We start from the raw sequence: 71,045 nt of genomic DNA on the forward strand, positions 1-71,045 counted from the left end.
GCTGGCTTAAAAATATTTTAATGGGTTAATTTTAGTGAGGGGTTTTAAATTGGGGAAGCCTAAATTGATTTAATTATTTTTAAACTATCTTAACTTTTATATTGTATGTATTTTAATATTTGGCTGTTCACTGCCCTGAGTCCTTCGGGAGAAGGGTGGTATATAAATTTAATAAATTGAATTGAATTGAGGAAAAGGAGAGGAGTGAGAGGGAGGGATAAGAGAGGGGGGAGGAAGGAGGAGAAGGGGAGGAGGAAGGGGGAGGGAGGAGGGGAGGGGAAGAGAAGGAGAGGAGGGAAAGGTGAGGAGGGAAAGGGAGGGAAAGGAAAGGGGGAGGAAGGGAAGGGAAGGAGAAGGGGAGGAGGAAAAGAAGAGGAGGGAGAGGGGAAGAGAAGGAGAAGGGGAGGAGGGAAAGGAGAGGGGGAGGAAGGAGGGAAGGGGAAGGGAAGGAGAAGGGGAGGAGGGAAAGGAGAGGAGGGAAAGGGAGGGAAAGGAGAGGGGGAGGAAGGAGGGAAGGGGAAGGGAAGGAGAAGGGGAGGAGAGAAAGGAGAGGAGTGAGAGGGAGGGATAGGAGAGGGGGAGGAAGGAGGAGAATGGAAGAGAAGGGGAGGAGGAAGGGGGAGGGAGGAAGGGGAGGGGAAGAGAAGGAGAAGGGGAGGAGGGAAAGGAGAGGAGGGAAAGGGAGGGAAAGGAGAGGGGGAGGAAGGAGGGAAGGGGAAGAGAAGGGGAGGAGGGAAAGGAGAGGAGGGAAAGGGAGGGGGAGGAAGGAGGGAAGGGGAAGAGGAGAAGGGAAAGGAGAAGAGGGAGGTAAAGGAGTGGGGGAGGAAGGAGGAGAGGAAAAGGGGAGGAGGGAAAGGAGAGGAGGGAAAGGGAGGGAAAGGAATGAGGGGAAGAGAAGGAGAAGGGGAGGAGGGAAAGGAGAAGGGGGAGGGGAAGAGAAGGAGAAGGGGAGGAGGGAGAAAAGAGGAGGGAAAGGGAGGGAAAGGAGAGGGAGGGAGGAAGAAGGGAAAGGGAGGGAAAGGAGAGGGGGAGGAGAGTGAGGGCGACATGTCTGAACTCTGCACCGTCTCTTTTCACTTTCAGTCTCTTTTCTATTTTCTCATTAATAGAAATGCAAATTGCTTACAGATCGAGCACGGAGGTTTTTAAAGGAGGCTCAGCTTAACGCCCAGGAAGGAAGGAAGGAAGAGTTTCCTTCTGGGAAAAGAGCTGGGGAAGGAGGGAGAGGAAGAGAGAAGGATCCAAGCCAGGACCCCCCCCTTCCCTCTTCCCTCTCTCCCAGAAAGTCACCGCAAAAGCCTCCCAGCACGAGAGGCCTCAGCGCCGCCGCGAGGGACAGGAGGGGTCCCTGGGGCAGCGGCATCGCCCTCCGAACAGGGAGCCCTTTGGCACTTGTAAGCAGGGCCGGATTTAGATGAAAAGAGGCCCTAGGCTATTCCACTTATGAGGCCCTTTCACCTATAGTGGACCCAGTCCTTGGGGGTCTCCATCTTTTGTGTCTCTCCCTCCTTCCCTCTCTGGAGGCTGTGGAGACCAAAATTTGGGGGCCCATTTTTGGCCTCCCGGGGCCTCCGCGCCAGTGGTGGATTGCCCCCCCCGGTTCGCACCGATTCTATAGAACCGGTAGTAAAACCGTTGGGAAGCCCCGCCCACTGACCCCAATGTCACCAAAACGCTTCTGCGCATGTGCAGAAGAGCGCACGCGCGGCCCCACTGCAAACCGGTAGTAAAAGGCAAGTAGAACCCAGCCCTGCTCTGCGCGTCCCATTTTTGGCCTCCTCAGCCTCCAGAAGGCAGGTGGGGGCTGGCAGGTAGGTGGGGTGATGTGCGCAGGGCAGCCTTGCGGTCCTGCACGGGGCGGATTAATGGCTTCAGCAGGCTGTATCCGGCCCGTGGGCCATAGTTTGAGGACCCATGGTCTATGAGATAGTGGCTTTCCGTGAGAATCATGTCCCCCCACGTGTCTGCCTTTCCTTCTGACTGGATCCTTTCCCCCTTTCCTCCTGTCCCTTTCCCCCTTTCCCTTCCCTTCCCAGTGACTTTTGTTCTCTCCTCTCCCCTCTTTTTTCCTTTACTGCTTCCTCCTAAAAGTGATCTTATCTGCAAATGTAAAAACCGGATTTAGAACAAAAACAGTAGAAACATTTGGGGGGAGGTGAGGTAAGCAAATGAAAGATCAAGTAGCAGGCAGTCAACTCAAAAATGGACAAAAACTTTCCTGCTAACAAGAGGATTTTAACCCTAGAAGGCCACGATTTACAAAAAGGGTGGCATGCCCACATTTGGGACGTAGAGAAGAAAAGGAAAACATACTTTTATAGACACAAAATTAGAGACTCATTGATACAAACATGGATCCCGATTAGGCAAATATATTACAAAAAAGTCCCAAATTGGCTCTCTACGATGGAGGCCCTGATCTACCACAATAGATGGGGAATGGAGAAAATGGGCAGGTATAAAGATATTTTATTTATTTATTTATTTATTTTAAATTTATATACCGCCCTTCTCCCTGAGGACTCAGGGCCGTGTACAGCCAGAATTAAAAAAAACATGGAATACAAATATTAAAAACAATTAAAATATATATAAATTTGGCCCAAAATTAAAAATACAAACCAATTAAAACATTTAAAATTTCTTCTTAAGCCAGCCTGGCTTGCTGGAAAAAGTGGGTTTTAAGGGCACGGCGGAAGGCGCTAAGGTCTTGGATTCTCCTTATCTCTGGGGGCAACTGATTCCAGAGGGTAGGTGCCCCCACAGAGATCTATATCTTAGATAAAGGAGGGAATCTCAAATCAAATAACACTTTGAGAGAGCAAGGAATAATTTTAGATTGGTGGACCTATTTACAAATAAAATCCAGATATCAGAAAGACAAAGAACAATACGGCTTAGAATTTGGACCTAATAGGTTGGATAAAGTCCTGATGGGAACAGGCAAAAAGATTTTGGCTAAACTATATAATTATTTATTAGATGATGATAAGTCCGAGGATACAACAAAGAATCAAATAAATGCATGGGAGAAAAATATTGGACGAGATATAAATTTTAGTGAATGGGAGGAGGCATGGAATAGGAACCTTAAACTGACCAGAGCGGCGACATACAAGAAAAACCATTACAAGATGCTCCATAGATGGTATTTAGCCCCGGCTAGGCTAGCAAAGATATACCCCAATATACACCCTAATTCTTGGAAATGTGGCCATGGTCAAGGCACCTTCTTTCACATGTGGTGGACATGCCCGGAAGCGAAAGGATATTGGAGTAAGATCAGGAGATGGTTATACGAAATAACTGGGGAAGATACTGAATTAACACCAGAAATATTTCTCCTGGGAATAGTTAAGAAGCCATACGGAAAGTCAAAGATCCACTTAATGATTCATATAATTACAGCCTCCAGACTGGCGTATGCACAGTATTGGAAAGAGAAAACCCAACCACCAGAAGAGCTTATAATTAGGAAAATACTGGAGTGCGCAGAGATGACTAAATTAATTTATGAATTAAACGATGATGAGAAGTCAGATTATTATATTGAGTGGGAAAGGTGGTATAAATGGATGCATGATAAAATGAAAGAAAGACCAAAAGGTGTGTTAAATAATGGTAAAAAGTAATTTGAAATATCACCAGAAATATTTTTCTGTATAGTTAAAACACTGCACATCTGATGTTAATTGAAAATGTCAATATATTTATGTTTTTTTAAAAAACTCAATAAAGTTTTTTCCAAAAAAAAAAAAAACAAACTTTCCTGCTATTGTTGCCCATCATCCCTCTCAAAAGAGAAGTATATAAGAGGATATTTGTTGGGGGTCCTGTGCAGTCCCTCCCCAACCCTGCTGTTCTTGGGCATTTTTACAAGAGAAGTTGATTCTTCTTTGAGTCAAGTTTATTCTTGCTGCTCTCAGCATAGATCTTGTTAAATTATGTTTCTTGTAGGGGGTCGTCCCCCCCCCCGCGAGATTACCCCTATAAAATCAATTGCAAGTTGATTTTCAAATTTAAATTCCAAGATTTTCTGCATTGCACTTTCTGGACTTTTGATTTCTTCTGTGCATTTGCTATACGAGACGAAGCATTCCTTCTGATTCATGGCATTCTCCCTGTCTTTATGGAGAAGATGGATATTGCAGCATTGAAAAGATAAATGGGGCCTTTCACTCAATGGGGGGAGGCCCTGACTACACTCAACAGGTAAGTGGATGACCTGCATGCGTAGACTTGTAGGGACAAATATAATGAAACATGAGACTTGTTATTACAAAATATAGTGTTAAAAGAAAACAACAGACTTTTCTTAGGGGCCTGTCCCCCCCTACAAACACTCTGCTGCACCCCGCACTCCCCCCCCCGCAACGCATCAGGTCTTCCAGGCACTTCAGATTGTAAAAAAACAACAACACATTTCTTCTGATTCTCGCCCCCCCCCACAACAATCCTGTGAGGTAGGCAGAGGTGAGAAGTACCCTTCCTGGGCTGAGGGTGAGAGGCGAGGCTCCCGGAGAATGAATGGTCGCAGGGCTGCCTTGGCGGAGTCTGCTGTCCAGGACCGAAGAAGGAGCCGATGGCCGGAGACGAGAGAGGGAGGCAAGGACTGTCATTTGGCATCCGGTGGCTGATGACCGCCCCAACGAGGGTTAAGAGATGCGGGGCAGAGTCTCATTATATTGTGCAAGGATGCTATGGGACGATAATAGTTTCTTTACTGCAGAGAAGGCAGTGGCTTCCTTCCGTCCCCAGGTCCAATTCGCCTTCCTTGTCTAGCAGTCGGTGCGGCGGCTCAGCTACTGTCGCCTTCTGTGGCAGAAAAATACGATAAAAGTTTAATGGGCCTAGAAATGCCTGGAGTTCTGTCTGATTCTTTGGGGTGGGAGCTTCCTGTATGGTCTTGACGTTTGGCTTTTGGTAGGGTCTATCCGGGGGTGGGTTTCAATTTTTTTTACTACCGGTTCTGTGGGCATGGCATGGCATGGCATGGCAGGCGTGGCAGGGGAAGGATACTGTAAAATCTCCATTCCCACCCCACTCCAGGGGAAGGTTACTGCAAAATCCCCATTTCCTCCCCACTCCAGGGGAAGGTTACTGCAAAATCCCATTTCTTCCCAATCTGCTGGGATTTGGGAGGCAGAGAATAGATGGGGGTGGGGCCAGTCAGAATTTTTACTACCGGTTCTCTGAACTACTCAAAATTCCCACTACCGGTTCTGTAGAACTAGTCTAAACCTGCTGAAACCACTTCTAGGTGTATCCCTGAGCCGTCAATTAAATATCCCAGAAATTCAACTTGTGGCATGGCTATCTGGCATTTTTCCTTTTTTAACCTAAAGTCCGGGCTTCTCGAAACCGACTCAGGACTCTCTAGTGGGTGGATGAGATCTTCTTTAACACGAGAACATCATCAAAGTAAGGCACCAACCCAGGAATGCCCTGTAGGAGACGTTCCATTATAGCAGAGGTCTTCAAACTTGGCCACTTTAAGACTTGTGGACTTCAACTCCCAGAATTCTGCAAATGCTGGCTGGAGAATTCTGGGAGTTGAAGTCCACAAGTCTTAAAACAGCCAAGTTTGAGGACCCCTGCATTATACTTTGAAAGAGCCCTGGTGCCACGCTTACACCAAATTGCAGCTGGCGGCATTTAAATGCCCCTCTGTGTGTTACAATAGTGGCATCGTCCACCGGCAGTTGCTGATATGCTTGAGCTAAATCGAGTTTTGCAAAAGTTTTGCCCTTTCCTAAGAAGTGCAATAAATGCTGAACGACTGGCACAGGGTAGGCACTCTGTTGTAATGCCTTATTGAGGTCTCCCATTTAGGGTGATCAACCGGCTCCAGAACCCCCCCCCGGGGAATGATGTGGCCTAAAGGCGGAGCTCTTGCCTCACAATCAGGAGATCGTGAGTTTGATCCTAGGTAGAGGCAGATGTAGGATCTTCTGCTTGGACAGGGGGTTGGACTAGATGACCTGCAAGGTCCCTTCCTATTAAAATTGACTGTCTATCTGGGGCCGGAGAGCAAAAGGGACCCTCCCCAACGTTTCATTCAGGTGGGGGCGACTTTGGGGTCTAGGGTGAAAGAGATGGGTTTCCCCATGTACTTGCCCAAACTCCCGTTGAAGACGTCCGCGAATTCCTTGGTCAGCTCCTTGATGCCGTTGTCTTGGAAGGACAGTCCTAAACCCAGAGCGTCGAACCATTCCAGTCCAAGCAGGCTTGGCCGGTCGTCTTTCACCACGGTCAGCTGCAAAGGTCCGACAAAATCGTTGAATTTGACTTGGAAGGATCCCCTCCCTATGACGGGGATGCGGTATCCTTGATAGGTCTTTAAAAGTACCTTCTGAGGCGTCAATTGTTTCTTTGCCAGTTCCGGAACCGCCGCCTTTATGGTTTTCCAGGACACAATGGTCATGCACGAACTCGTGACCACCTCCATGTCGCACGGAGACCCTTCGATGAGAACGGTGACGTGGATTTTCTTTAAGGGATGCTCGCAGGGATATTCGCTGATGTACCCTATGGTCGTTTGGGGTGTTTCTCTTCTCTTGGGCTTTGGAAACTGCGCTTTTCGGAAGCCGGTTTGTGTTGCAGGCTGCCGCTGGCGGTGCAGGGCAGGTTGGCTGGCACGGCAAGCCCTCGCTATGTGCCCCTTCCGCTCGCATCTTTGGCAAATGGCATCTTGGAATCTGCAGCCCGCTTTGGGGTGATCGCCCCCGCATCTGGCACAAAAAGGCAGCCTTTCTCCCGTCTCCGGATTTCCCGTCTTTCTTTCGAAACGTAGGCGCTGGATTTCATCGCCCTCATCTGTTGAGTCTTCGTTTGCTCTGGCTTCTTCGAGCACCATTTTCAACGTGAGATTAGGCTTTGGCAGCAATCTTCTCTGCAGTCTGCGGTCCCTCAATCCCAAAACAAGCCTCTCTAGCATCGCTTCCTCTGGATTTCTGTACTCGCAATGAGCTGCGGCTTTTCGTAGTGCGGCGACGTATTGATCGACCGTCTCCCCTTCCTCTTGACTCCTGCGCCAAAATTCAAATCTGCTCACCATCCTTGACGGTACGGGTGCATAATGGGCTCGTAGCGTTTCCTGGAGCGTTGCCCACGGTACCTTCTGCACCTCGGCTGGTTCCGAGAGCGCTTGAGCCATCTCGAAGACTTCGGGTCCGCAGTGGCATAGGAAAAACGCCCTCTTCCTATTGTCCGGCAGAGCCGATAGATCATTTGTGTTGCAATATTTTCAGGATCAGACTCAATAAGATCAACAAGAGTTAAAGATTTAACTGTATATTCTTTTATTTACATTAGGCATTCTATATTCACTGAATATTCACAGATAGAAGCAAGGGAAATGGTGTAGGTAGCTCCTTATATATACAATGGGTGGAGCTATATGTGGGAGTGGTGAATTATGAATACATTAAGAAGTGAAGAATAAATTAACCCCTGATACCCTGTCTGTACACTATTTACACATTGGAGAATAAGGCATTTATATCTGACAAATCCCCCTCTAAATGCCGATTCGTTATACAACACCAGTTACATTCAGATTCAGGACAATACAAAACATACAACTTAGAGGTTAAGTATCTATGTTGTTTAGAAGGTAAAGGCTTCGTTAATATATCAGCTAATTGTTCTGAAGTGTCACAATGCACTGCTTTAATAAATCCATCCTGAGATAATTGTCTCACATGTTTAAATTTTATATCTATATGTCTGGACCTTTGTCCAATGGCATCAGATCTAGATATTTCAATGGCTGCTTTATTGTCTTCATGCATAACAAAAGGCAGAGCAGGTTTTTTCCAAACATCTGAAATTAAATCATTAAACCATACAAGATTATTTGCGGCCTTGGATAAACAAACATATTCCGCTTCTGTTGTTGAAGTAGCCACTAGTTCTTGTTTACCAGTGTACCAGTAGACTGGACAGTCATTTAAGAGAAATACATAACCAGATGTGCTTTTTCTGCATGAGGTGTCTCCAGCCCAATCTGCATCTGCATAACACGTAAGCTTTGGTTCTTTAATATCATTAGGTTCTAACATTAAACAAAAGTCTAGTGTACCTTTTAAATATCTTAAAATTCTTTTAACAGCTTCCCAGTGGTACATTGTTGGTTTGCTGACATGCCTAGATAATAAATTGAGTGGTAAAGTGATGTCCGGTCTAGTCCAATTAGATATGTAAAGGAGTGAACCTATGATTGATCTATAGAATGTATTATCCTTGAACTCGGGAGAAGATTCATCAGAATTCCTTAGAAAGTCAGTTTGCATAGGGGTATCACAAGGTTTGGCATTGTTTAAGTTGCATTTATTTAAAAGATCTATGATCTTATCTCTCTGGGTAAGTTTGAATCCCCCTTTTGTCTTATTAATTTGGACACCAAGGTATTTGTTTACCTTGCCTAAAGATTTCAATGAGAAATGTTCATTTAGTTTAGTTACAAAAGTTTCTCTTCTTTCCTTATGTTTTCCTATGTATAAAATGTCATCCACATAAATCAATACAAATTCAACGTAATCATCACCCCTTTTGACAAAGAAACAATTATCAGCAGTGGTAGCGTTGAAGTCCATGGTCTTAAGTACTTTTACTAAACAATCATACCATCGTTTACCAGATTGTTTTAGCCCGTATAAACTCTTGTTTAACAACCAAGTCTCATTTTTGTTTGTGTATGGACTATGAGGTGCTCTCACGTATATTTCTTTATCTAATTTTGCGTGTAGGTATGCAGTCTGTATGTCATATTGGAATACATCTAGATTGAGTGCTGAAGCTACCACTAGAGCTGTTTTGACACTCTCTGTTCTTACAGTGGGGGAATACGTGTCAGTATAGTCCTCTGGATATTTCTGTGCATAACCCTGTGCAACCAATCTAGCTTTGTATAGAGTATTTCCTCCCTCTAAATTCTTAATTTTGTATATCCATCTGGTACCAATAATTGTCTTATCTTTAGGTGCAGATGCAGGTGTAAATACATTTAGTCCTTGTAAACTTTCCATCTCTTTCTTCATTGCTAATTCCCATTTTTCTTTTTCTTCGTGAGGAAGTTTTAACACTTCCTCGTATGTATTGGGTGTTGTTGGTTCACCATTCATGTGCATTACATAATCCTTGTATTTATTTGGCATTTGATTTCTGGTGTTTCTAATGATTTTCTCTGGTTTACTATCGTTATCATGCAAATATCTTGCTTCCTTTTTTGTTAGTGTATCTGTCTTTATTTTGAGTTGGCTATTTGTCCAAGTTTTGGTTTTGTTTTTATATTTGTTGGTATTTTGTTTTTCTATAGTCCCTTTCTCATAAGATTTTGTATCTTCATGTTTATTTGGGAATATCTCATTAAGATGTAATTTAGACCAGTTAGCTTGTTCATGGAACACAGCTGTTCTGGAGACTATAAATTTGTTGTTACTATCAATGAATCTGTATCCTTTAGTGCCAGTCTCATATCCCATAAATCTGAGTCTCCTGGACACATTTTCTCCCTTTCTTCTTAATTGTTTAGGTATGTGTACGTCTGCTGTGACTCCAAATATATGCATGTGCGCTAATTTTGGTTTTCTATTATACATCACTTCATATGGTGTCTTATTTATAATGCTGGACCATGTTCTATTTTGTGTGTAATTTGAATAATGTAAGGCTTCTGACCAGAACTGTTTGCTTAAGCCAGCATCTTCCAATGTGCATCTAATCATGGTTTGTAATGTGGAATTTTTTCTCTCTGCAATCCCGTTTTGGAACGGAGAAAATGGACTAGATGTGTAATGTAACATTCCTTTGTCTTTTAACCATTGTGAGAATTCTTTAGACATGAATTCACATCCTCTGTCTGTCATAATTTGTTTTATTTTGATGTTGTGTTGTGTTTCTATGCGTTTGTAAAATTCTTTAAATTTTTGAAATGTTTCATCTTTGTGTTTTAGTGTGTAAACAAATCCATAGCGGCTATAATCGTCCACTATTGTCAGGAAGTAACGTTTCCTATAAGTGATTGATGGAGTTAATGGACCAACTAAGTCCATGTGTACTAAATCAAAAATTTTGTTAGTTGATCTGGTAGATTTTCTTGGCCTGGGACTAGTTTTTAGTTTTGTAGATTTACATACTGAACATTCCAGATAATTTTCACAATTCTTTATTTTAACACCTTCTGCGTGTTCAGTCATTTTTTGCACTACAGGAAAACTGGCATGTCCTAACTTTCTATGCAATATGTGAGCACACTCATCATGAATTGGTTTACCTATCTTTGGTTTCTTATCGTTGTGTGCATCTGTGTGATCATGAGATATTTTACATTCATCATTGTCACTGTTGCTAACATTCTCATCATCTATTTCAATACAATCTTCCATATTTGAATCAATGTTATGTAACCATTTTTCTTTTGTTATTAGGTAAGGTAGTCCTCCTTTAGTCACCACAGTGCCTACATTTATTTTATTCTTTTCCAAAGTTGCCTTTCCTTTTGAAAAAACAATGTTAATGTCAGAATCTCTGCTTAGTTTTATGGCACTTAATATGTTATGAGGTATTTCAGGTATTAGTAATACCCCCTCTATTTTTCCTAAACCAGGCAAGGTTACATTTCCTCTACCTAATACTTGAACCTTTTCTTGGTTAGCAACCTTAATTACAAATTTATCTTCTGCAAATGAAGACAATATACTTTTGTTATTAGTGGTGTGATTAGTTGCTCCAGAATCAATAAGCCAATTATTGTTCTCACTTTGTTGTGTGTTAGTGTTGTCTTGTTTATTTAATCCATTCAGTGAACCAGACTTTCTATCCTTTGAATTGTCTCTGCCCCCTCTATTCTCTCTGTGATTTGGTGGGCTCCTATATCTATGCCTTTCTATGGAAGGCTGTCTATAATCGTGTTTGTTTCTGTATTCTGATCTATATCTTTCTTTTAAGACTTTTGGGCAATCTCTTCTATTGTGTTCCCTGGATCCACAATTATGACATTTAAATGTTCCACTATATTTTTCTTGAAAAGCTACTTTCCTATATGGTTTATGTTCTGTGTGATAGTTAGAACGATTCCTTCTAGAATTATCTTCTGTTATCAATTTGTTAGATAGACTTTCTATGGATAAATACCCTAGATTGATTGTGTCTAAATGTGACATGAAATTGTCCCATGATGGGTCAAGTGAGTTGATAATGACACTTTTCATTGTTTGGTCTGAAATCACTTCCCCCCTTAAATGCAGTTCAGCTCTTATTTTGTTCAAAGATATTAAATGTTCACTTATGGAAACCCCTGGTTTTATCCTAGATGAAAAGAAGTCTTTAGATATCCTTGTGGTGGTGGCTACACTGTCACTGTGAAACAAATTAAACATGCATTGAATAATTTCTGAAACAGTCAAATTTGGCTTAATGCTGTGATACATTGCAGGAGACACACTAGATATTATTAAGAAAAAAGCTCTATGGTGTAAGCAATCTATTTTTAGTGTCCAAGGTCTTTTTGGGGGACTAGTGATAAAAAACAGTAAGTTTTCCTTCATAAAGACAACCTGGAGCTGTTGATACCATTCTTGTAAATTAATGCCATCAACCCTTAGTTTTGGGAAGTCACTGGGTAAATTTCCGACATTATTGGGTCCATTACTTACAACCTGAGGTAGTCCGTGGTCTCGTAAATGCAGAAAATTGCAAAACGGCATGGGGATGCTCGCTACGAGTCTGCATGATCTTCTCTCCTGTTCATGTCTTCCCGGATCGTCAGCGTAGTTTCGCGCATGCGCGTTGTCCATTTCTTCTTCGGCGTCGTCGTGGAAGGTTCTCCTCATCGCGGCCCGCTCGTTCTGCTCCTCTTCAGATGAGTCGGTCTCTGGTTCGACTTTGGGCGTTCTGGCGACGGTGGCTGTTCTTCTTCTTCTATTGAAAGCATTGGTGTTTGCTTCGGTCTGCGGCGTAGGGCGGTATCGGCAGGGCTCTCTGGGTTCCGGCGTCAGCGCTCTAGTAGTCAGGATGGGAGCGGGCAGGTCTTGAGGCATTGGCTTGCTCGTTCGCTTTTTTAGTGTCTTTTTAGTAATTTTCAGTTTTGGCCCAAATGCAGCAAAGAGCGTTTTCATCGCTGATTTTATTTGGTGTTTAGTTGGATCTTCCTCGCTTTCTGGTTCTGATTCTTCTGAGGTGTTTGAATCTTCCTTTTCGTTTTCGTTGTCCGGTAATATTTTTCGCGCCAGAAATTTTGAATCGAGATTGCTGATTGGCTCTTCTTCGTTCATCTTGGAGGCCGGTTGAAACCAAGATGGCTGCCATTCAAATTTTTGCGCGGGATCATCGTTTTTCTTCTTTGTAATGATTTTCTCCGCAGTCATATTACTCACTATTTTTGGCTCTCTGGGTTTTTCATTGGTGATGTTTTTCTCTCTCGCTGCTCCGCTGTTCTTTAGCATATCTTGGAGGTTCGCGATGAGGCTTTCATCATTCTTCTGGCTTTTTAATAGTTTTAATATCTCTGACCTGAGTTCGTTATTTTCTATTTCGATTTCCTCCTGGTCATCAATTATTTCTTCGTCTTCAGTGGTGTATTCTTCGGATTCTCTCGAAATTGCATTCGTGGATTCGTTGATTATTTCTTGTTCCGTTTCCATTTCTTTGCTGTAGGCCCTGGTGTTGGGCCTATCTTTCTTAGACATTTTAAGGCTTTTTATTGAGTCAATTAACCATCCTCTGCTACCAGTTTGTTGCAATATTTTCAGGATCAGACTCAATAAGATCAACAAGAGTTAAAGATTTAACTGTATATTCTTTTATTTACATTAGGCATTCTATATTCACTGAATATTCACAGATAGAAGCAAGGGAAATGGTGTAGGTAGCTCCTTATATATACAATGGGTGGAGCTATATGTGGGAGTGGTGAATTATGAATACATTAAGAAGTGAAGAATAAATTAACCCCTGATACCCTGTCTGTACACTATTTACACATTGGAGAATAAGGCATTTATATCTGACAATTTGCCTCCAGGAAGCCATTGAATCGCAGCATATATGATTTCCAACTCTCCGTAGCTGGGCTGAATGGAGCTGGTGGGGCGAGCGTGGTCATTTTAGGGGAAAAAAGCCCAAGCAAATTCTCAACTTGCTGCGATGATGGCGGATGCCCTGTGGATGCCCGCCTCAGCTCAGCTCCTCTGTCCTTTTTCCTCTTTGCATCCCGCCTTCCTTGCCAGCGTTAAATGGGAGGACCGACTGAAGAGGCGGGACTCCGTCTGGGGACTCCAGCTCTTCACTGAGTCGATTGGTTCAGCGGGCTCTTTGCCTGGCATTCTAACCAGTGAGGTTGCTCCATTTTCCCGCCTTTCGTGTGAACCAATGATTCACTCAGGTCCGCCTTCCAAGCGGGAAAACAACCTTAAGGTTGTTTTCCCGCTTGGAAGGCGGACCTGAGTGAAGCCTTGGCTTCGCTCCCTATTAACTTATTTGCAAGGTCCGCCTTTTCTCCGGAGGGAACCCCAAAGGAAGGCGCAGCAACCAGGCAGGCGCTCCGGGGCTCCCGGTTCTTGCCCTGCGGCCTCGGTGTGGAGGCGGAGGCTGCAGAGGGAGAAAACCTCTCCCCCCCCCCCACAGCTCGGGCAAGGAGGGAAGCAGCGCCGGGCTGGGCGTCGGAGTTGCGGGGAGGCTCCAAGCAAAGACGGAGAGGAGACCGGAGAGAGCGAGCGGGGAAGGTCCGGAGAGCCTGCGGGGAAGGTCCCGGACCTTCAGGCTTTGGCCGTGTCCGGCGGGAGTGACGGGGAAGGGATCTCCTTCCTTCAGCCACCCCCCCACCCTTGAAAGGAATCCTACGTCAGGACAAATGGATCCCTTTTTTTCTACAGGAGACAGTTTGGCAGGTCGAATTGGAGCTGTTTTGAAAAAAAAAAAAGGGGGGGAGCCCCAAACTTTGATTGCTGAAAAATACTTCTCAGTATAAAATTGGGGGGTATCTATGTGGTGTCTGTTCTTTTTTTATATCTACATTTCTTTTTGTTCTTCGAATTGGAGCTGTTTTGAAAAAAGAGGGGGGAGGCCCAAAGCCTTGGTAGTACAGTGGTCTAAGGCACCCTGTTATTAACATCAGCTGCCTGCAATTACTGCAGGTTTGAATCTTGCCAGGCTCAAGGTTGACTCAGCCTTCCATCCTTTCTAAGGTAGGTAAATTGAGGACCCAGTTTGTGGGGGCAATAAGCTGACTTTGTATAAATATATACAAAAGTATGAAGGCTATTGCTTAACGCATTGTAAGCCGCCCTGAGTCCCCGGAGAAGGGCGGCATATAACTCAAATTTTAAAAAAAACAAAACTCTTGATTGCTGAAAAATACTTCTCAGTATAAAATTGGGGGGTATCTATGTGGTGTCTTCTTTTTTTATATCTACATTTCTTTTTGTTCTTGTTTCCTTTCGTTTTGGATTTTGCATTTTAACTTTCGAAATAAAATATAATTATTGGAGAATTATAATTATCAATAATTCTTTCATTAGCACCAAAGGGACTCAATTTTTTTTGCTGCTTTTCGCAGTGGGGGGAGGGGAGGGAGAGAGGCTGTCCAGGTGCCAAGAATTTTTTTTCCTTCCCAGAAGGTGGAGAGGGATCTGATTCTACCTGGGCGCTCCTCTTCCTCCAGGATCTCTCAGTCTTCAAGCAGGTTTCGATTCCAGGCCCAGGCGATGCCTGTCAGGTGCACCGACCCTGAAGTTCTCTCATTTCTCAGCTCAGCCTATCTCGCAGGGTTCTTGTGTGGACAAACGGAATTTTTTTTTTTAATTTGATTTATATGCTGCCCTTCTCCGGAGACTCAGGGCGGCTTACAGTGCGTTAAGCAATAGCCTTCATCCTTTTGTATATTTTTATACAAAGTCAGCTTCTTGCCCCCCACAAACTGGGTCCTCATTTTACCTACCTTAGAAAGGATGGAAGGCTGAGTCAACCTTGAGCCTGGCGAGATTCGATCTTACTTTAATTGCAGGCAGCTGGTGTTAAATTACAGTGCTTAGTCTGTTGAGCTATCCAGGCTCCTGAAATGCTTTATATAAGGAGATCCTGAAGGAAGGGGGTGCCATTGTGGGGGCTGTGCCCCATTCAAAACACGGAGCTGCGCTGTAAAGGGCTTTGGAAGGACCCCCCCCTCCCTGGCACCCAACCACACTTGGAGGGCTTCTTTCCAAGGGCCAGCGAGCATCTGCCTTAAGATCACCTCTTTTTCACAGTTGCTGAAACACACCTGCCGTTTCTCCTAAGGGCTTCCAAGAAAGTAGGGGGATAAACCTCGGTTTCTCTATCTCTCTCTCCCCCCCACACTTTCCCCCCATCTTCCCACAGCATGAAATGATTTGCATAGACAGAAATACTCTTCGCTCCAACTCTCATCGCCTCCCAACAGTATTAGCCACTGTTCTCTGTGTTCGCTGGAAAAAGTGGGAGAAGACCAGATCAGGAGAAGAAAAGATCGCAATAGAGTGAAAAAGTAATTCTGTTGCCAAGAAACGGGGACTTCTGTTACCCCTGAAGACCCAATGGAAAAAAAACCACCTATTTTCCGCCCCCCTAAAATGACAGGTGGGGCCTCCGGAGTTCTGAAAGAAATTGAGAAGGAAAACAGCAGCTGGAAGCTACAACCAGATCCCACCGGAAGATCCCCTGTGGGACGGGGGTCTCTCGGAGGGGCTTCGCAAGAAGAAACAGCCAGCATGTGGTGGGAGTCATGGAGGCTGCGTTCACACAACCAGGAAGACCAGATCGTTTGGGTGCTCAACTTGGCTGGGGAGAATCGAACCGATGTGGTGCAGTGGTTAGAGTGCAGTACTGTAGCTACTTCAGCTGACTGCTAATTCAGCAGATCAGCGGATCAAATATCACCGGCTCAAGGTTGACTCAGCCTTCCATCCTTCCGAGGTGGGTAAAATGAGGACTCAGATTGTTGGGGGCAATATGCTATTTAGTATATTGTCTTTGGTGTAAGCCGCCCAGAGTCCTCGGAGAGTGGGCGGCATAGAAATATGAATAATAAATAAAAATTGAAAGAGCTTGGTGGCGCAGCAGACTAATAGCCTGTTATTATCATTCAGCTGCCTGCAATTACTGCTAGTTCGAATCTCGCCAGGCTCAAGGTTGACTCAGCCTTCCATCCTTTCTAAGGTAGGTGAAATGAGGACCCAGATTGTGGGGGCAATAAGCTGACTTTGTATAAATATACAAAAGTATGAAGGCTATTGCTTAACGCATTGTAAGCCGCCCTGAGTCTCTGGAGAAGGGCAGCATATAAATCAAATTAAATAATAAATAAATAAATAAAAATTTGAAGGGGGTCCCTACATGTTGTTGGATAGGACCCCCTCCCTTCCTCCAGGAAATGAGCAGCGCTGATTTTAATCTTCCTTCGTGGACCCGAAGACTTTGATTCCGCGGAAAACTCAGAAGGGACGGGACAGGGGCGGAGAGCGGTGCTGCCATTTATTTATTTTATTTTATTTATTTTATTTTTTTTTTATTTTATTTTATTTGTATACCGCCCTTCTCCAACAGGACTCAGGGCGGTGAACAGCCACGATAAAACATAACATATAAAAGAGGAGCGCAGGTGTCTCTGGTTGCAGGTGCCAAGGCACGCGTTTTTGAAGGGTGATGCCGCTGCCTCGGGTGCCTCTCTTGGTCCTGGGGACGGCGTTGGGGTCCTTGGTGCCGGAAAGCTGCTACGGTGAGTATCTGGTAAGATCTGAGATCTGGGCGAGGAAGAAACTGAAAGGGATCTCTCCCGCCCCCTCCCTCCCTCCCCCTTGCTTCCCTCCTGCTTCGCTGAGCCCCGTTTAAGAAAGTTTGGTACTTCATTTAAATCTGGCATTCGATTTAAATTTGCTTCGTCTATGTTTTAGGTCCCTTTATAAATGTATCAACAGAGACGTGTACACAACACCATGCAGATCTACTTCCTAGAAAGTAGTGTGAGAAGTTTGATATATCCAGATTTATTTTATTCTATATACCGTTTCCATCTTCCCTTAAAATATTAACGGAATCCACAATAGTCTGAGAATCAGCATCTCCACTAGATAATTGATAAGTCAAGCTGAAACTAAGTTAATCAAGTAAAATTAGCAAACTTCCTCAAACCCCCAAATAAATGACCCGGACCTAATCCACATATCAAAGGATAAGGTCTGCAAACACAGAGTTAAGTAAGTTAGGTCTCCCGGAGGAACTCTATGTTCACAAGAATAAACATAGCTACACACCCACACACACACCTCAAGTGTCACCTTAGAATCAGCACGTAGCCATTTCCACATCCCAGACAAGCAGCCCCCATAAAAACTGTGTGGCTGCGTCCCATTTCTCTGCAGTTGCTCCTAAAAGAAACTCTTTTGCTTTTAGGGATAAATATTTCTTCTTTCCTCACAGCTGCCTGGATTTCATTTTTATTTATTCTTGCGCAGCCCCAATTTGAGTTGGAACCCCAAATTATTCCTGACAGCAGATTGGACCAGGGGAGGGGAAAGTGAGACTGGAGAGCAAGTGGATAGTCTTTGTGAGAAACGAAACTGAAAGTACTGTTGTTGTTTTCATTGTCATGCATCAGGACAAGTTATGGGGGGGGGGTCACTCAGGAAGTTTTTAACAACCAAAACCATCCCTTTCTCTGCAGAAAGGATGGGCTGGGGAGGGCAGGAATGTCCTCCAAATGAAGCCCCAGCATGGAGGCTCCTGCAAGTGGGGAGATGCGTCCTCTGTTCAGCGCCTCCTTAACTTTCTCCCCTTTTAGCCAGAGGATGGCTAGTTCCAAGCGTCCTGATGGTGCTTCTGATGATGATCCTTCTGAGATACAAGTCTACAATAGGCCAGAACGCACAGCTGTAGCTGGTTAGTTAGAGAGTGCTGACTCCTGCATGAGGCAATCTACGGTATGCTCTGATTGGTTACTGTAAGCGCGAAGGTGGAGTTTCCTTCCACTCCCCACCCCACCCCGTCCTTTTCTTCCCTGGGTTTACAGTAACCAATCAGAGCATATCGTAGATTGCCTCATGCACGAGTCAGCACTCTCTAACTAACCAGTGTTCATTTACCTCAGTGTTTCTCAACCTTGGTAGCTTGAAGATGGGTGGACTTCAACTCCCAGAATCCCCCAGCCAGCGCTGCTGGCTGGGGGATTCTGGGAGTTGAAGTCCACCCATCTTCAAGCTTCCAAGGTTGAGAAACACTGCTCTAGAGCAGTGTTTCCCAAACTTGACCCTTTGAAGATGTATGGACTTCAACTCCCAGAATTCCCCAACCAGGCATACTGGCTGGGGAATTCTGGGAGTTGAAGTCCATGCATCTTAAAATAGCCAAGTTTGGGAAACACTGCTCTAGAGGATGGCGATCTGCCAAGTTTAGCCACACAGACAATCCGGTGCGAGAACGCCGCCACAGCGATGTTGCTCAATTCTTCTGGCCCATTGCCCAGGCAAGAGAAGGAAGCCAGGAACTAAAACCACAGGGCTAAAGTCTGAAATGTCTCTTTTCCCATTTACTGTCTGTTCTCACAGAAATACAAAAGCCTTGATGGTACAGTGGTCTACACAGCCTGTTATTAACACAGCTGCCTGCAATTTACTGCTGGTTCGAATCTCTCCAAGGCTCAAGGTTGACTCAGCCTTCCATCCTTTCAAAGGTAGGTGAAATGAGGACCCAGATTGTGGGGGCAATAAGCTGACTTTGTATAAAATATACAAAAGGATGAAGGCTATTGCTTAATGCATTGTAAGCCGCCCTGAGTCTCCGGAGAAGGGCGGCATATAAATCAAGTAAAAAAAAAAAAGGGAGCTGATTTCAAACCAGGTACCAAAGTTTGAAAACCAGGCTCGCTGAAGCGCGAGAGAAGGAAGATTTTTTTCCTTCTGGGAAAGGAGTTTGCAACTGAGAAGGGCTGGGGGAGAGAAAGACCAAATCCAGGACATGCACCCCTCCCTTTTTTTTTCCTCCTCCCCACCCCCCGGTCGCAAATCCTTCCAGAAACTCACCGCCAAAGTCCCCCGGCACGAAGGACCCCAGCCCCCGCTCCCAAGACCAAGAGGGGCTCCCGGTGCAGCGGCATCGCCCTCCAACCAGGCGCCCCCGGTCGCTTAGGCTCTGCCCCGGTTCGGCTCCGCAAATAAATCCAACTCTGCTAAAAAAAAAATTCTCTGCCCTGTTTGGGTCCGCGAAGAAGAGAGAAAACAGCGCTGCTCCCAGGGCCGGATTTTCCTATAGGCTAACTAGGCTTCAGCCTAGGGCCTCAAGATCAAGAGGGGCCTACATTCAAATTGTTAGCAAAATTAAAATTACACTTTCACTATAGGTGAAAGGGCCTCATAAGTGGAATAGCCTAGGGCATCTTTTCATCTAAATACGGCCCTGGCTGCTCCCTTGGGGTCTTCTGGGAGCCCTGGAGGGAGACACTGCTTACAACCGGGCAACGGTAGCGCTCAAACGTCCTGGTTCCCCCGGTTGTGTGAATGCAGCCACCGCGATGTCTTCCTCGCTAATTCTTCTTGCGGGGCTCTCCGATCGATCCCCCCCTTCGCCCCACAGAGCTTTGGGGGGCATCTTTAGGCAGAAGGTGGCAGTCGATGACCTGAAGGGGGTTGGCCGGGTGTTTGGGCAGAGTCCGGCTCGGATCCCGCTCCTTTCCGCCAATGGCCCCGGGAGACCCGCAAAGGAGCCGCGCTCTTTTCCTTTCCTGCTTCGCATCCCCAACAGCCCCCGACACGAAGGACCAGGAGCAATTGGGACACCTGGCGCGGAACGAGCATTTGCACCTGTTGCCGTAATTCGAGGATCGGACTCAATAATGAATTCAGAGTTTTTATATTCAAACAGAAGATCGTTTATTTACAGAAGGCATCCTATATTCACAGGATGATTGCAGATAGAAGCGAGGAGAATGAATGTACATCATCTTTTATACCAGGGAGGCGGGATTAGAAGAGGGGAGTGGTTAGTGAGGAATACATTAGGAAGGGGAGAATAAGTTAACTCTTGATACTCCATGGATATATATTTCTTTCATTCAAGAATGAGGCATTTACCCATGACAGCACCTGCCACCGCAGATGCCTTCGCCTCGCCAATGACAGCACCGCTCTCTCCACCCTCTCGGCCCCTATCTTGCTCACTCCGAGCTCCGCGGAAGTTCTCCGCCCGTCCAAAGTTCTCGGGTCAGTGAGGGAAAGAGAGAAAACGGTAAACAAACAAAAAAAAGTTTGTTTTGCACGTAATAAAAGGTGCAACCAATGGAGAGAAGCCTCAGGTGCAGGGGTGAAATCCAGCAGGTTCTGACAGGTTCTGGAGAACCGGTAGCAGAAACTTTGAGCAGTTGGGAGAACCGGTAGCGGAAATTTTGAGTAGTTTGGAGAATCAGCAAATACCATCTCTAGCTGGCCCCCGAGCAGGGTGGGAATGGAGATTTTGCAATATCCTTCCCTCAGAAGTGGGGAGTGAATGGGGATTTTGCAGTATCCTTCCCCTGGAGTGGGGTGGGAATGGAGATTTTGCAGTATCCTTCCCCTGCCACGCCCACCAAGCCACACCACGCCCACCAAGCCAGGCCACAGAACCGGTAGTAAAAAAAATTGGATTTCACCACTCCTCAGGTGTTTATCTTTCTGAGAATAGCAACGGTGTGCTAAGCAGATCTTTGTGTGGGCGCGCAGGTGTGCGCTGTGCCAGAGGGTTTGGGAAAGAAGTTTCTGGGCCTCTGTTCCCTCCCTTCCAACAAGAGGTTTTCTCTTTTTTTAGACGTCCACACCTTGATGCGAAATACCAGAGGGATACTAGATAGGGGACTGCAGCTAGTAACTGAGAAGGATTTTGGAGTCCTAGTGGACAACCATTTAAATAGGAGCCAGACGTGTGAAGCAGCTGCCAAATAAGCCAAAACAGTTCTAGGCTGCATAAACAGAGGGATAGAATCAAAATCACGTGAAGTGTTAATACCACTTTATAATGCCTTGGTAAGGCCACACTTGGAATATTGCATTCAGTTTTGATCGCCACGATATAAAAAGGATGTTGAGACTCTAGAAAGAGTGCAGAGAAGAGCAACAAAGATGATTAGTGGACTGGAGGATAAAACATATGAAGAATGGTTGCTGGAATTGGGTATGTCTACTTTAATGAAAAGAAGGACTAGGGGAGACATGAGAGCAGTCTTCCAATATCTCAGGGGCTGCCACAAAGAAGAGAGAATCAAACTATTCTTCAAAGCCCCTGAGGGCAGGACAAGAAGCAATGGGTGGAAACTAATCAAGGAGAGAAGCAACTTAGAACTAAGGAGAAATTTCCTGACAGTTAGAACAATTAATCAGTGGAACAACTTGCCTCCAGAAGTTGTGAATACTCCAACACTGGAATTTTTTAAGGAGACGTTGGATTACCGTTTGTCTGAAGTGGTGTAGGGTTTCCTGCCTAAGCAGGGGGTTGGACTAGATGACCTCCAAGGTCCCTTCCAACTCTGTTATTCTATTGTATTCTATTCCTCGGATGGCTTGGTAAATGAATTCCATAGAGACTTAAAGAAGACAGCTCTTCACTCTTCAGGGTTAATGCCCGTAGCTCCCTAAGGCCTCTTGCTGGTCTAGCACAATTGATCACGGTGGGTGACAACATCCTGCTGACTTGACTGGGCCCTTTCTGGCAGCCGACCCATCCCCGGCGTTCAATGTCCATCAGCGCTCCGCCTCTGCCACCGGCCGGGAATTCTTACTTCTACCATTAGCACATGTGCAGGGCTCAGGTGGGCAGGGCTGGGGCTAGCAAGAGTGTGCAGGAAACATCTCCAGGCACCCGGAGAGACAGAACTCCTGCATTAATCGTCTGCACTACTATTAATCTTCTCATCGTTCCCACCACCCATCTCCTCCCACTTATGACTTTATGACTGTAATTTTGTTCCTTGTATCCTTACAATTTATATTGATATTATTTCCTGATTGCTTATTTGTTCCCTATGACTATCATTAAGTGTTGTACCATATGATTCTTGATGAATGTATTTTGTCTTTTTATGTACTGTACACTGAGAGCACAGGCACCAAAGACAAATTCCTTATGTGTCCAATCACACTTGGCCAATAAAGAATTCTATTCTATTCTATTCTATTCTATTCTATTCTATTCTATTCTATTCTATTCTATTCTATTCTATTCTATTCTATTCTTAAAAAAATCATATTAGTGGTCCGTGGGATTTAAAATTATGAATTTAGTGGTCCGAAAGGTTGGCGACCACTGGACTAAAAGACCTCCAAGGTCCCTTCTAACTCTGTTATTCTGCGCTCACGCAACAGGCGTAACCTGGTCGTTTGCATGCTGAACTTTTGCTGCTGAGAACTTTAAGGGGGGTCACTGCAGGCAAAGTCAGGTTGGACGTGCAAATAGCAGCTCGGTTTTGTGGCGGATCCGGGGATTTAGCGCGAGGCGGAAAACTTCAATGGAACTGGGGGGGGGCAGGAAGCGATGCTGTTATATGTAACTGAAAATATTGACAGACCCCTCACATCCTGGACATAAACTGTTTCAACTCCTACCCTCAAAACGACACTATAGAGCACTGCACCCCAGAACAACTAGACACAAGGACAGTTTTTTTCCCCAAACGCCATCACTCTGCTAAACAAATAATTCCCTCAACAGTGTAAAACTATTTACTAAGTCTGCACTACTATTAATTTTCTCATCGTTCCCATCACCCATCTCCTTCCACTTATCACTGTATGACTGTAACCTTGTTGCTGGTATCCTTACCATTTATATTGATATTGTTTCCTGATTGCTAATTTGTTCCCTATGACTATCATTAAGTGTTGTACCTTATGATTCTTGATGAACGTATCTTTTCTTTTATGTACACTGGGAGCTTATGCACCAAGACAAATTCCTTGTGTGTCCAATCACACTTGGCCAATAAAGAATTCTATTCTATTCTATTCTATTCTATTCTATTCTATTCTATTCTATTCTATTCTATTCTATTCTATTCTATTCTATTGGTCGTTTGCATGCTGAACTTTTGCTGCTGAGAACTTTAAGGGGGGGGTCGCTGTGTGTTGTGGGCAAAGTCAGGATAGGACCTCCCAGAGTTCCAGAGGACGTGCAAATAGCAGCACGGTTTTGTGGCGGATCCGCGGATTTAGCGCGGGGCGGAAAACTTCAATGGAACTGGGGAGGGTGGGGGTCGGACGGGACGGGAAGCGATGCTGTTATATGTAACTTTGTTGCTTGTATCCTTACGATTTATATTGATATTGTTTCCTGATTGCTTATTTGTTCCCTATGACTATCATTAAGTGTTGTACCTTATGAGTTGTACCTTGGTGGCGCAGCGGACTAAAGTGCTGTTAAAGTAGCACTTAGCTGCCAGCTGCCTGCAATTACTGCGAGTTCAAATCTCACCAGGCTCAAGGTTGACTCAGCCTTCCATCCTTCCCAGGTAGGTAAAACGAGGACCCGGATTGTGGGGGCAATAAGCTGACTTTGTATAAAAAAAGAACACTTCTTAGGGGGGGGGCGAAAGCCCTACTAAACAGGTATATACAAAAGTATAAAGGCTATTGCTTAGCGCATTGTAAGCCGGCCTGAGTCTCCGGAGAAGGGCGGCATATAAATCGAACCAACCAACCAATAAATAAATAAATAAATAAATAAATGATTCTTTTTTTTTTATTGCAAAAGTTTTACAAATACATTTTCACCCCATTTCCCCCCCCCCATCCCACCCCCCAGACCCCACCCTAACCCCCCCAAACCCCCCCTAACCCTCCCCCCCTGACTTCCACAAAATATAATCCCATCAAAATCCCCTTTTTATAAAACTTGAACCCCTCAAACCCGCTTAAAATTTTTTTATCTTCACAGTATTCATACATTTCTATTTTTATATAATACTTTCAATGAAAAACTATTTGGTACTTCCTAACTTGATATTTGTTCTGCACATAATCTATCCATAAATAAATGATTCTTGATGAACGTTTCTTTTCTTTTATGCACACTGAGAGCGTAGGCACCAACACAAATTCCTTGTGTGTCCAGTCACACTTGGCCAATAAAAAAATTTCTATTCTATTCTATTGGTAGACTTCGGAGGCGCGAAATGAGCTGCTGTCTTCGGGCGGCACGGGCAAAGGACTCATCCCTGCAGGCACCTAACCCCGCATCAGGCATATAAAGTAGCAAAAGCTCTTATCTTTCTTCGTCACGGGTCCTGGCTCAGGAATTCTGGGAGTTGAAGTCCAAAGGTTGTAAAAGGGCCACCCCCTTAGAGCATCCCACTCCGCAACCTTGGGGAGGGGGTGGGGACAAGCCCGCCTTTCGAACCAGTTGAGCTGCACGCGCATGCGCGCTGCACCCCAAGCAAGGAGAGAAGCAACCTAGAAGTGAGAAATTTCTTTACAGTGAGAACCATGAATCAGCGTTGGAACAACTTTCCACCACAAGTTATGACTCTTCCATCACTGGAGGCTTTTAAGAAGAGACTGGACAGTCTCTTCTTCTCTATAACATCTGGAATGTTATAGGGACTTGTGGACTTCAACTCCCAGAATTCCTGAGCCAGCCATGTTAGCTCAGGAATTCTGGGAGTTGAAGTCCAAAGGTTGTAAAAGGGCCACCCCTTAGAGCAGTGTTTCCCAAACTTGGCTATTTTAAGATGCATGGACTTCAACTCCCAGAATTCCCTAGCCAGTATGCCTGGTTGAGGAATTCTGGGAGTTGAAGTCCATACATCTTCAAAGGGTTGTCAAGTTTGGGAAACACTGCCTTAGAGCATCCCACTCCGCAACCTTGGGGAGGGGGTGGGGACAAGCCCGCCTTTTGAACCAGTTGAGCTGCACCCCAAGCAAGGAGAGAAGCAACCTAGAAGTGAGAAATTTCTTTACAGTGAGAACCATGAATCGGCGTTGGAACGACTTGCCACCACAAGTTATGCCTCTTCCATCGCTGGAGGCATTCCATTATCTGGAATGTTATAGGGACTTCAACATATCTATCAACATAATAGTTTTAAATTGGGGTATTTTTAAATTTCTGGGGTTTTAATTGAGCCAAATTTATTTAATCATTTTAAATCTTAATTGCTGTTTTGTCTTGTGTTTTTAAATAGGCTGTACACCGCCCTGAGTCCTTCGGGAGAAGGGCGGTATAGAAATAAAATTATTATTATTATTATTATTATTATTATTATTATTATTATTATTATTATTTATTTATTTATTATTATCGTGGACTTCAACTCCCAGAATTCCTGAGCCAGCTATGTTAGCTCAGGAATTCTGGGAATTGAAGTCCACCAGTCATAAAAGGGACATAGTTGCCCACCTCTGTTAAAGGGCATCCAGCTTGAGGAGGGGGTTGGACTAGAAGACCTCCAAGGTCCCTTTCCCACTCTTGTTATTCTGCATTTACAAGACAGGCGTAAACCTGGCTGGTGAGAACTTTAAGGGGGTCGCTTTAAGGGGAGCGGAGCTCGGAGTGGGCAGGGCGGGTCGCTGAATTGGCATAATTTAAGAGTTGCGCCACGAGCTGCGGTCTTCGGTGGCTGGTCCCAGGGACCCGAGTGTGCTCGGAAGGCGGAGTTGTGGGGGTGGGGAGGTTGGAGCGGAAGCGTAGCCTGCGTGATTAATAGCGGAGTACAGATTGATTTCATCAGCAACCCTCGGCGCTTACAGTTTCTGGGTGCCAACTGGTGTCTTTGGTCCCTGCACTGGGCGCCCCTCTCGCTCCTGTGGGCTGTCTGTGCTGGGATCCTTGGGGCGGAAGGACCTGCAGTGAGTTTCTGGAAGGGTTTGCGGTGTGGTGGGAGGCAGGTGAAAGCGAGGGAGTGGGAAGCGTGTCCCGCCTAGGTCCCCCCCACATTTACCCTCCGTGGCAAGTTCCTTTCCCAGTAGGAAACGTCTCCCGTCCCTCGCTCAGCCTCGTTTAAGAACTTTTTCTATTTTAATTGCAGGGTGGATTTGATTTAAATCGAGTCGATTTAAATCACAATTTAAATCATGATTTAAATCACTAGTAAAAAGACTTGATGTAAATCAACTCGAATTAAATCATAATTTTTAAAGAGCAGCTGCCATCTCTGCTACTCCTTTGACCCGCTGTTGACTCACTGATAGTATCAGTGTTGCAGAATATACAGCCTCATGCTACATAACTAAGCTCCATTTCATGCTGAATAAACTAATTTTTTTTTTTTAATTTGATTTATATGCCGCCCTTCTCCGAAGACTCAGGGCGGCTTACAATGCGTTAAGCAATAGCCTTCATCCTTTTGTATATTTATACAAAGTCAGCTTATTGCCCCCACAAACTGGGTCCTCATTTCACCTACCTTAGAAAGGATGGAAGGCTGAGTCAACCTTGAGCCTTGGCGAGATTCGAACCCTGCAGTAATTGCAGGCAGCTGGTCTTAATAAGCTTAAAATTATTTATGTATCTTAAATAGAAAACTATTTTACGATAGATTTTTACCCCAAAAGTTTTTTTATTAAAATAAATTCAATAATTTAAAAAAATCTGATTTAAATTTAAAAAATCTGATTTTTTTTTAAAAAAAAATCATTGATTTTTATCCACCCTGTTTAATTGTAATCCGTTCCTATTTGTATTTGAGCAAGGAAGTGAAAATGAACGGCGATCATTTAATATCCAAAATCAGCCCAGCCTCTTCCCGCTTCCTCTAGTAGTTTTTTATTTTCTATTATCAACTTATGAATGAGGGACATACGCACAATATAAGGAAGGTTTTAATAACTGGTTGCTTCTGATTTGGGTGGGGTTTTGCTGATTAGAAGAACAGAACAACAAATTTGGAAGGGACCTTGATGGGCTTCTGGTCCAACCCCCTGCTCAGGCAGGAAACCCCCCCCCCTGTACCATTTCAGACAAATGGTTATCCAATTTCTTCTTAAAAACTTCCAGTGTTGGAGCATTCCCAACTTCTGGAGGCAAGTCGTTCCGCTGATTAATTGTTCTCACTGTCAGGAAATTTCTCCTTAGTTCCAAGTTGCCTCTTTCCTTGCTTAGTTTCCATGCATTGCTTCTTGTCCTGCCTTCAGGTGCTTTGGAGAATAGGTTGATTCCCTCCTCTTCACAGAAACCCCTTAGATATTGGAACACTGCTGTCATGTCACCCCTAGTCCTTCTTTTCATATATAAAAGTAAAAAGTTGAAGTTTGATATTATTTCCTTATTCTACTACTGCATCAAAAGGAGTCGGAAAGCCTTTATTGGAAATAGATTCAGAAACAGAACAAACAGAATGATAAAATGGGCACAAAACTTTCAGGAACCTGTGATGATGGAAACATGGGAAAAGATTTGGGTTAGAAATGTTAAATTTACGCAAGCACAAAATTTGAGAGAATTTTTATAAAATGTTTTACAGATGGCATTTAGATCCTAAAAAATTATCATGTATGTACCCGATGCAATGTTTTCTTCCCCTTTTCCCTTACACTTTTCTCCGTCCCCCTTTTCCTCCCTTATTTACCCATTACTTTCATTTCTCTTTGTACTTCTTCATTTTAAATTTTGATAAATTAATAAATACTAAGAAAAAAAATAATTTGTGGCTCCTGTGGGACAATAACTTTTGGTGTTTGATTTGTCATCAATTCTGAATGAATTTCTCAGCAAGAAGTACAAGTCAATGGAATGGAATGGAATGGAATGGAATAGAATAGAATAGAATAGAATAGAATAGAATAGAATAGAATAGAATAGAATAGAATAGAATAGAATAGAATAGAATTTTTTTTGGCCAAGTGTGATTGGACACACAAGGAATTTGTCTTAGTGCATATGCTCTCAGTGTACATAAAAGAAAAGATACGTTCATCAAGAATCATAAGGTACAACACTTAATGATAGTCATAGGTTACAAATAAGCAATCAGGAAACAATATCAATATAAATTGTAAGGATACCAGCAACAAGGTTACAGTCATAAGTGGAAGGAGATGGGTGATGGGAACGATGAGAAGATTAATAATAGTACAGACTTAGTAACTAGTTTGACAGAGTTGAGGGAATAATTTGTTTAGCAGAGTAATGGCGTTCGGAGAAAAATGTTCTTGTATCTAGTTGTTCTGGTGTGCAGTGCTCTATAGCGTCGTTTTGAAGGTAGGAGTTGAAACAGTTTATGTCCAGGATGTGAGGAGTCTGTAAATATTTTCACAGCCCTCTTTTTGATTCGTGCAGTATCCAGGACCTCAATGGAAGCCAGGTTGGTAGCCATTGTTTTTCTGCACTTCTAATGATCCTCTGAAGTCTGTGTCTGCCTTGTTGGGTTGCAGAGCCAAACCAGACAGTTATAGAGGTGCAGATGATAGACTCAATGATTCCTCTGTAGAACTGTATCAGCAGCTCCTTGGGCAGTTTGAGCTTTCTGAGTTGGTGCAGAATGCTTCTTCTTCTTCTTCTTCTTCTTCTTCTTCTTCTTCTTCTTCTTCTTCTTCTTCTTCTTCTTCTTCTTCTTCTTCTTCTTCTTCTTCTTCTTCTTCTTCCTCCTCCTCCTCCTCCTCCTCCTCTTCCTATTATTATTATTATTATTATTATTATTATTATTATTATTATTGAATGCTTATTAGAGGATCTTTTGCCCAATTCCAGTGTGTTGTGCCTGGATCTCAAATGAGCAAGAGGAGAAAGTCTGAAAGTCTTTCTTTCAGTCTTAGAGAATGTTTAGAGCTCAGGTGGACTCTTCCTCCTCCCCGCCTCCCCCAGCCGGCAAAGGCTGAGGCGTCAATCAGCTCTCTCCTGACCAAACAACTGTGTGAACCTGGAGAGACCCCTCACCAGATGTGCCCAGCTGTTTCCAAGGTCAGCCAAGAGCTGCTTAGAGACTTCTGTTATCAACTTATGAATGAGGGGCATATGTACAATACAACAAAGTTTTTAATCACTAGTTGCTGCTGTGGGACAATAACTTTTGGTGTTTCGTTTGTAATCAATTCTATGTGAATTTCTCCCCCCCCTTTATTTCCAAAGTTAAAATGCAACCCCAAAATAAATGCAAAAAGGACAAAAAAGACAAAAACAGAAACAAAAAAAACCATGCAGAAAACAAAATATTAAACATACACATAAAATGGGACTCCTCCCTATCATGGCATATTGAGTGGAATAATAGAATAGCATAATTGGAAGGGACTTTGGAGGTCTTCTAGTTAAACCCCCTGATCAGGCAGGAAACCCTATGCCATTTCAGACAAATGGTTGTCCAAACAGACAGGAAGTTATTTTTCTCCTGCCAACAAACGGCTGATTTTGCAAACAAAGCTGGTCATTTTGTGGCTTTACTCCCTGTTTTTCTGAAGGTGAGACTAGGAAGGACCTAAGATAGCAATACCACTTAGACTTATATACTGCTTCACAGTGCTTTAGAGCAGCGGTCACCAAATGGTGGTCTGTGGACCACTAGTGATCCATGAGAAAATTTTGGTGGTCTGCAGAAAAATTATTTGCATTTTTTATATTGCACTAAATCAGGGGTCCTCAAACTACGCCCCCTGGGACAGATACACGCAATGAACTTTTGAGTTGCTGCAGAGAGTCTCCCCTTTCGGGGTCGGAGGGGGACAGAAATTCCGACTTGGGGTCTGCTTTGGCCTCCTGGTTCAGGGCTTTGGGAGAAGGCTGGAGGGAAGAGCCGCTGGTGGCGAAGAGCCAGAGGACCTTATTCCAGTGGGATTGCATCATGGCCTGGAACTGGCTGACCATCTCAGCTTGCTGAGCCTCCAGGTGCCGGTACCTGGCCTTGCACTCCCGCAGGTCTTCCCTCTGCTTGGAAAGCCTATGCTCCTAGTCCTCAGTCAGATGCTTCTGCTAAGCCTCCTTCTCGGTCAGATCCAATCTGAACTGAGCTATTTTGCCAACTTTTTCTCATAGTGGCTGCTTAGCTCCAACATTTGCTTCCTGTTGGGGCCCTAAGGAGCCCGGGTGGGAAGGGGAGGAGTGGCTGGGAGGGGAGGGGTGAGTAGAGGCTGGCGAGGCTCCCCTCGACATGAGTGACATTGAGTGGGCCATGTCCACCCAGTCACATGACCACCTAGCCACGCCCACCCAGCCGGTCATTAGGCAGATCATATTAGTGGTCTGCGGGATTTAAAATTATGGATTTAGTGGTCCCTGAGGTCCGAAAGGTTGGTGACTCCTGCTTTAGAGCCCTCTCTAAGTGGTTTAAAAAGTCAGCACATTGCCCCCAATAATCTGGGTCCTCATTTAACCCACCTTAGAAAGGATGGAAGGCTGAGTCAACCTTGAGCCTGGTGAGAATTGAACTCGCAGTAATTGCAGGCAGCTGGATGTTAAATGCTGCCTTAGTAGGAGGCATTAGCCTCCTACGCCACTCAGGCTCCTCTTGGTTGATCCGTGCTTTTTGTGCCAGTTAAGTTTGAGGTCCACAGCCACTGCCGTTCGGTACCACTCATGGATGTGATCAGGGACCCCTCAGCAGATGCATGTGTGAAGCAGTTCTGGGTCTAGGCCCTCTTTAAAGAAGTAGACCAGGAGTTCTTCTGCCCAGTCCTGCAGCTTCCCAGCAACTCTTCTGAATTTCCTGAAATACTCTTTGGCAGGGTGACCTTTCTACTTGATTTCACAGACCTTGGCTTCAGCTTGTAGGGCTTGGGATTCATTTTTGAATCTAACCCTCAACTCCTGCAAGAAGGCATCAATGTTTTCCAGCTCTGGTGCATCTTCATCGTGAAGCTGGGTCACCCACTTGGCTACTTCCCCCTCTGAGTATGCAGTTACTGCTTGGACCGTGGGGTAGTCATGACCATAGTCGTCGATGTGAGCCCACACCTAGTTCAGGAAGAATGCAAGCTTATCTGGGTGTCCATCGAAGGTGGGTTTAATTGCTGTTGGAGCAGCTGGGTGGGGAGTGGAGGAGCGGGCGCAGGGGGCTGTGGTGGCACCAGAGCAGGAGCCCTTGGATCCAGCTGTGCCTGGGATAGTAAGCCCAACTGGGAGGCACCTGCCACCCCAGCTGGTGGTGTGGGTGGCCAGGCGGGCTGTCCACTCTATGGCATCTTGGTGGGCTTCACCACGGCTCTGGGCTTGACTGCTCTGATGGGACCGGGGGAGGACTGGGGGAAGGCTAGCTGCCTGAGCTGTTTTTTTTTTATTATTGAAGTTTTATAAAAGATACAAACATTTTCTCCCCCCTCCCACCCCTCCTCCCTCACCCCCTCCCACCCCCCCTTGCCCACCCACCCACCCACCCTTTCCCCCTCCCCCTTCCCCTCCATCCCCCTCCCTAGACTTCCCAGATCAAGCACAGGGTATAGACATTCACAAACATAAAACTAAAATATGTTAACAATTTGTTGACTTCAAATTCTCCCCAGGTCTTTAACTCCTTATAACTCAAAACACTATAAACATAAACTAAAGATTAAAAATGTTTCATTCATAAGCTATATGAAACTTCTTAGTCTGATACTTGTTTTGAATATAGTCAATCCATCTTCTCCATTCCGATATATATCTTTCGTTTGAGTGATCTTTAAGATATGATGAAATTTTCGCCATCTCTGCCAAATGCGCGACTTTTAATGTCCATTCCTCAATAGTAGGTGGATCTTCCTTCTTCCAATACTGTGCAACCAGTAGCCTAGCTGCTGTTATTAAATTTAAAACCAACTTAGTCTCTATTACAGTACAATCCATAACTATTCCCAACAAAAAAAACTGTGGTGTAAATTTAATCTTAATCTTGGTTAATCTTAACCAAGTTCTAATTATTCCTTCTTCTTTTAATTGTTCCATAGATTTTAGTTGTAATCTAACTCCTTCTTTATAAAGGAGTTCCTTATATGTAATCTTACCTTGTTTTGCTCCACATTTATATTCTCTATCGCGTGTCTGGGTACTGTCCATATTGGTAATTTATTGTTTAATTTGTATTGATACTTCTTCCAGGCACGCAATAAAGCATTCCTTAATATATGACTTTTAAAAGTCTTATCTACTTTCTTATCATACAATAAATAAGCATGCCAGCCGTAGACCAGATCATATCCTTCAATGTTTAATATCCTTTCCTCCGTTAAATTTATCCAATCAGTAACTGCTGAGAGGGCAGCGGCTTCGTAATACAGTCTTAAATTGGGCATTTTAAGTCCTCCTCTTTCTCTTGTATCTTGCATTATCTTTTGATTTACTTGCGGTTTCTTCGCTGCTCAAACAAACTTATTTATGCCCTTCTGCCATTCCTTCAAATTTTCATCTTTTTTAAGTATAGGTATCATTTGAAAAAGAAATAAAAACCTTGGTAAGACATTCATTTTTACTGCCGCTATCCTTCCCAGCAAAGACAATTGTAATTTTTTCCACTTTTCCATCTCTTTCTGTATTTTTTGCCACAACGGCTCATAATTATGCTGATATAGTTTCACATTTGTGGTCATGATATAAACCCCTAAATATTTAACCTTCTTTACTATCTCAAATCCTGTTACCCTTTCTTCTTTTTGGCTTCTAGTCATATTTTTAGCTATTATCTTTGTTTTAGCTGTATTTATTTTAAAACCAGATACTTGTCCATATGGGTTAATTATATCCATCAAGGCTGTAATCGATTGTGCTGGTTGGGCTAAGGTAACAACCAGGTCATTCGCAAATGCTCGTAGCTTATACTCATGCTGTCTAATTTTAATTCCCTTCATTGTATCTGTCCCACGTATTTTGCTCAATAAGATTTCCAGTGTCAAAATAAACAATAATGGAGACAAGGGACAACCTTGCCTTGTTCCTTTTTCTATATTAAAAATATCTGTTAAACCACCATTAATTATTATTTGCGCTGTTTGTTTCTGATATATTGCCTTAATAGATTGTATAAAATATTCTCCAAGTTGCATCCTTTCTGTTAATTTCAATAAAAAATGCCAATTCAATCTATCAAAGGCTTTCTCAGCATCCAGAAATACTAGCACTGCGGGGACCTGGTTGTTCCTCCCCAAATACTCTAGTAAGTTAACAATTTGCCTCACATTACTTTTCATTTGTCTACCATTTATGAAACCAGTTTGATCATGATGAATCATTTGCTGTATAACTGTCATTAATCTATTTGCTAATATTTTAGCAAAAATTTTATAATCTGTATTTAAAAGTGAAATCGGCCTATAGTTTTTTGGATCTGTATGATCTTGACCCTCTTTTGGGATCAAAGAAATAAAAGCTGTCTTCCAAGTTGGAGGCACCTCTCCTCCCTGATGTATATTGTTAAATAATTCCTTCACTGGTTCCACCATTTCCTCCTGTAAACTTTTATAATAAACAGCTGTCAAACCATCCGTCCCAGGAGCTTTACCCACTTTCAACTGCTTAATTGCAAACAAAATTTCCTCGGAAGTTATCAATTGATTTAAACTATCCCTCTGCTCTTTTGAGGTTGTATAAATGTTCTCTTTCTGCAAATATCTATCTGTATCTGTGTCTTGAATTTTATCACCAGTATACAGCCTTGAGTAAAACTCTAAAAAAGATTTTTAAATCAATTCTTGCTCATAAACCTCTTTACCCTTGTATTTTATTTTCTCTATAGTCCTTGATTTCTGCTTTTTCCTTAACAAATATGCTAACCATCTGCCAGGTTTATTAGCATTACAAAAAGTATTATGTTTAGCATATTGTAAATTAGTTGCCACTTGATCTGCTATTAACATGTTAAATTGACCTTTCAGTAAATTAATTGCCTCTTTAATTTTCTTATCTGTTGGATTAACTATCAAAGTTCGTTTTTGTTTTCTAATCTATTCTTCTAATTCCTTTTTTTCCCGTTTCTTCTGTACTTATTATTCAAATATATCAAAATACCTCGCATATATGCTTTACTTGCATCCCACACCATTTCCATCGATGTATCCTTTTGCATATTCATAACAAAAAATTCTTTCATAAATTTTTTACACTCTTTTACATTTTCTTCATATCTAAACAAATTATCGTTTAACCTCCTGAGCCCCTTTCCATACTCCAGTTCCATCCAGACTGGACTATGGTCTGTCAATGTTCTTGAACAAATCTTCGTATTCTTCACCCTAGAAAAGAGGTCGTTAGTAATTAGTATAAAATCAATCCTTGAAAAGGATTGATGTCTATCCGAAAAGAAAGTAAAATCTTTTTCTTCTGGGTTTCTTTCACACCAAATATCCCTCAACTCCCAATCATCCATCATCTCCAAAAACGATTTGGGCAATCTTGCTCTTGTTAAAACATTTTGCTTAGGTCCCTTCTTGTCCTTTTTAACATCCAAAACACCATTTCAATCACCCAGTAGGATACAAGTTTTGTATTCCCATTGTGTCAACTTTGAGTGTAAAAAATTATAAAAATTTTCCTGTTGTGGGTTCGGGGCATATACTCCAATTAAAAGTAATTTTTCTCCTTTTATTAAAAGTTCAATCGCTAAAAATCTTCCTTGATCACCTGCTTCAATTAATTTGGCAATTAAGTCTCTTTTCAAATATATAACTATACCGTTTTTCTTCTCTGGTGCTGCCGCTACATAATGTGTACCTAGTCTTGTGTTTGTTAAATATTTTTGATCTTGTATCCTAATATGAGTCTCTTGTAAGCAAATTACATCATTTTTAAATTGTTTAAGATAGTGAAATATTTTCCTCCTCTTCTGTGGAGAATTCAAACCATTAACATTCCAAGTTAAAAATCTAGTTCCCATCTTTGGGCCTCTGAAGCATTTGAAGCATTTGTTAATGATCTTGCCTCATTTGACCTTTAGGTCTGGCTCCTCCCACTGATTCTGTTTTTGTAGTTCCTTGAGTTGCCATCTGGAGTTGTTGCAGTCTTAATTCTTCCTTGCGTTTAGCTGTTGCTACTCTGATCTGTCTTTGATCCTTTGGTTCTTTAATATCAATTAAATCCAAATCTTGAACAGCAATCTGGATTTGTAGCAAATCTTCTTGACTGGTCGAAGCTCCCCCCTGGACTATTGTCATCAGCTCTTCTCTCTCTCCTTCCATTACTTCCTTCTTTCTTTTAACTTCTGGTGATTTTGGTGGCCCAGCCTTTAACACATTGGCATAGAAATCTCTTGCTTTCCATACTGTATTAAGCCGATATCTCTCACCCGAATAGTTCACCACTAGGCCGGCTGGCACTTCCCATCTATACTGTATTTGGCGTTTTCTCAGTTCATCCACCAGAAAGGCATAGTCCCTTCTGGCTCTCAACATTTTGGGGGGGATTTCTTTCATTGTCATCACCTCCTGGCCTTCCACTTGAAGCTTGTTTTTAAAGGTAGCCTGTAAAATTTCATTGTGTAGTCTCCTTGTGGTAAAGTATATTACAATGTCTCTTGGTAAATGTTTCTGTCTGGCCACCCACGAATTGACATGATATATCTTGTCAATCTGCCAGCCTAACTCCACTTTCTTTTCCCCCAACATCTGTGCCAATGCCTCTGACATCATCTCTTTCAAATTCTCTTGTTTGTTCTCCTTCACCCCTCTTATTCTTAGAGCAAATTCCATATCTCTGTATTGAATCATTGTTACATCAGCTTCAGCCCTTTCAATTTTATTCTGAGTCTCTCCTAATTTATTGTCCAAAATTTCCGTAGATTGCTTAATTTCTTCAACTTTATCATCCAAAATTTCAATGTGACCTGCCAAACCTTTAAATGCCAAGATTATATCAGCCCTAATTTCCTGATTCCGAACTGAAATCTCATCTGAAACAGACTGTATTTTTTCATTAGTTTCATTAATTTTTTTCATTAATCACAGTAGCAAGTTTATCCTGTGTAGCTTTTAGGGCTTCTTGTATCATTTCAAACGTTAAAATCTGTGGATCTGTTGGGGGAACAGAGGCTTGCATTCTAGAAGTGTGGGCTGGAGAGCTTCCGGCACTCCCAGTTCCTTTAATAGGAACAGTCTTTACAGGTTTTGAGGCCATTTTTCAGTTTAAGTTAATCTTTGTATTTTAATCAGAAGCCAAAAAGAAAAGTTCAACAAAGTCAAAAATTTTCCCAATCTTAAATTGATGTCTTAAAATCCTCCTTCTCTCAGTACAAAAGTTCTTTTCAAGCAAGAGGCTACCAGCGAAATGAAACTTTCCTTTAACTTTCACTTTCCACGCCCTTTCAAGCCTCAATTGCCATCTTGTTACAAATTGACTAATTTGTTATTTCTGAAGGAGGTAATAAACATTGGAATTAAGTTTGGATACTTGCAGTCTGACTTCTCCTGGCTTGTTCTGCCTGCAGCAATTTAGGATGTTGGAAATCCCTTCAGTTATTATTAGCAGAAGTGGTTGCAGCGTCTTGCTTCACTAATTAGCAGAGTTGTCCCAGGTCCGGAGCAGATTGACAGGCTTCTAGGGATCTCTCGCCGTTCGCGCCCCAGAATTTCTCCTTGGGCACTTGGGGAGCTCTACCTTCACCTGTCAGCTCTCCTCTCTCCCCTTTGCCCGGGGAGAAAGTTTCCAAGCCGCCAGACAGCTGTTTTTCGGCTGTTCTGGCAGCTTTTACGATGCCGGGGATCAGGCGCTCACGGAGGAGCGTCTGCGACGTGCGCGGAGCCAACCGGAAGTCCCTAGTTGCCTGAGCTGTTAAAGTGGGAACCTGGTCACATCGGGGAGGGAATGTCAAGGTCAACTGGCTCAGGATCACTCTTGTCTGTTTCGCCTTGCATGCTTGCCCCAGGCTTTCGAGGCTCATCCAGTCAAACCTCTTCAGTAGACCCTCTAAAGTTTGGCTGTGGACTGCCATCCAATATCTCCAGTCCCCAGTGTCAGATTCCACAGAACGCCCGCCCCCCAGCCAAACAATGTTTAGGTTTGAAGCTTTTATCTTCTCCAGCACTCACTGATCACCCAAGCAATAAATAATGCAAAGAAAGGATTGATAGAGCTAACATCCGGTGATACCCGCCACCTGTTCTGCCCCAGCTTCTGGAGGTTCTGAAGGCCCTGGCTGAATCCCTGCCTCTGGCACCACATCTTCTCCAGCCTCCTCATTGTCCCACTCGAGTGCCAGCTGCAGAGGCTGCTGGCGCAGCACCACACCAGCTTCCTCACTGTCAGAATCAGCTACTAGCTGCACAGGCTGCTGACAGGCCACAACACCACCTTTAAACAGTTCCCACTATCACACCCCCTCTCCTACATCCCTGCCCCTTCACCCAGTGCTCCCAAAAGTGCTGAGTCACTCTGAGTTGTTTTGCAGTTGTATGTTGTGCTTCTGAGGGTCGCCTGCTGCTGGAAACATTCTAAGGCCCTGTAAGGGGCTTGACAATGTCTGGCTGTTTGCAGCAAGGCTGCCTCCCCTGGGATTGGCCCCTGATGGTCTTTTCTCCCCCTCCCTGAATGGCAGCTCCGAGCTGAGCATGCCAGAGCTGACACCCTGACGCAGCCAGGTCTAATGGTCCTTTTGCTCTCCACTGTGGGATGGTGGTCACGGACTCCCTCGTCAGGGTCACTGGGAGGTCCTTCACTAGCTCCTGAACTGAACCACGGCATCTGAAGTCCTCCTCCGCTTAGTAAAGGTCTCTGGTGGTCAGCCATTTGGTGCGGACCTTAGACCTGGGCCCCGTTTCCGGCCTGGATGGCCTCCTGCAGCACTCTGCCAGCCAAAACGTTGTGGGGGGCCACTCATGGCCCTCCCATGCCCCATTTTTGCTAGCAGAGGCACCGTGGCCAATCCTTTGTTAGGCCAGCCCCGTGGGCCAGATCTAAGCACCGCACAGGCTGGATTTGGCCCACGGGCCTTGAGTTTGACACCCCTGCTCTATGCTGTTAAGATTTACCTCATGATGTTTTTATCCACTGTATATATTGATATAAAATATATTTATTTCTATAAAACTACAAGTTTGTGTCAGTGTCTCTGACTTCATTTGGACACCTGCTGCGCAATTCCCTGGCAAACCTCCACTTGAATGCCATGTCTTCTTTAAGTTGATTTGAAATGGTTACAAATTCATGAAACCTTTTATCTAATTTTTCATTTAAAACTTTAAAGTTAATATTTTTTAAAAACTTTCCAAGATGGCTTTAACATTAGAGTCATTTGGTTCTTATCTTTCTTTTAAATCTCTTTTTTAGGTACATTGTAGAAAATACATAATATGTCATGTCCAAAGTCCTTAATTTACTGTTACTTTAATTTTTAATATGATGGGAATCCTCTTATAGCCAAGCTTTCATGGTAGACTATAAATACCATATTTTTCGGAGTATAAGACGCACCTTAGTTTTTGGGAAGGTAAATAAGAAAAAAGCTGATTGGTGGGTGGATTGGCCTCCAGGAATGCCCCCAATCAACTGTTCCCAGAGGTGAATTTTAGCAACAGGTTAGTTGGTTGTGAGCTCTGTGCCTTGTTTTTTTTCTGCCTCTGAAACTTCTGAAATTCCATTGCCGAAAAGGCTTTTTTTCTGAAGCTCTGTTTGGAGGCTTTTTTTCTCAAGCTTCTTTCAAGGCTTTTTTTCTCAAGTTTCTTTAGAAGCTTTTTTTCTCAAGCTTCTTCAGAAGCTTTTTTTACTGATGCTTCTTTCAGAGGCTTTTATTCTGAAGGACTAGCTGTACTCTGTTTAATCTCCTTTCTTTGGTATTGGTATATAGATTAACCTCTTCCGAACTGTTGGTTATTGTGTCATTCTCCAGATTTGTTAGCTTAGTTTGGTTAGAGCCTTTACTGATTCTTCTTTTGTTGCTTGCCATATTATTTTAGATAAAATCCTTTCAGGGACTTTTTTTCTGAAGCTTCTTTCAGAGGCTTCTTTCAGCCTGTGAAATCTCCATTTGTGAGGCTGGGCAGGACTCGATACGGAGTATAAGATTTTCATCCTCTTTTTTGGGGGAAAAAAGTGCGTCTTATACTCTGAAAAATATGGTAATTCTTTCTCAAGGGCAAAGAGAAACTGTTCCCTAACAGAAGAAGCTGAATTAAAAGTCCTCACAATAGAGAGAGAGAGAGAGAGAAAGAAAAAAGGGAAAGTTCCCATTTTTTTGAAGTAAAAAAACAGAGCTATGTAAAAAGTAAAACGAAACATCAGAGTGCTTTTAAAAACTAATAAAATACAAAATTCTTACAATAAGGAGGAGAGGGAGGAGCGGGAGAGGATGGCCAAAGGAGGTCTTCCCACTTATTAAATCACCGTGATGGAAACTCTTGAAATCCTGAGAACTCAGGTGTTGCTGTTTCTGCAGAGCCTCCGGTGGGGAAATTGACTCGCAAGGTGGTGAATGACAGCCTGGAGACCTTCATCTGCCAGCCCTTTGGCTTCTACCCCAAGGAGATCCAGGCCACCTGGAGGAGGGACGGAGAGGTCTGCCAGAATGAGACCCTCCAAAGGAACGTGGCCCCCAACTCAGATGGGACCTATTATGTCTGCCTCAGCATTGAGATCGACCCCAAGGAGAGGCACCGTTTTAGGCGTCACCTGGAGCACGAGAGCTTGCTGGAGCCCCTGGTCTTGGCATGGGAAGAGAAAACAGGTGAGAGGCTCTGCATTTGTAATATGTCACCTCTTGGCGAGATGGGTGACATCCAAGGGAACATCCTGCATTTAGTGATGGTAGTGATTTTTGACAGGAGAGTTGGAACTCTTAAGTTGGAACTTAAGAGCAAGGCATGAAAATGTGATATGATACAATACAGTATGATATGATACTATATAGACAAAGGAGATATGGGAGATGTGATATGAAACATTGTAGAATGATCTGATGGGACGGCTTATACCAGGTCATTCAATGCCCCTTTCGGCAGACGAGGCTGGATCTTTGTCAGCCCAACAAAATACAGTAGAAAGCAATGTCAGCTACTTCAGTACTACTCGTTTTACAAAACTATGGTACTGTAACTATTGTAGTCTGGACATGCTTCAACCTTCCTCCATTTATCGTTATGTAAAGAAAGAAGGGATCTGTGGGACACCTGTACTTAAGCTGATTTCTTGGCTCAGGCCTAAGCACCGTTTATCTGACAGTGCCTGGGTTGTAGATCTTCCTTCTGTCCTTCAAGGCCATTTGCTCTGCCCTCCTCAGCCTCAGAGGGAAGGGAGGCTTCCTTCAGGTGGGGACACTGCCTGGAGGCCAGTTCAGGTTGGGAAATGCTTCCATTGCTCAGCATCTCCATGTCAGGGAAGTCGGCATCTGTCTAATCAGAACCATGTTTCTCTTTCTTTAGCTATAGTGTTATTTGGTTTTGTGGGAGCTGTGATTGTCATAATCAGATGGGCTTCATCATGGCCCCGGGCTTGACTTCTCTGATAGGACTGGGGGAGGGCTAGCTGCCTGAGCTGTTGAAGTGGGAACCATGGCATCTGAAGTCGTCCTCCGCTTGGTAAAGGTCTCTGGTGGTCAGCCATTTGGTGCGGACCTTCGACCTGGGCCCTGTTTCCGGCCTGGATGGCCTCCTGCAGCACTCTGCCAGCCAAAACAGGGTGTGGGGGCCGCTCATGGCCCTCCCGTGCCCCATTTTTGCTAGCAGAGGCACCGTGGCCAATCCTTTGCTAGGCCAGCCCCGTGGGCCAGATCTAAGAACCCCAGAGGCAGGATTTGGCCCACGGGCCTTGAGTTTGACACCCCTGCTCTATGCTGTTAAGATTTACCTCATGATGTTTTTGTCCACTGTATATATTGATATAAAATATATTTCTATAAAACTACAAGTTTGTGTCAGTGTCTCTGACTTCATTTGGACACCTGCTGCGCAATTCCCTGGCAAACCTCCACTTGAATGCCATGTCTTCTTTAAGTTTATTTATTTATTTATTGATTGATTGATTTTTAAATTTGTATACCGCCCTTCTCCCTGAGGACTCAGGGCGGTGAACAGCCAAGTAAAAGCATAAACTACAAACATTAAAATACAATTAAAAAGATATATATAAATTTGGCCCCATGATTAAAAACAATAACAGACAATTAAAAACATTTTAAAAAGTGTTAGGCCAGCCCGGCTTGCTGGAAAAAGAAGGTTTTAAGGGCACGGCGGAAGGCACTGAGGTCTTGCATTCTCCTTATCTCTGGGGGCAGCTGATTCCAGAGGGTAGGTGCCCCCACAGAGAAGGCCCTCCCCCTGGGGGTCACCAGCCTGCACTGTTTGGCTGATGGCACCCCAAGGAGGCCCTCTCTGTGGGAGCGCACGGGTCGATGGGAGGCTGTCGGTAGCAGCAGGCAGTCTCGAAGATAACTAGGTCCTATGCCATGGAGCGCTTTAAAGGTGATAACCAACACCTTGAAACGCACCCGGAAGACCACTGGGAGCCAGTTCAGCTCATGCAGGAGAGGTGTTGTATGGGAGCGCCATGCGGCTTCCGTGACTACCCGCGCGGCCGCATTCTGGACTAGTTGGAGCCTCCGGGTGCTCTTCAAGGGGAGCCCCATGTAGAGAGCATTGCAGTAGTCCAGGCAAGAGGTGACGAGGGCATGAGTGACTGTGCACAGGGAATCCCAATCAAGAAAGGGCCGCAACTGGCGAATCAGGCGAACCTGACAGAAGGTCCCCCTGGCTACAGCCGTCAGATGTTCCTCCAAGGACAGCTGCATATCCAGGAGGACTCCCAGATTGCGCGCCCTCTCCACGGGGGCCAAAGGCTCACCCCCGATAGTCAGTGATGGAGTCAACTGACTATATCGGGATGCCGGGAACTACAGCCACTCAGTCTTGGAAGGGTTGAGCTTGAGCCTGTTCCTCCCCATCCAGATCCGCACAGCCTCCAGGCACTTCACTTCAAGGGCATCATTGGGGTGGCCTGGGGTGGAGATGTACAGCTGGGTGTCATCAGCGTACTGATGGTACTTCACCCCAAAGCCACGGATGATCTCGCCCAGTGGCTTCACATAAATGTTGAACAGGAGGGGCCAGAGGACCGACCCCTGAGGCACTCCACATATAAGAGGCCTCGAGGTCAACCTCTGCCCTGCTGCCAACACGAACTGCGACCGGTCAGAGAGAAAGGAGGAGAACCATCGTAACACGGTGCCCCCCCATCCCCAACTCTTCCAATCGGTGCAACATGATACCATGGTCGATGGTATCAAAAGCCGCTGAGAGGTCTAACAGGGCCAGAACAGAGGAGCAACCCCTGTCCCGAGCCCTCCAGAGATCATTTACCAACGCGACCAATGCCGTTTCCATGCTGTGCCCGGGCCTGAAACCCGACTGGAACGGATCTAGATAAGACGTTGATTTGTTGTTTTGAAATGGTTACAAATTCATGAAACCTTTTATCTAATTTTTCATTTAAAACTTTAAAGTTAATATTTTTAAAAAACTTTCCAAGATGGCTTTAACATTAGAGCAGTGGTTCTCAACCTGTGTGTCGTGACCCCTTTGGGGGTCGAACAACCCTTTCACAGGGGTCGCCTAAGACAGTGGTCACCATCCAATGGTCCTTTGGTGGTCCGCGGAGAAATTTTCGTATTTTTGCAGGTGGTGCAATACGGAAAAAGGAGCACAGCCCTCGCCATCCGGAACGAATGGTGCTGTTGTGGCGGTGGGGGAGAGGGTGGCAGAAGCAGGAAGAAGTGGCGTTTGCGATGGCTGGAAGCTGCGGGAGCGAAGCACTACTTTCATTTGCATGGCAACAGCATTCCGCCTCAGTATATTTGTGTCAGCCAGTGGCGCAAGGCAGCCCTCCACTCCTGTCGCTTGGGACTCAAAGCGGTAAATGGCGTCTGATCCGGGGAGCAGCCAGATTTTGCTGTCTAATCCGGACGCCAGATCGGCCCCCTGCAAGCTCTCGTCTCTTGAGGAGTGCTCCCTGAAGCGGGGCTGGAAACTTTGGTCGGGCTCCTCAAGAGACGAGAGCTTGCAGGGGGGCGACCTGGTGTCTGCAATGGAGAGCAAAATCTGGCTTCTTCTCTCCGCTGTAAGTGCGGCATCAGGATTCCGCCTTGGTATATTTGAGGCACAAGGCAGCCCTCATCTCCTGATGCTTGGGACTCGGAGCGGTACATGGTGACTGGTCCAGGGAGCAGCCGGATTTTGCTCTCCATTGCGGCCCCATGCAAGCTCTGGTCTCTTGAGGAGAGCTCCCTGAAGTGGTGCGGGAAATTTTGGTTGGGCTCCTCGAGAGACGAGAGCTTGCAGGGGGCTGATCTGGCATCCGCAATGGAGAGCAAAATCCGGCTGCTCCCCGAACCAGATGCTTTTTACCGCTCCGAGTCCCAAGCGGCAGGAAACGAAGGCTGCTTTGCACCGCAAGTATACCAAGGCGGAATCCTGATGCCGCACTTACAGCAGAGAGAAGAAGCTGGATTTTGCTTTCCATTGCAGACACCAGATCATCCCCCTGCAAGCTCTCGTCTCTCGAGAAGCCCGACCAAAGGTTCCAGCGCCACTTCAGGGAGTGCTCCTCAAGAGACGAGAGCTTGCAGGGGGCCAATCTGGCATCTGCAATGGAGAGCAAAATCCAGCTGCTCCCCGGACCAGTCACCATTTACCGCTCTGAGTCCCAAGCCGCAGGAGGGCTGCCTTGCGCCGCAAATATACCAAGGCGGAATCCTGATGCCGCACTTTCAGCGGAGGGCTGCCTTGGCCACCGGCTGGTGCAAATATACCAAGGCGAATGCTCATGCCGTGCAAGTTCAAGTAGTGCTTTGCTCCCACACTTCTTCCGGCCCTCGGTCTCTCAGGGAGATGCTTGACTTCCTCTCAGCCCCAAGACACTGGCTGGCCCATGAGATGAGAGAGAGAGAATGAGAGAGAGAGAGAGAGAAAGAGAGAGAATCAGAATGAGACACAGAGAGAAAGAGACAAAGAATGGAAGAGAGAAAGAGAGAGAGAGAAAGAAAGAAAATCAGAATGAGACAGAGAAAGAGACAAAGAATGAAAGAGAAAGACAGAATGAAAGAGAGAGACTGAGAGAAAGAGACAGAGAGAATCAGAGAGAGTGAGAAAGAATGAGAGACAGAGAAAGAGACAGAGGATGAAAGAGAGAGAATCAGAGAGAGAATGAGAGAGAAAGAGACAAAATGAAAGAGAATCAGAATGAGAGAGAGAGTGGGGGAGAGAGCGAGAAAGAGGGGGAGAGAGAAAGAGAGATGGGGAGAGAGAGAAAGGGAGAGAGAAAGAATGAGAAAGAGAGAGGGGGAGAGAGAAAGAGAATGAGAGGGAGAGGGGGGGAGAGAGAAAGAAAATGAGAGAGAGAGAGAAAGAGAGAATGAGAGAGAAAGAGTGAGTGAGTGAGTGAGTGAGTGAGAGAGAGAGCGAGAGAGAGAGAGAGAGGAGGGAGAGTGCCTGAAGGACCCCATCCCGTCACTGGGAGTCCAGGTGCTTCAGCAAGCGGCGTACTGGATTCGTATTAGTGGTCCGCGAAATTTAAAATTATGAACTTGGTGGTCCCTGAGGTCCAAAAGGTTGGGGACCCCTGACCTAAGACCATCGGAAAACACATATTTTCGATGGTTTTAGGAATAACTTTATGGTTGGGGGTCACCACAACATGAGGAACTGTATTAAAGGGTCGCGGCATTAGGAAGGTTGAGAACCACTGCATTAGAGTCATTTGGTTCTTATCTTAAATCTCTTTTTAGGTACATTGTAGAAAATACATAGTATGTCATATCCAAAGTCCTTAATTTATTGTTACTTTAATTTTTAATATGATGGGATTCCTCTTATAGCCAAGCTTTCAGGGTAGACTATAAGTACCATATTTTTCGGAGTCTAAGATGCACCGGAGTATAAGACGTACCTTAGTTTTTGGGGAGGTAAATAAGAAAAAAGCTGATTGGTGGGTGGATAAGCCTTCAGGAATGCCCCCAATCAGCTGTTCCCAGAGGTGAATTTTAGCAACAGGTTAGTTCAGTGGTTCTCAACCTTCCTAATGCCGCGACCCTTTAATACAGTTCCTCATGTTGTGCTGACCCCCAACCATTAAATTATTCCTAAAACCATTGAAAATATGTGTTTTCTGATGGTCTTAGGCGACCCATATGAAAAGGTTGTTTGACCCCCAAAGGGGTCGCGACCCACAGGTTGAGAACCACTGGGTTAGTTGGTTGTGAGCTCTGTGCCTTGTTTTTTTTCTGCCTCTGAAACTTCTGAAATTCCATTGCCGAAAAGGCTTTTTTTCTGAAGCTCTGTTTGGAGGCTTTTTTTCTCAAGCTTCTTTCAAGGCTTTTTTTCTCAAGCTTCTTTTAAGGCTTTTTTTCTCAAGCTTCTTCAGAAGCTTTTTTTCTCAAGCTTCTTCAGAAGCTTTTTTTCCTGACGCTTCTTTCAGAGGCTTTTATTCTGAAGGACTAGCTGTACTCTGTTTAATCTCCTTTCTTTGGTATTGGTATATAGATTAACCTCTTCCGAACTGTTGGTTATTGTGTCATTCTCCAGATTTGTTAGCATAGTTTGGTTAGAGCCTTTACTGATTCTTCTTTTGTTGCTTGCCATATTATTTTAAATAAAATCCTTTCAGGGACTTTTTTTCTGAAGCTTCTTTCAGAGGCTTCTTTCAGCCTGTGAAATCTCCATTTGTGAGGCTGGGCGGGACTACATTCGGAGTATAAGATTTTCATCCTCTTTTTGGGGGGAAAAAGGTGCATCTTATACTCTGAAAAATACGGCAATTCTTTCTCAAGGGCAAAGAGAAACTGTTCCCTAACAGAAGAAGCTGAATTAAAAGTCCCCACAATAGAAAGAGAGAGAGAGAAAGAAAGAAAAAAGGGAAAGTTCCCATCTTTTGAAGTAAAAAAACAGAGATATGTACAAAAGTAAAACGAAACATCAGAGTGCTTTTAAAAACTAATAAAATACAAAATTCTTACAATAAGAATCCAGTATAAATCAGATCCAATTACTATCACTACAAAAGGAAAAAATCTCTCATGCTGTTGGCTTCCTTGCAGCAAAAGTGAAAGTCCAAAAATAAAGTCCTTTTATTTTTAAGTCCAAAATAAAAGAATGAATGTTCACAATTGTGATTCAACATGAATATAAGACTGCATCAGCCTGCAGCCAGACTATTTAACAATTGAAAAAGTTAATTAAAACAACAACAACATGTGATGTTAAAAATGCAAAAGATGGAAACTGACCACAATGACTACCCTTACTGAGAATTGCAATTCTCCAGATTCTCTTCCCAGACATATATACAGTCATCCAAAGGTCAGCGTGGATTATTCCTAGTTGCTCCTGTTCAAAACTTAGGGAAGGGGCTGCCAAAGAACTGGCTTTGGCAGAAAAGTCAGCTGATTGTCAACAGAAGAAAAAAAAGTCACCCCCACAATTCAACATGCCATTTTCTAGAAGTTTCCAATTCTGAGTGAATTTCTGAGCAAGGAGTGAAAGTCAAAACAGAATGCTCTGAATTCTGTTCTCCTCCTTCGAATCCTCCCCACTCCTACCAGGACAAAGGCTGAGCTTCCCTCCAGTCCAGCTCCCTCCTGATCAGAAAAGTCCCCCCCTCCCCCGAAGGACTGTGACCAAGAGTGGGCTCTTCTGGGTGTGGTGCAGCTTCCAGGAGCAGGAAGTCTCCACACTCAGGTGAAACTCCAAGCAGCTCCTGTCCTGCTGTCCTTCAGGCCATGGGCATGTAGGGTCCAATGGGGTCAGGCACAGAAACAGTTGTGAGGGCCCTGAGGGTGCCCTCACCTGATGTGGCCATGTCCAGCCATTTCCAAAGTCAACCAAGAGTTGCTAGGGTCTCCTTTGGCCACTTTCCAGTGTGACTGAAATCATCCAAAGTATAGCAGACAGTTGGTCTTCTGTTTGGGAGCTGCTTTTCATGATAGCATTGAGGGAGGAGCTGCAGATACAGACCCTCCTAATTCTGTCCTTCACCCTCTTCCCCTTCCAGGCTCCTCCAGGCACTCTTTGCGTTATTCCTACCTGAAGGTGTCAGAGCCCAGCCAGGGACTGCCCCAGTTCCTCTCCGTGATCTACCTGGATGGTCAGCCCATTGCTCGATATGACATCCTCAACAGGAAGATGGTTTCTCTGGTGCCCTGGATGGAGGCGGTGGAGTTGAAGACACCTGAGAGGATGTTCAGAAGTGACTTGGAGCAGTTATCAAATTTCAACCCCCAGACTGGAGGTGAGCAGAGGCAGAACTGCCTTCAAGCCCTGAATTCTCCTTCAAATCTCACTTTCCCACATCTTCTCACTTGGGTTATTGGGAAAAAAGACAAGCAGGCAAAGAATAGAAAGTGAGAGGCTGGGATCTTGGGGGGTTGAGATGAGCCCCATCCCAGGAAAGGACAATATTGTTTCTGCCTTTGACCACCAATGGCTGTAAAGAACATGAGGATGGGAGATGCTTTCCTGCAAAGGAAACCGCCTCCCCTTCCCAAGATCTTCTCTCTCATGGTCTTCATGATCTTCTAGCTCCATATCAAAAGGACTAAGTGTAGCCCCAGATCACAGAAAAGACCTCCTGCCATTGAAAGAAAGAGGGGAGGCAAGACCCATTTTCGCTCCCCTGATGGGATGGGGGGAAGTAAACACTTCAATCATTTGAGTGGGGGGTGGTCTCTAGGGAGACGAACTCTGGACAATTCCACCCCCTCTGTGTATTTCAGAGCTTCACATCTGGCAGGGGAGTGTGGGCTGTGAGCTCTGGGAAGATGGGAGCAAAGGAGGGTTCTTGCAGTACAGCTACAACGGGATGGACTTCATCAGCTTCAACAAGGAGACCCTCAGATGGGTGGCAGTTCAGCCCCAGGCCCAGAAGGTCAAGGAGAAGTGGAAGAACCTAAGGTTGTCTAAGAGAAACAAAGTCTTCCTGGAGAAGACCTGCATGGAGTGGCTGCAGAAATACCTGTCCTACCAGAAGGAGGCTCTGAAGAAGACTGGTGAGTGGCCAAACGTTGTGCATTTTTTTTGTAGGCTCTCTCCCCATCCCCTCATGTTTTCTTATCTTTTATTAGATTTTATTAGATTAGATTTATATACCGCTCTTCTCCTTTCGGACTCCTTTCTGCCCTAACTGGGAATTTATCAAAATGAACTAGGGACATTTATCAAAACACAATAGGAAAAATAATATCCAGGCCCTCAGCCCCCCAAAACGAAGTTCTTCAAAAAAAGGAAAGGAGAGGAAAGGGGAGGGGAGGGGAGGGCAGGGGAGGGGGGAATGGAAAAGGAAACCAAACCAAACCAGCAAGATATCAGGGCTGAGATCCAGTTCCATTTTCTTGAGGAAATCTAATTCTTACATCCTGCATTTGGGGCAGAACCTAAAGATGATGTTCTTCCCAATTTCCATCTGAAACAACTTGAACAAATTCAGTTTAGGATGTCAAAATGGAATCAAAGCTCAAGCATTACAATCATTTTGGTCCGAGTGAGACTATTATCCCAAAGTCTACGTGTCCCTTTCAAAAATGAATCTAAAGAGTTCCATATCCCAGAGGAGAGAGAGAGGAGAAGGAGGAGAGGGAGAGGATGGCCAAAGGAGATCTTCCCACTTAGTAAATCACCTTGACGGAAACTCTTGAAATCCTGAGAACTCAGGTGTTATTGCTGTTTCTGCAGAGCCTCCGGTGGGGAAATTGACTCGCAAGGTGGTGAATGACAGCCCGGAGGTCCTCATCTGCCAGGCCTTTGGCTTCTACCCCAAGGAGATCCAGGCCACCTGGAGGAGGGACGGAGAGGTCTGCCAGAATGAGACCCTCCATAGGAACGTGGCCCCCAACTCAGACGGGACCTATTATGTCCGGCTCAGCATTGAGATCGACCCCAAGGAGAGGCACCATTTTAGGTGTCACCTGGAGCACGAGGGCTTGCCGGAGCCCCTGGTCTTGGCATGGGAAGAGAAAACAGGTGAGAGGCTCTGCATTTGCAATATGTCACCTCTTGGCGAGATGGGTGACATCCAAGGGAACATCCTTTGTTTAGTGATGGTAGTGATTTTTGACAGGAGAGTTGGAACTCTTAAGTTGGAACTTAAGAGCAAGGCATGAAAATGTGATACGATACAATACAGTATGATATGATACTATATAGACAAAGGAGATGTGGGAGATGTGATATGAAACATTGTAGAATGATCTGATGGGATGGCTTATACCAGGTCATTCATTGCCCCTTTCGGCAGACGAGGCTGGATCTTTGTCAGCCCAACAAGATACTTGTACATTACTATTGTAATGCTCTCTACATGGGGCTCCCCTTGAAGAGCACTCGGAGGCTCCAACTGGTCCAGAATGCGGCCGCGCAGGTGGTTATGGGCGCAACTTGTTGTGCCCGTGTGACACCCCTCCTGCGCGAGCTGCACTGGCTCCCAGTGGTCTTCCGGGTGCGATTCAAGGTGCAAGTTACCACCTTTAAAGTGCTCCATGGCATTGGACCCGGGTATCTTCGAGACCGTCTTCTGCCACCAGTAGCCTCCCACCGGCCAGTCCGCTCCCACAGAGAGGGTCTCCTCAGGGTGCCATCGGCCAAGTTATGTCGGCTGGCGACACCCAGGGGGAGTGCCTTCTCTGTGGGAGCCCCAGCCCTATGGAATGAACTGCCCCCGGAAATACGTAAGATCTCTGATCTCCGGGTGTTTCGTTTCGCATTGAAGACCCTGTTGTTCCGCCAGGCCGGGCTATCAACATAATGATTTTAAATTGGGGTATTTTAAATTTTGGGGGTTTTAAACCGGCCAAATCTATTTAATTATTTTAATTTTTAATCATTGTTGTGTCTTGTGTTTTTAAATTGGCTGTACACCGCCCTGAGTCCTTCGGGAGAAGGGCGGTATAGAAATAAAATTATTATTATTAAATTATTATTATTATACAGTAGAAAGCAATGTCAGCTACTTCAGTACTACTCTTTTTACAAAACTATGGTACTGTAGCTATTGTAGTCTGGACATGCTTCAACCTTCCTCCATTTATCATTATGTAAAGAAAGAAGGGATCTGTGGGACACCTGTACTTAAGCTGATTTCTTGGCTCAGGCCTAAGCACCGTTTATCTGACAGTGCCTGGGTTGTAGATCTTCCTTCTGCCCTTCAAGGCCATTTGCTCTGCCCTCTTCAGCCTCAGAGGGAAGGGAGGCTTCCTTCAGGTGGAGACACTGCCTGGAGGCCAGTTCAGGTTGGGAAATGTTTCCATTGCTCAGCATCTCCATGTCAGGGAAGTCGGCATCTGTCTAATCAGAACCATGTTTCTCTTTCTTTAGCTATAATGACACTTGGTTTAGTGGGAGCTGTGATTATCATAATCTCAGCTGTTCTGATTCTCTTCCTGATCGGTAAGTGAAACGCATCTATTGACCCCAAGCTCTGTGTCTTTTTGTGTTGATTGTTCTGGTGTGATGGGAGAGAGCCTCCCTGGCATTTGCAGCCAGGATCTCCACAAAACCTTTCCCCACAATTCTCATTTTGAAGGAGAATTAAAAAGGAAGAAGAAACTATGCAGCCATTTTTTCCCATTTCCTGTAAATCTCAGAATGTTCATCCTTGCTGTTGTTTGGGAGGGAGCCTCTTTGAGCTCTATAGACTTTCTTCAGAGGAGCAAATACAGAATATCAGGGGGTCAGGAATCCAAGAAAAGTCTAATAAATAATCTCTAAAATGCCAGAAAAGCCATAAACTTGCCCAGTGTCTTCTCACCTGGCAAGAAGGATTTTCAGGAAAGCTCTGGTGGAAGGTGGGGGTCATGGAGTGAGGGGACCCATGTTTTCTGCCCTTGCTTGCAATCACACTTGGGAACAGACAACTGCAGAGGGGAAGGTCCAGCGGTGGAAGGAGCTTCTGCTTGCTTGGCTCAGAGCAAGAGACGCGAGATGTAGGAAGTGTTCCCTCAATTGAGCTTCGCCAAGTGTGGCCCAATAACATCCAGGTCATTTTGTCAGCAACAAGGCGGAAGTGCTTTGCCACTTCTCTCCTCTAGGATGGGCCTTCTGACTTGCTTGCAATTGGTCTTGCTTGCTGGGCCAGTCTCAGATGAAAGTGCTAAGCCACTTAGGCCTTGCTTAGCTTTTCAAGATCAGACAAGGTCGCTGGTACTTGGATCTTGCTGGGTTGGGACTGGGGTTTTGGAGTAGAAATCAAACCAAATGTTGCGAGAGTTGGATTAAGAACTACCATGTCTGGAATATATGGGGACTACAATCTGTCTTGTACCAATTCCCAGAAGTTTAACATCCTTGCTTAAAAGTAAGTGATGGTGGCCAAGGTTCTATCAGGAAAGATCGGGATTGGGGTTTTGGAGTAGAAACCAAAACACACATGGGGGAGCGACCCCTTGCAAGGTCGTGCTGATGATTTTGTGCATCATCTGCACGATAAAGTTGCTCAAATTCGGGAAGGCTTGGACTCTGACTGGGTAGGTACAGGCGGGTTGTCCGAGGTGTGTTTTGAGACTGTTATCTGGGATGAGTTTGACCCTGTGACTCCTGAGGACGTGGACAGGATGCTGGGGAGGTTGAACGCAACCACATGTTTATTGGACCCGTGTCCCTCCTGGTTGGTGCTGGCTACCCGGAAGGTTACACGAGGCTGGCTCCAGAGGATTATAAACGCTTCCTTGAGTGAGGGGTTCTTGCCTCCCGCCTTGAAAGAGGCGGTGGTGAGGCCCCTCCTCAAGAAGCCCTCTCTGGACCCAGCTGTTTTGGCAAACTATCGTCCAGTTTCCAACCTTCGCTTCTTGGCGAAGGTTGTTGAGAGTGTGGTTGCACGACAGTTCCCGCAGTATCTGGATGAAACCATCTATCTAGATCCGTTCCAGTCCAGCTTCAGGTCCGGGTACAGCACGGAAACGGCATTGGTCGCGTTGGTTGATGATCTCTGGAGGGCTCGAGACAGAGGTTGCTCCTCTGTTCTGGTCCTATTTAGACCTCTCAGCGGCTTTTGATACCATCGACCATGGTATCATGCTGCGCCGGTTGGAAGGGTTGGGAGTGGGGGGCACTGTCTTACGGTGGTTCCCCTCCTATCTCTCTGACCGGTCGCAGTCTGTGTTGGCTGGGGGGCAGAGGTCGACCTCAAGGCACTTGGTTTGTGGGGTGCCACAAGGGTCGGTCCTCTCGCCTCTCCTGTTCAACATTTATGTGAAGCCGCTGGGCGAGATCATCCATGGTTTTGGGGTGCAGTGCCATCTGTATGCTGATGACACCCAGCTGTACATCTCCACCCCAGACCACCCCAATGATGCCCTTGAAGTGATGTCCTGGAGGCCGTGCGGGTCTGGATGGGGAGGAACAGGCTTTGGCTCACCCCTTCCAAGACTGAGTGGCTGTGGCTGCCGGCGTCCCGATATAGTCAGCTGGTGCCATCGCTGACTATTGGGGGCGAGACATTGGCCCCCACGGAGAGGTCGTGTAATTGGATGTCCTCCTGGACACACGGCTGTCTTTAGAAGAGCATATGACGCTGTGGCCAGGGGGGCTTTCTATCAGGTTCGCCTGATACGCCAGTTGCGCCCCTTTCTGGATCAGGACTCCTTATGCACAGTCACTCATGCCCTCGTTACTTCCTGCCTGGACTACTGCGACGCTCTCTACATGGGGCTCCCCTTGAGGAGCACTCGGAGGCTCCAACTGGTGCAGAATGCGGCCGCGTGGGTACTTATGGGGGCGACATGGCGCTCCCACGTGACACCTCTCCTGCGCGAGCTGCATTGGCTTCCAGTAGTCTTCCGAGTGCACTTCAAGGTGTTGCTTCTCATCTTCAAAGCGCTCCATGGCTTAGGACCCGGTTACTTACGAGACCACCTTCTGCCTCCGATGACCTCCCACCGGCCAACACGCTCCCACAGAGAGGGCCTCCTCAGGGTGCCGTCTGTCAGGCAATGTCGGCTGGCGAACCCCCCGGGGAAGAGCCTTCTCTGTGGGGGCACCCGCCCTCTGGAATGAGCTACCCTCAGGGATACGACTAATCCCGGACCTCCGGACCTTCTGGACTTTTTTTATTTCAGCAAGCTGGGCTGGGTTAAAAATCTTTTCATTGGGGAATTTTATGGGCAAAGGGGTTTTAAATTGGAGAAGCCAAAGATAATTTAATTTCGTTTTAATGTATTTTAATATTTGTATTGTGTGTTTTTAATTTTGGCTGTTCACCGCCCCGAGTCCTTCGGGAGAGGGGGCGGTATAAATATTAAATAAATAAATAAATAAATAAATAAATAAATAAATAAATAAATAAATAACTCTGTCTTATCCCAATGACAGAATTCCCAGAGGTGTAGCATCATTGAATAAAAGTCACTGATCATTTAGTAGAAAACCCCTATTGGGAACAGTCCTGCTGGCCACCTTGGAATGGCTTCACTGGTGGTGGAGAAACAGGACTCCGTTGTCCTATAGGAGCTCTAATAGGAACACGGACAGTTTCAACTCGATTATTTCTTAATACTCCCAAGAATGTCCCTTCCACTTCCCCGTGGTCAGCACCTCTACTGGTAGGCAGCCAATAATTTTGCCTTTCATCCATAATAAGTAAATTAAGATGCTGAGTTATAATCCAGGCAGTTTTATCACCTGGGCCCTTTGGGCTCTTCAGCTTAAATCCATCTCAGGCAGGAGCTACTGCCCCAGAAATAAACTAGCCATCTTCTCTCTTTGCCTTCTATAAGGCTGCTGGCTGTACTACAGGAAAAAACTCCGTCAGGCAACGACAACTCACCCTGAGGATATTCCTTTACAAAAACTTTGTCCTTCCTCTCCTTATGGCACTGAAGATGAGATTCGATCAACGGCAATGCTCCCATCCAAAATGACATTTGAGGTGAGCCTCACTATTGCTGAAGTCTATTTAAGAGACAAAACTTGGGGCTTTTTTTTTTTTATTTATTTGATTTATATGCCACCCTTCTCCGGAGACTCAGGGTGGCTTACAATGCGTTAAGCAATAGCCTTCATCCTTTTGTATATTTATACAAAGTCAGCTTATTGCCCCCACAAACTGGGTCCTCATTTCACCTACCTTAGAAAGGATGGAAGGCTGAGTCAACCTTGAGCCTTGGCGAGATTCGAACCCTGCAGTAATTGCAGGCAGCTGGTCTTAATAAGCTTAATAACAGGGTGCCTTAAACCCCTGTACTACCAAGGCTTGAAGAATACCTGAGAACCGGTGGTGAAATCCAAATTTTTATACTATCAATTCTGTGGGCGTGGTTTGGTGGGCATGGTGTGGCTTGGTAGGCGTGGCTTGATGGGCATGGCAGAGGAAGGATACTGCAAAATCCCCATTCCTTCCCCACTCCTGGGGGGAGGATACTGCAAAATCTCCATTCCCACCCCACTCTGGGCCAGCCAGAGGTGGTATTTGCCGGTTTTCCGAACTATTCAAAATTTCCACTACTGGTTCTCCAGAACCTGTCAGAACCTGCTGGATTTCATCCCTGCTGAGAACCAACATCTTCAGGATTGTTGGGGTTGAAAATTCATCCTGAAAGTCTTCCCAAGATAGCCATGGAGGGATGGTGGCATGTCTGGGGCTCCTGTGGGGTTCAGCCCCACCTCTTGGGGACCCTCCGATCGACTGCTCTACAAGAGAAAATCAGTCAAAGCTCAGCTTCTCTGGTCCTCCAGCTCCAAGGAAGGAGACTGAGACAGGAAAGGGTCTGGGAGTAGGAAGGGGGGCATCCTGGGAAAATGGGGAATTTCTGTCCAGGAAGGAGAGGAGGAGAAAGAGACGGTGAGCTGGAAAAACATGGGGGAGGTGCTCTAGGATAAAGGCTTCTTGATCATGAGCTGGAGGTATAAGAGAGACAAGAGCAAGGAAACACTGGGGGGAATAGTGATCACCTCTTCCTAGAAGATCCCTCTCTCAAGAGGGATCTGTTTGTATGGAAGGGCAGTGCAAATCTTTCTCTTCTTTGGTTCCAGGGTTGCTGTGGGCAGAATAGACAACTAAGGGAAGAAGAGAAAACACCTCTGAAGGCTTCATCGGATGCCTATCCAGACAATATGGAAGAGCCAGCCATGGAGACTTCAGAGTGCGGCCCAGAAGAACATCTTGAAGATGCTGAAGCCACCAAGCAAGGAATGGAGGGGCTGGAGGAAGAAGGGAGTCCAGATCCTTCAGAGGAACAAGCGGATGAGCACCTGGCTGGAGAGGAAAGGGGAGAGATGCAGCTGGAAGGGCTCACAGATCCAGCCAGAAGCCCAGGATGGAGAAGAATTGCAGCTGCAGCTGATCAGGAAGGATGAGGAGGAACTGCCTCCTCCACCATAGGACTGAACAGAGAGAGGCACAATGGAGGTCAGTGAGGTTACTCGCAAGGAGGCAGCCTCTTTCCTCCTAAGGAGCTACACCAGCACATGCCTTCTTAGTCCAACATTTGGGCAATGCAGTGTCAGAAACAACCACACATTTTCCTAACATGCAGGTACTATAACTCTGTGACTGCTGTTCACATGACTTTGGATCTGTGCTTCATGTTGCCTCCATTTGGACTTTGGACCTGCTTCTCAGACTTTGGACTTTGGCTTGGATTTGGAATTCTGAATTATGCATGAATTTTTGTGCCCCATTGGCACATAAGGCAGCCTTCACTTCCTGCCACTTCAGGCTGGAGTCTCCCTGCATGTGCGAATGCTCCCGGCTCAGCCACAGTTGGCCAGGGAGTTACGAGAGGGTGGGGGAGGAGGAGGACGTTCGCCCAAAGGGTGGGGGGAAAGACACACACACACATACTGAAGTGGTTCGGGAATAACGAGAGGCACAACCAAGCTTAGGAAGAGGGCCCTCTTCCGATTAGCGGAGAGCCCTTGCATGTCGCTGGCTTCGAGCGAGCATTCGAACCTCGTCAGGTACGAGACCCATTTTTCGCGGGTCGAATCAAAAGGCTTGGGCGGAACGTAGGCAGACATGTTCGGTATGCCTCCTGTAGTTCGCCTCGTCGCCTAGCTGAAGCTCGTGGTCTCACTGGTTCGCTTCTTGTGACCTCAATCCCATCCTCGTCGCCAATGAAGTGGTTCGGGAATAACGAGAGGCACAACCAAGCTAGTGACAACAGCTCTTTAATTTACAGTGAGACTTCAGCAAAAACTCAGAGGCTGCAGCCCTCCTTATATACAATCCTGGAGGGACTGTCAGCCAATCAGAAACATAGGCAGGTTTGAAACTCCCGCTTAAAAGTATCAATACATAACACCCTTCCCTTCCCAGAAGGCACTAACATTCAAATATTTACATAAGTACACACAAAATCTCGCAGGTGCCCAGGCCGAGTTCTCGTCCTAGTTGACCTGCGCAGTTCAGTGTTTGGTGGGGCATCGAGCTGGTCGGAGGGACTTTCTGTCTCTCCCGGCTCCGCCAATGGAACCTCCTGGATTTTGTCCGGGGCATGGTTATCCCCGGTTGGGAGTGGCGACTCGCTGGGGCAGCGCTGGAACCAGGGCTTGTCAGCTAAGTATTCTCGCGAACCCGGGCTTGAGTTAGCTGTTTTGGGAAAGTTGTTATAGTTAGGCTCGGAGATGTCTAAATTGATGTTTGCTTCGCCGACTACCCTTTTTCTCAGCTGGTCTATGTGGCGCTTCCAGAGTCTGTCTACCCCTACGTCTACCGTATAAGATTTCGGGCCCGTTATGCCCACTATGGTTCCTGCAACCCATAGAGGTCCGCTGGCATAGTTGCGAGCGAACACCGGGGACCCAACCTGAAACTGTCTTAGTCCAGAGGTCTCTCCCTTGAAATTTTCGTGCGAGTAGTTAGGATGAAGCCTATCTAACACGCACCGAAGCTTCCTGCCCATGAGGAGCTCTGCTGGGCTTCTCCCTGTGGCTGTGCTTGGTGTGGCATGCTGGACAGCTAAGAATTGGTCTATCCTGGCCTGCCAGTCCCCGTTATCTAGTTTGGATAGGGCCTCTTTGGCCGTTCTTACAAAACGTTCGGCCAATCCGTTAGAAGCCGGGTGGAACGGGGCCGATAGGGCATGGCGGATGCCCAGTCCGGCCAAGTAACCCTCGAACAGGGTTGCTGTGAATTGAGGGCCGTTGTCAGATACTAGAGTATCCGGTAGGCCATGTGTGGCAAATAGCTTGCGAAGGGCTTTAATGACTGCCTCGGCTGTGGTAGAGGGCATTAGAATTATTTCGAGCCATTTCGAAAAGGCATCAACTACAATTAAAAATGTTTGCCCATGGAAGGGTCCAGCGAAATCAACATGGATCCTCCCCCATGGCCCTTTTGGTTTCTCCCACTCTCGGATGGGCGGTACTGGGGGATCGGGGCGAGACTCCTGGCAGGGTCTGCACTTCCCCACCCACTCAGAGATAACTTGGTCCATGTTGGGCCACCATACATAACTGCGGGCTAAACTTTTCATTCTGACAATGCCTGGATGCCCTTCGTGCAGCAATTCTAAGACCCTTGTTCGTAGTTTCGTTGGCACTACCACCCTGTCACCCCACAACAAACAACCACCTTGCGTAAACAGTTCATTTCGTTTGTTTACAAAACCTTGGTAGTCCCCCCCGTCCACCTTGACCGGCCACCCTTTCAGCACCCACCCCATCACAGTGCGAATGATCGGGTCCCTGGCTGAGGCTTTTGCCACTTCGGCAGAGGAAATAGGTCCCAAAGTTAATGTGTCCAATAGAAGGACGGAGGCCTCTGGTGTTGGATTGGTCAGTAAGTCAGGTAGGGGGCAGCGGCTGAGGGCATCCGCGTGACCCAGGGTCCGTCCGGGTCGATGTACAAGCTGATATGAATAGGCCGAAAGAAAAATAGCCCATCTAGTCAAACGTGGGGAAAGAGCAGCGGGGGTGGGCCTGTCGCCTGCCAAGAGTCCTAGCAAGGGCCGGTGATCAGTCACAAGTTCGAATTGCCGGCCATAAAGGTATTCGTGGAACTTTTTAACCCCCGCAATTGCAGCCAGAGCCTCTCTGTCCAATTGACTATAGTTCCGCTCTGCGCTTGACAGAGTGCGAGAGTAAAACGCAATGGGCGCCTCTAGGCCGTTCGGCAGTCTATGGCCTAGGACGGCACCAACTCCTACGGGGGAGGCGTCACAAACCAATACAAGCGGTAGCGCCGCGTTGTATTGGATTAGGAAACTGTCTTCCGATAGAAGTCTCTTTACAGCCTCAAATGCGGCTGCTTGTGGTTTCCCCCAGACCCATGGTACATTCTTCCCCAATAGCTTGTGTAGGGGATCTGCGACGGTAGCCTTGTCTTTCAGGAACATTGAGTAAAAATTGAGCAGTCCAAGGAAGGCTTGGAGCTCTGCTTTGGTCTTGGGGGCAGGTGCGCTGTTAATAGCTCTCACCTTGCTTTCGGTAGGGTGGATGCCTGTGCCGTCCACCCTGTACCCCAAAAATTCAACGGAGGGGGCTGCTATCATACACTTGTTTTTTTTTTAATTTGAGTCCCGCTTCCCTGAATCTGAACAGGACGTTTCTAACTCTGTCCCCTAGTTGTTGTTCGTCCTGAGCGCTGACTAGGATGTCATCGAAATATGGCACCATCCCGGGAAGCCCTTGCAACAGGCGCTCCATGGTGCTTTGAAATAGGCCGGGTGCTATGCTCACCCCGAACTGGAGCCTGGTGCATTTAAATGCACCCCTATGGGTTACTATTGTCTGTGCCTCAGCCGTGGCATCGTCGACAGGAAGTTGTTGATAGGCCTGGGCCAGGTCTAGTTTGGCAAAAAATTTTCCTGGCCCCAGGGAGTGTAGTAGATGATGCACGATCGGCACCGGATAGGCGCTCGGCTGCAAAGCCTTGTTGATTGTGCACTTGTAGTCGGCGCAAATTCTAATTGAGCCGTCCGACTTGACTGGGGTCACTATGGGGGTTTCCCATTTTGCGTGGTCAACAGGAACCAAGATCCCTTGTTTAATTAATTTGTCCAGTTCCGCATCCATCTTTGGTTTCAATGCAAAGGGCACCCGTCTCGCCTTGAGTCTTATTTGGGCTACGTTGGGGTCTAGATTAAGAGAGATAGGGGTCCCCACATACTTGCCCAACGTGTCCCCGAAAACGTCCTGGAACTCGGTCAGGAGACTGTGTTTTAACGATGACTTGAGCATCTGGTGGACGCCGGTGAAGCCCATGCCGAGGGCTTGGAACCACCCCGTGCCGAGAAGGCTGGGAAGCTGCTTCGTGATGATGGTCAGTGGCAGGTCTCTTTCGTAGTCTCCGTAGGTGACTCGGAACGTGCCCACGCCCTCGAGGGGGACTCGCTTCCCCTGGTAGTCTAGGATGCGCAGTCTCTGTTTGGAGAGCTGGTCCTTCCAGAACGACGGCAGTAGGGTCTTTAGGGTCGCCCATGACATTATGGAGAGAGCTGATCCGGTGTCGATCTCCATCGAGCATGGCTTGCCGTTGATTTCGACCACCGTGCTGACTTTGTCCTCGATTTCCGCGCTGGCCTGGTCTATGTGAATGCTGCGGCCATCTCGAGGTTCAAATTCGCACCGTTTTTTCGCGCCGCCTTCTCTCGTTGGTTGTTTCTGGCGCATTGATTCTGGTTGGCTGCGGCGCTCACGTGGTTGGTGTTTTCTGGGCAGAATGGCTCTACAGACTCGCGCCAAGTGCCCTTTTTTCTCACAACGCCTGCAGATAGCCTCCCTGTATTTGCAGGACAGTCTATCATGGTGCCCTCCACAGCTGGGACAGCTTCGCCGTGGGCTGCCTGTGTCCTTTCTCTGGTGCTCCGTTCGGAAGACGTCCTCATCCGACTCGGACTCCGAGCTGGATCCGGCATCTTCTCTGTGCACCGGGGCAGACTTGGGGTTGTCTTTGCTGGTCAGTGGACGCTGCAGCGTTTTTGCGGCTTTTGTGGAGGCTTCATGAGCCCTGGCCTCATCTAGGGCTCCAGCAAGCGTCAAATCAGGCTTGGCGAGCAGGCGCCGTTGCAGCCTAATGTCCCGGACACCACAGATAAGTTGCTCAAGCAACGCATCGTCCAAGTCTCTATAGTCGCAATGGGTTGCGGCTTTTCTCAGGCTGGCCATGTATGCGCTGACTGGTTCTCCCTCTCGCTGAACGCGCTGTCTGAGTTAAGTAAGTAGAACCCACCCCTGCTGGGTAGACATGGCTAGGTGATCATGTGACTGGGTGGGAGTGAGTGACATTGAGTTGGCCACGCCCACCCAGGTTTTGTGGCTCCTGGTGTGTTTTTTTGCTGTAGGAAACTGGTCCAAGTGGCTCTTTGAGTGTTTAAGGTTGCCGATCCCTGGCCTAGCCTTGCATTCAGTGGAATTTTGCCATAGGTGTGAGTGGCACCTGGGGAATACTACAAGGGACATTGTCCTCATTTTTTGGACCTGATCAGGGTCAAATTAAAATCATCTCTTGGCCTAATTCCATCAAGACCAAATTAACCCTTTGACAGTGGCCAGGGAGGGAGCAATTTCCTTTCATTACTTTTATTTTCTCCACTAAAAGCAAACCCTCTTTTGTGGGGAAGGGAACCACTCTCAACCCCAGTATGGTTTCCTTAAACAGAAGGGCAAGATGTGGGTTGCACTTCTTTCCGGGTGCTGGAACTGCTTCCCAAGTCAGCCTTCCATTCTGATTGTTCCTCGTGGTCTCCCATCCCAGCCATGCAGAGACAGAGCAGGGCAGTCATCTTTATTTGAGGGGCCCACGATTCTTCCAGGGCAGATCAGGGGGCACACTCCAGGTCCCTTCCCTCTTGTGGGTCTTCAGAAGCCTCACGTTGCTGTTACAGCCCCTGCCCTATGCAAGAAGTCCAACAGCCCCCACTCACAACAGTTTAAGAGTGAAAAAGCATTGGGTCAATTTGACTGATAGATAAAACACTTGCACATTTGAGATATTTATCAAGAGAATCATGTAAAATTGCGAATTAACAAGTATAGATGAAAAATGTATTATCATTTGTAGACTGGCAATGCATGGGAGTGGATCAGTGCGGGGTTGCTACCGGTTCTCCCCAGTTCTTGCAAACCGGTAGTGGAAATTTTGAGTAGTTCAGAGAACTGGTAAATACCACCTCTGCCACCCCACCCCCAATCTATTCACTGCCTCCCGACTCCCAGCTGATCGGCTAGAAGGAAAAAATCAGGGCTCACTTGACAAAGAAGAGAGAAAAAAACAAGACACCATCACTTTAAATTGAGAAGCCAAGAAGGCTCCCAACTGATCGGCTAGAACTGATCTGCTCCTTGTAAATCGGTGGTGGTAGATTGGCAATTGAGGCCAAGCTGCCTGAAAGCGGTTTCCGATGCTCTCAGTAGTGGCAGAGTAGCAAAAAACTGTTTAAACTTGCCGCGGCGCTTCAAAGGGCCGCCCTACAGCTGATCAGCGGTAAAAGGCAGTGTGGTGGTAGACCAGTGCCTCCAAAAACAAATGAGTAGACCGGAATGCTCCAAAAACAAATGGGTAGACCAGTACGGCTCTGCAAGCAGTTAAAAGCCTGGTAGACCAGTACTTCTGTTAAATCCGAAAGAATCGTCACATGACCATCAAACCACACCCATAAAATAAGCCATGCCCACAGAACCGGTAGTAAAATTTTTTAGAACCCACCCCTGGAGTGAACCTATTAGATTTCTAAGTACAGATAACAGTGTTCAACTAGGGTGGAAATCGTAGAGGTCATATGTTTATTATTAATGTTATATTTGTATATATATACTAGCTGTACCCAGCCACGCGGTGCTGTGGCCCTGTCTACAATATTTTTTGACCAAGTGTGAATAATTTTCCTCTGTAGCTCAGGTCATGCCTACTTTGCCTCCGTCCCAGTTTGCCGTGGGTGTAAGAGCTGGTTTCCCGGCTTGCTGGTATAACCGGCTTCACCTTAGCAGCTCTCCGCACCACAGGCGGCATCGGGGTTGACATTTCCCGCCATTTTGCTTGTGGGTTTGGTGGCGGCGGCGCTGAGGGGAAAAGACCCGGCTCGCACCTGCCATTGTGGTGCTGCGACGTTAAAGTCCAAAAATATAGTATAGCGTGTGTTGCTTTTACGTCCAACAGATGGTGCTGTTTTTCAAACAAGCATGTTTTTACCTGTCACAGGTGTGACATCTATATAATATAGGTATATAAAAACACACGCGTATTCGAAAGCAATGCTGTGTCAAAATTTCAAAGCAATCGGTGAAGAACTTTCGAAGATTTACGATTTTGAACAAACAAACATTTACATTTTTATTTATATAGATGTATATACCTTGTCTTTTCTTTTTTCTTGTTGGTAATTCTTGTTTTGTTGTTTGTCATTATATTTATATTTTAGTTTTAGAAAAATTATTAAAAAAAAAAAAAGAACGATGATGCCTAGTATTGTCATCAGTGTCTTTTGTGGGATAAAGCCAAGGTCACCGTCGGGGAATTGCACAGAGAGTGTCCAAATAGAGTCAGAGATGCTGACAAGAACTTGTGGCTTTATATAAATAAATATATTTACATTAAAAAAAGAGAGGCAAACGGGAGCATCGTCAGTTAAATCAATGCGGCAGGAACATCATGAGGTAAATCACCGAGTGCACACAAGACACATGGGGCAAAAAGGCGGGAAACCAGGAAACTGTCCCTTTAATCATCCCAAAGGCGCTTTTTCAATTGGTAACTGAACTTTTTGTTTTTTCTTTGAAGACATTTCACTTCTCATCCAAGAAGCTTTTTCAGCTAGAGCTAAAGAAGCTTCTTGGCTTAGAAGTGAAACATCTTCAAAGAAACTCCAGAAAGTCCAGTTGCCTCTTGAAAAAACACCGTTGGGACAACCATGATTTGGATGACTGAGAATCTCCATAGACATCCCCCTTTTCACTCAAGGCAACCAATCACAGCTCAGATTGCCTCAGGCAGTAGCCAACCCAATCCATCAGCTATGACTATGTGTTCTGACTCATTACGCAACCCCTACTGCTCCAGGTATACTTTTAAATACCTTGACAGTCCACAAACACCAAGATTTCAGCAAACAGGCAGAGGAGAGAGGAGGAGGAGTGGGAGGAGAAGGAAAGGGGAGGAGGAAGGAGAGAGAAGAGAGGAGGAAGAGAAGCAAGGGAGGGAGGAAGAGGGAGGAGGAGGGAGGAGGAAGGAGAAAGGAAGAGGGAGAGAGGAGGAGAAAGGAGGAGGATGAAATCAGAGGAGGGGAAGGGGAGGAAAGGGGAGGAAGGAGAGAGGAGAAAATGGGAGGAGGAAACATCCTGTAGCCAAAAAGACTCTACACCCATTTGCACCTCTCAGGAGATCCTGAGGACAAACATAAACCTCCAAGAGGCCTCAATGACTCTCAAAAAAGAATGCAAATGACCAGTTACCATGTTTTCCCGAAAATAGGGCCGGCTCTTATTTTTTGGGTCACCAAAAAAGGCACCAGGTCTTATTTTCGTGGAGGTCTTATTTGTTTCCCCCATGTACCAGGAAGTGTGTGTGGAGGGGGGCGAAAGCCCCCCTCCCAGCCACTCCTCACCTGGCCTGACCAACCCACCCACTGGAGACCCCTGGATTCCCTCCCCAACCCTGCCTGTCCCATAAGGCACCACCCACATGAGTGATGTAGAGTTGGCCACGCCCACTCAGTCACATGACCCCCACCCAGCCTGTCATTAGGAAGAACTGGTTGTTAAATTATTTGAATCCCAGCACCAGTTAGCAGACAGGAACGGCAGCACACAGAAACACTGCCTCCTTCTCCCTCTCCCTCCCCGCTGTTGGGCAATCCCGTGTGAAGAAGGGAATGGCAGTGTTAGCACACAGGAACGGCAGCACACAGGATTGCTGCCCTCTGCTCCCTCTCCCTCCCCACAGTTGGGCGATCACACAGTGTTAGCACACAGGAACGGAGGGAGGCCTCTAGCAGCTCCAAACTTAAATGTAGAAAGCAGCATCACATTGGTAGGCAACCCTCGGGCGAGAGCGCCATGCTGGGTTGCTGTGTGCCCAGACCAGCCGCCTTCTCTTGGGCCTCCCTCCCAGAGCCAGCCCCGAAAGGAGGCTCATTGTGTCTCCCCACCAGGTGGACCTTTGGACAAACGTGGTGGGCCCGGAACTGATCTCCCTCCCCCACTGTCGACCTTACGTTCTCAGGCCAGGTGAGGAGTGGTTGGGAGGGGAGGGGTGTGGGGCACCCACTTGCAGGCCTCTGCCCATGAAGAGGCTGCCTGGGTAGCCGTGCAATGCCAGCAGCAGCTCGTGAATCATGGCGCCGTGTGGGGACAGGGCCTGCCTGAGCCCCTCTTCACAGGAGCCCCAACGACGCCCCCAGCCTCCTTAGGGCAGAGCCAGCTCTGGGCGCTAGGTTGGCCGCCTGCAAAGCCCATTGTCTGCCAAGGAGCCCAGCCAAGATCTCGCTCACTGACCGCTTACTCCTGGTATTGGATGGGGTCCTTCAGGCACGTAGCTTGGCCACCTGTTCAGTAGCTCCAGCCCCTCCCTCCAAGTGCCTTGTCAAAGCTGCCTTGGGTGTCAAGTCTGATTTTGGTTGGATTGTGGGATTGTTTGTATCCTGGGTTATTCACATAAATTCAATTTGGCGCACTTGGGAGCTGAATGGGGAGAAAGCTGAAGTGGATGGAGTTTCAGTCAATACCACATAGTTAGCCGATGAATCAGCCGCGTTCCAAAGACTGGCCGGCCAGAGAAAGGAGGAACAAAGTCACCAAGCAACCAGCTCTCATCCTGGTTGGACAATGCGACATATGGTTTTGGAAAATTGAGAAAATCCTATTTATAGTGGGGTGAAAAGCCCAGGAACTTTTAGTACTGGCTTTCCACTAGTCAGTACCAAGACGGTGTATCTAAATAAATTTTTTCTTTGAGGAAACAGAATGCTCAGAGTTCGTTTTATGATGCGTGCATTACTTGGAACCTGACATTGGGGTTTTGTTTTACCTGCCCAGACATCACTTGCTTGGAGGGGACCGGTGGACCGGTTAGAGGAGTGCCAAGATGCCAAAATGGCCTCAGGAGAGGACAGCCAAGGCGAGGAGTGAGAGGAGGGGTGGAGTCAGCCAGTGCTGGGATCAGCCGGTTCTCTGAACTGCACACAAAATTAACAGCCGGTTTGGCTCCCACATCTGGGTGGGAGGTAGATTTTAATGTATTTAGGGAGAAGAATCTTGGGCCCTTCTCACCACCCCCTCTGGGTCTTTTTCAGAGCTTCATACCTGGCAAGTGATTTGGGGCTGTAATAACTTGAGATCCTTCGTCGATGAATATGTTGGCTTTGCAATATCTCTGTTCCTTATGCATTCTCTCTTGCCTTTCAGAGAGGTATCAATGGCAGTGCTTCCCTTTGTGGGGTGGGGTCAATGTTCTCTGGAAAGAGTCCCACCATAATGTGTTGTCTACAAATGTTGCCTCAAGCCTTGATTCTTTGCTTTGGGCCTGGTTTCATTCCACAGAAGAGCATCCCTAATTACAGCCAGCAAATTTATTAAGGAGCAACTTCTTCACAACTGCAGAGGAACCGAGATTAGCAGCCACTGGGACTCATTCCCAAGGCCTCAGCAATGAACCCTCTTCCCCCCAACCCCCAATGCTCAGGTGATGGGATCTGAATGGTTCAGCCAGGGGATTGGCTGCTTTCTTCCTCTCCAGAAGAAATGCTGGAAGGCCTCCAAGAGAATGTTCTCCTTGGTGCTATCCTGAGATTTTGCCACCATCTACAAAGCATCTCTCTGCCCCCCACCCCCACGCAATCTCTGAGTTGGAGGTTGAAAGAACCCCAAGGAATAGAAAAGTCCTAGGATCAGGAACAACCTTTTTTTGTTATTGATGATTTACTTTCTCAGAAGTGGGCAGGGATGAGCCGGTGGGGTGGGGTGGGGAGTATCTTCATGTCTTTTGCTTCATGCACTGTCTGGGGCACTGTACTTCTTTTCCCCTGACTAATACAACCGCACAATTTCACACCTGTTGGTGCTGCACCAACCTCAGAGCCTGAAACCACCAAGAGAGGCTCCTGAAGAACAATGAAAGGGCAACGGATAGAGAGATGGTGCAGATGTTCATCTCCAGAGCTTCTGAGAACAGCCGTGCTTAGCAACTTCATGGAAGTTAACTCCAGTGGGAAGGGGCACCCAATGAGGGGCTTCACCAGATTCACTTAACCACCGGGCTGCTAACTTATGAACTGCAGTGATTCACTTAACCACGGTGGCAAGAAAGGTCTTTAAATGGGCAAAACCAGAGGTGAAATTCAAAAATGTTCCCTACCGGTTCTGTGGGCGTGGCTTGGTGGGCATGGCAGGGAAAGGATATTGCAAAATCCCCATTCCCACCCCACTCTGGGGCCAGCCAGAGGTGGTATTTGCCGGTTCTCCGAACTACTCAAAATTTCCATTACCGGTTCTCCAGAACCTGTCAGAACCTGCTGGATTTCACCCCTGGGCAAAACTCACTTAACAACATAAATGTTGGGTGCAATGGTGGTCATAAGTCAAGGTGAGATCATCCGTGGCTTTGGGGTGGAGTTCCATCAGTACGCTGATGACACCCAGCTGTACATCTCCACCCCAGGCCACCCCAACGATGCCCTTGAAGTGATGTCCCAGTGTCTGGAGGCCGTGCGGGCCTGGATGGGGAGAAACAGGCTCCGACTCAACCCCTCCAAGACCGAGTGGCTGTGGCTTCCAGCGTCCCGATATAGCCAGCTGACGCCATCGCTGGCTATTGGGGGCGAATCACTCGCCCCCACGGAGAGGGCTCGCAACTTGGGCGTCCTCCTGGACGCACGGCTGTCTTTAGAAGATCATTTGACGGCCGTGGCCAGGGGGGCTTTTTATCAGGTTCGCCTGATACGCCAGCTGCGCCCCTTTCTAGATCGGGACTCTCTACGCACAGTCACTCAAGCACTAGTCATTTCCCGCCTGGACTACTGCAACGCTCTCTACATGGGGCTCCCCCTGGGGTGCACCCGGAGGCTCCAGCTGGTCCAGAACGCGGCCGCGCGGGGGATTATGGGGGCGACGAGGCGCTCCCATGTGACACCTCTCCTGCGCGAGCTGCACTGGCTCCCAGTGGTCTTCCGGGTGCGCTTCAAGGTGTTGGTGACCACCTTTAAAGCGCTCCATGGCTTAGGGCCGGGGTATTTACGAGACCACCTTCTGCCACCAATAGCCTCCCACCGGCCAGTACGCTCGCACAGAGTGGGCCTCCTCAGGGTGCCGTCCGCCAGACAATGTCGGCTGGCGACCCCCAGGGGGAGAGCCTTCTCTGTGACGGCGCCCACCCTCTGGAACAACCTTCCCCCAGAGTTACGTATAATAACAGACCTCCGGATTTTTCGTCGGGCCCTGAAAACCTATTTATTTCAACAAGCTGGGCTGGCCTGAGTTAAATTTTAAATTGATTTTAAATTGGGTTATCTTAATTTCGGCCAAAATATTTAATTATTTTAATACTGTTCTTAAATTTTGTATGCTTTGTTTTTATCTTGGCTGTGCACCGCCCTGAGTCCTATTGGAGAAGGGCGGTATAGAAATTTAATTAATAAATAAATAAATAAATAAGGACTACCTGTACATGGACCTAAAGGAAAAATAATAAAACCAAAAAAAAAAAGAAGAAGAAAAGGACATTTTAAAAGACCACATATACTTCCCCCCTGACTTCCGCCTACCCAGCGCTTAGGGGTACAGGCAGATATTGAGGGTCCTAAGATTAAAAAGTGGGGTGGGAGCTGTTGGATCTCCAGGGGAAGCTCATGATTTCTCCTTGCACAGGAAAACAACAGGACCAGAATCAGCAGGATGATGATGATGATGATGATACCCATTCAATCCTAGAATGAAGTGGAGGAAACTGAAAGCAATGTGGAGGGGGGGACATGGGTCCTGCCTGGGTTTCTCTCCCACATTCACCCTCCTCCACCTCAGTCTCTACCTTTCCTGTCCCAGCAGGAATTGTCTCCTTTCTCTCCACCTTTGCTCAGCCTCATTTAAGAACCTTCTGCGTTCAGTTTGTATCCAAGTCCCATTTGCAGTTTTGAACAAGGAGTGAAAAAAAATAAAAGGGAATGTTCAAAGTCACCCCAGCATCTCCTTTTGGTTACATTCGCTTCCTCTATTTATTTATTTTTAAACCTTCTAATCTGTATGAACAAGGGACAGGAGCACATTGCAAGGAGCGTTTTAATAATTCGTGGCTCCTGTGGGACAATATCGTTTGGTGTTTACTTTTGTCAACAATTCTGGCTTTCTGAGCGAAGAGTACACAAATCGAAAGAGAAAGTTTAATCTGTTCTTTCTGGCTCTCTTTTGAGGAAGAAGTCAAAGTCCAAAGAGAATGTTTACTGTTCACCTTTTTTTTTTAAAAATTTTTTTGATTTATATGCCGCCCTTCTCCGAAGACTCAGGGCGGCTTACAATGTGCTCAGCAATAGCCTTCATCCTTTTGTATATTTATACAAAGTCAGCTTATTGCCCCCACAACTGGGTCCTCAATTTACCTACCTTAGAAAGGATGGAAGGCTGAGTCAACCTTGAGCCTTGGCGAGATTCGAACCCTGCAGTAATTGCAGGCAGCTGGTCTTAATAACCAGCTTAATAACAGGGTGCCTTAAACCCCTGTACTACCAAGGCTCCTTGACGCTTCCTCCTCCCCATTCCCCAGCCGGGCAAAGGCTGAGCCTCCGATCAGCTCTGTCCTGATCATAAGACTCTAAAGGAGACTGTGAGCTGACTGTGACTGTCTCCGTACTTTCTATTTAGGTATAAGAACTCCAAGCATAGGAGTTTTAGGGGTCAGCTCCAGAAGCAGCTGGGTGAACCTCACCGGATGTGCCCAGCTGTTTCCAGGGTCAGCCAAGAGCTGCTTGAGAACTTCTTTCAGGGTTAATCTCCTGACTGGAATCCTTCAAAGTAAAGCAAGACAGTCGGTCTTCTCTCTGAGAGTTGCTTTTCACCATAGCACCAAGGGAGGAGCTGGAGCTGGAGACCCCACCCCTCAATTCTACCCTTTCTTGGAAGAAACATCCTTCTAGGTTCTGCTCCAAGTGGGGAAAAAGACACTGGAAACATGGAGACTGCTTGGAAAGATGGTTTAATGGTGGACAGGATCACATGGCTTGAGTTCCTGAACAGAAAAGGGACGAGACGCAGCGAGTCCCCGGGTTTTATGCCCTCTCTGGCTCTGCATTTCTTGGGGCCCTGAAAGAGTATCCTGATTGGTTGTCAGACTCCCAGGGGGTGGGGGTCTTAGCTAGCCTTGCTGGCTGATGGTCACATGTGCTTCCCAGGTCACATGCTTCTCAGGTCACGTGTGGTGAGTTTCTGCTGCTATTGTGTAGAGGGCTAATCCTATCTTTGTTGGATCTTTGGCAATTCCTACTATGGCTCTGCCTGAAGGAGGTAGATCTTTGTTATGTAGAATAGACTGGCCCAGGCCTTAATGGCCCATTGACAAAATGTTGCAGGAAAAAAACGGGACCAGGCCAAGCTCTTCAATGCAGGAAAGAGTTTATTGTGCACGGTTCAAACAGCTCAAAGGCAAACACAAAGTCTGAACCCCGATGGCTTCTTCTGGCCATGTATTTATACAATTTAAAGGCAGAATCATTACAAAGAGTGATACATTTCACACGTAGAAGTTGCCCTTTCATCTATCTCTAGGAAAGGAAATAACAATCCTCTTCTCACATACTCAGGTTCTATAAGAGGCTTGAAGATGCCTCAAGGGCAGTAAAGAAAGCAGCACTTCTTATCTGGGGATAGGCATGACATTTGGGATGCAATAAACAGTAAACAACAGGATGTATCTCTTTAGGGTCAGTTTACCCTTTTACAATTCTGTACCTACGTCAAATACCTTTTGCCAGCTTAGCACCTTGGCACGGAAGAGGCACTTCTGTCTTGACCAAAGATTTAGAATTATAATATTTGAATTTTGTCCCAATATCGGATCTTAGCTTAGCTCAAAAGGGTGAGGGCAGGAAGATGGGAGCTGCTTCAAAACATGCTTCTCCATTTCTCATCCAGGGAAATATAATATTCTGCCTTTTTCATATTTCCTAAAATATTTCACTCTTCCAGGAAAGGGGTGGGTGCTAACTTCCTACACTTTCACCCTTTTCTCCTTCCAGGCTCCTCCAGAGAGTCCCTGTGCTATTCCTATTTGAAGGTGTCAGAATCCAGCCAAGGGCTGCCCCAGTTCCTCTCCATGGTCACCTGCATGATCAGCCCATTGCTTGATAGGACAACCACACCAACAAGATGGAAGCTCCGATGCCCTGGACAGAGGCAGAGGAGGCAAGGTTCCTTTGGCCGCCCCACAACCCCCAAGCTGTTCAGGGCTGCCCCGGAGTGGCTATCAAACCTCAACCACCAGACTGGAAGTGGGCAGAAGCCTTCAAGCCACAAATTCTCCCTCCAATCTTACTTTCTGCCTCTTGTCACTTTTTAATTATCAGGAGAGGCAAGAGGCAAAGTCCCAAAGGTGCTTTTTCCAAAAGTCCAAAGGTTTTGGAAAAAGCAACTTTGGAACAACCAACCTGGATGATTGAGAATCTCCGAAGCATCAATTCGGACTATTATGAAGTATGGAATAAAATGTACAGTTGGCTCGAAAATAGAAACCAAAACAGGAAATGTTTAACTTAGTGTAGGAAGTTAGCACCCACCCCTTTCCTGGAAGAGTGAAATATTTTAGGAAATATGAAAAAGGCAGAATATTATATTTCCCTGGATGAGAAATGGAGAAGCATATTTTACAGACAAAGCAGCTCCCACCTTCCTGCCCCCCACCCTTTGTCAATGAGCCGTTAAGGCCTGGGCCAGTCTACTCTACATAACAAAGATCTACCTCCTTCAGGCAGAGCCATAGTAGGAATTGCCAAAGATCCAACAAAGATAGGATTAGCTCTCTACACAATAGCAGCAGAAACTCACCACATGTGACCTGGGAAGATTACATCAGCCAGCAAGGCTAGCTAAGACCCCTGGGAGTCTGACAACCAATCAGGATACTCTTTCGGGGGCCCAGGAAATGTAAAGCCAGAGACAGCATAAAAACCCAAGGATTTACTGTATCTGCCCCCTTTTTCTGTTCAGGAACTCAAGCCATGTGATCCTGTCCACCATTAAACCATCTTTCCAAGCAGTCTCCATGTTTCCAGTGTCTGTTTCCCCACTTGGAGCAGAACCCAGAAGGATGTTTCTTCCAACATTAGTACAGATGAAACTTAAATTGCAGTTATTGAATAACATTGAACAAAGAGATGT

The 71,045-nt window shown here is 46.1% G+C and overlaps 2 protein-coding genes across 2 annotated transcripts; one reads left to right on the top strand and one right to left on the bottom strand.

The window, feature by feature from the left end:
- Positions 1 to 2,952: 2,952 nt before the first annotated feature.
- LOC117656925 (uncharacterized) lies at positions 2,953 to 7,227 on the bottom strand. Its single transcript, XM_034405088.3, has 2 exons — positions 6,118 to 7,227; positions 2,953 to 4,815 (listed from the first exon to the last, which is right to left on the bottom strand). Exons 1-2 carry the CDS (start codon positions 7,154 to 7,156, stop codon positions 4,799 to 4,801), a joined length of 1,056 nt encoding a protein of 351 aa, XP_034260979.2. The 5' UTR covers positions 7,157 to 7,227; the 3' UTR covers positions 2,953 to 4,798.
- A 23,592-nt stretch (positions 7,228 to 30,819) lies between these two features.
- LOC117668170 (major histocompatibility complex class I-related protein 1-like) lies at positions 30,820 to 55,600 on the top strand. Its single transcript, XM_087885330.1, has 8 exons — positions 30,820 to 30,892; positions 39,224 to 39,511; positions 46,822 to 47,058; positions 47,543 to 47,815; positions 48,498 to 48,785; positions 50,136 to 50,207; positions 53,531 to 53,682; positions 54,786 to 55,600. The coding sequence occupies exons 1-8, from the start codon at positions 30,820 to 30,822 to the stop codon at positions 55,107 to 55,109; spliced, it is 1,707 nt and encodes a 568-aa protein (XP_087741456.1). The 3' UTR covers positions 55,110 to 55,600.
- Positions 55,601 to 71,045: the final 15,445 nt, after the last annotated feature.

This window comes from Pantherophis guttatus, chromosome 2, assembly GCF_059756535.1.
Source record: "Pantherophis guttatus breed Tessera chromosome 2, ASM5975653v1, whole genome shotgun sequence".
Classification (NCBI taxonomy): Eukaryota; Metazoa; Chordata; class Lepidosauria; order Squamata; family Colubridae; genus Pantherophis; species Pantherophis guttatus.

Bases quoted from the DNA above. Each gene is read 5' to 3' on its own strand.
- LOC117656925 (XM_034405088.3), bottom strand. From the start codon at position 7,156: ATGGCTCAAGCGCTCTCGGAACCAGCCGAGGTGCAGAAGGTACCGTGG.
- LOC117668170 (XM_087885330.1), top strand. From the start codon at position 30,820: ATGACCATAGTCGTCGATGTGAGCCCACACCTAGTTCAGGAAGAATGC. The intron at 39,512-46,821 runs GTGAGAGGCTCT...TTCCCCTTCCAG, and splicing joins GGCATGGGAAGAGAAAACAG to GCTCCTCCAGGCACTCTTTG. The intron at 47,059-47,542 runs GTGAGCAGAGGC...TGTGTATTTCAG, and splicing joins TTTCAACCCCCAGACTGGAG to AGCTTCACATCTGGCAGGGG.